This window comes from Ceratotherium simum, unplaced genomic scaffold (assembly GCF_057802395.1).
Source record: "Ceratotherium simum simum isolate JZ-2026a unplaced genomic scaffold, ASM5780239v1 HiC_scaffold_43, whole genome shotgun sequence".
NCBI classification, from domain to species: Eukaryota; Metazoa; Chordata; class Mammalia; order Perissodactyla; family Rhinocerotidae; genus Ceratotherium; species Ceratotherium simum.
Window position 1 is genome coordinate 5,373,806 of NW_028261259.1, and position 72,089 is coordinate 5,445,894.

General features: G+C 40.1%; 1 protein-coding gene and 2 long non-coding RNA genes across 10 annotated transcripts in view; 1 reads left to right on the top strand and 2 right to left on the bottom strand.

The window, feature by feature from the left end:
* Positions 1–9,249: 9,249 nt before the first annotated feature.
* LOC147911466 (uncharacterized) lies at positions 9,250–12,177 on the top strand. 3 transcript variants are annotated; one of them, XR_015551217.1, is made up of 4 exons: positions 9,250–9,573; positions 9,670–9,855; positions 11,278–11,417; positions 11,730–12,177. It is a non-coding gene; the product is annotated as an uncharacterized LOC147911466 (long non-coding RNA). The 3 variants fall into 3 exon arrangements; XR_015551216.1 differs by having other exon boundaries at positions 9,670–9,828; XR_015551215.1 differs by lacking the exons at positions 9,250–9,573; positions 9,670–9,855 and having other exon boundaries at positions 10,628–11,417.
* A 12,163-nt stretch (positions 12,178–24,340) lies between these two features.
* Positions 24,341–28,943, bottom strand: LOC147911467 (uncharacterized). The gene is made up of 3 exons (XR_015550842.1): positions 28,929–28,943; positions 25,184–25,349; positions 24,341–24,383 (listed from the first exon to the last, which is right to left on the bottom strand). It is a non-coding gene; the product is annotated as an uncharacterized LOC147911467 (long non-coding RNA).
* Positions 28,944–55,014: 26,071 nt separating this feature from the next.
* Positions 55,015–72,089, bottom strand: part of LOC147911468 (uncharacterized) — a 102,579-nt gene continuing 85,504 nt past the window's right edge. For 4 of the 6 annotated variants that reach the window (XR_015551044.1, XR_015551043.1, XR_015551045.1 and 1 more), the window contains 3 exons: positions 68,264–68,367; positions 67,176–67,271; positions 60,260–60,949 (listed from right to left, as the gene is read on the bottom strand). Coding sequence is in view for 2 of the 6 variants with exons in the window: in XM_087428107.1 (XP_087284233.1) it covers positions 60,930–60,949; positions 67,176–67,271; positions 68,264–68,367 (220 nt within the window). In the remaining 4 variants the exon portion in view is untranslated. Of the gene's footprint in view, positions 55,800–60,259; positions 60,950–67,175; positions 67,272–68,253; positions 68,368–72,089 lie in introns of those variants that run through there. The other 2 variants (XM_087428106.1, XR_015551042.1) reach the window with 2 other exon arrangements.

Genomic DNA, 72,089 nt, shown 5'->3' on the forward strand with positions numbered 1-72,089 from the left:
CTCATGTCCCAGAGACCATCTTAAACAAGCACATAATCTGTGGCAGTTCTATAGGGACTAGTGGGCTGTGAGGGGGCTCAGCAACATTGACCATCTGGCATCGGCGACTGGAGACATCACACCGGGTCTTTCAGTTGTCATCAATGATGGATGCCGGCATAGATGTTCTTCCTGAGGAGGTCGTCATGTTCCTAAGAAACTCAAAAGAATAAAGTTATCATCTATCACTCTTGGGAGGTACGTGTGTCAGCCAGGATTATTTCCGAGAGCTGTTTATCTCCTAGGCTATGTGCAAGGTAAAACACACAGAGCTTGAGTGAGCTAGTCAGACGTTACTCTAAGTTACAACACGGCTTCCCTCGAGTCAACTTGCTCTAGGCCAGTATCACCCACGGGTAACATTTGGCAAATTTTCTCCCAGGCCCTGCTGCATTTGTGCTTGCACTTCTTGTTTTCCTCATTCACATTAATTCGTAAGCATTTTCTGAAGTCAGCACAAATATTTTTCCAGCTGTATTGAGGTATGATTAACAAAGAAAAGTTGTATATATTGAAGGTGTACAATGTGATGATTTGATGTATGTACACATTGTGAAATGAATACCACAATCAAGCTAACAAACAGTTCCGTCACCTCCTGTAATAACTCCCCCTTTTTTTAATGCTAAGAACTCTTAAGATCAATTCTCTTGAGTATACAATGCATTATTATTAACTTTGGTCACCACATTCTATATTAGATCTTGAGAACATCCTCATGTTATAATGAAAGTTTGTACGCTTTGAACAATGTCTCCCATTCCCCTCGCACCCACCAACCTCCATCCCTGGTAGCCACATTCCACTCTCTGTTTCCACGAGTTTGACGTTTTTAGATTCCACATGTAAATGAGATCATGCAGTGATTGTCTTTCTGTGTCTGACTTGTTTCGCTTAGCATAATGTCCTCCAAGTTCAACCATGTTGCCAGAAAAGACAGGATTTCTCTCATATTTAAAGCTGGATAATATTTAATTGTAGATACATGTAATGTTTCTTAATCCATTGATCCATCAGCAGACACTTAGGTTGTGTCCATATCTTGGCTATTGTTGTCACCAACTAACTGCCCCGAGTAATTCAAAGGCAGTTTCAAAAGCACTTAACTGTTTCTTTTTTGTTGTTTTGGTGAGGAAGATTAGCCCTGACCTAGCATCTGTTGCCAATCTTCCTCTTTATGCTGAGGAAGATTGGCCCAGAGCTAACATCTGTGCCCATCTTCCTCCGTTTGATATGTGGGACGCCTGCCACGGCATGGCTTGATGAGTGGTGCATAGGTCGGCGGGGCGACCTCAGTGTTCTTAGTGGCCCTGGGCGTCCTCAGTGAAGGCCCCGCCCTCCCACCAGGCTCTGACCGGCGGGGGCGGACCTCTGGTGCCACCCCGCTGCATTTGTTCCATCGCCGCCCTTCTGCACTTGGCTTCAGTTGTTGGCTCCCTCCCCTCCCCCACTCCCACTCAGCTTGAAGGCTGCTTCCCTTCCTTGGAAGTATTGCTCTGGCCCTGATGGCCAGAGGCGTACTGGGCTTCAAGCTCAAGGCTCTGCCCGGGCCAGCTGCTTCGTCCAGGGGCTCGTTTCTTCCTGGAAAGAGAAAGCCATGGCCTCACACCATGCCTGCACTTTGCGACTGCAGCCAGGCCAGGTGTAGGAAAGGCTCTGTGGAGTCAGAAGTGCCGAGACAGGCAGGTGGCACCACAGGGCTAGGTAGCCAGACCCAAACTGGGCAAGCCCTTCCGGCGACAGGCCCCAGCCTCCTCCTTGGAGTTGGGAAGGCCTGGCCTTCCTGGTGCCCAGGCCACGGCTCTGGGGAGAAATCCACCATGGAGGGCACGTGGGAGGCCCTCTGCCTGAGGTCGCAGGTGTCTCGCCCAGGGCCACTGCAAGCCTGGCTCGGCTTGCCTGCTTTCTCCAAAGGAGGCTGGCCAACCAGCCGAACCTGGCACCTGGGCCAGGCCCCTTCCCAGGGGACGAGTTCCGGAGGACATAGCCCTGGGGACGGCTGCCAAGTCTCCTGGGGCGTGTGCTGGGCCCCCGTCAGAGGAGGAAGCAGCCTGGCAAGCGGTGTGCCAGACCTGAGATCTGTAGGCCTCCCACACCCGGGTTCTGTCCTGCCCAGGCCTCCCGAGGGAGCACGATGGTCGTGGCAGTGGCGAGTGGGGTGGAGTGGGGTGTGTCTGGTGCCGAGCCTGCCCCTTGGATGCTCCGGGAGAGGGCGCCGGGGTATGGGCTGTCCCTGGCCAGGTCTGAGGGACCGACACATCTTGGGGCTGTCGGCGGCAGAGAGAGAATCCCTCTCCGCCCTTTCCCTTCAGGTTCTTATGGCTGGCCAAATCCTTAACAAGACATGTTGGCTGGAGAAAATCAGACCCAGCTGAAAAACATGTGTCCATGGGACAAACCCGGGAAACTGTGTCTCTCCACACAATGGCATAGATTCTCATTTTGCATCCCCTCCTGAGCTAATCACAAAGGTAGCTGTTGTGGGTGGTCATGTGGGATGGGAGAGGGGAGGAAGACGCTTGTCGTGCAGAGGGACATGTAAAGGCTTTTTTGAACTGTTTCCCCTGCCCGGGGTCATGTCCAGAAGGGAAGGCACAGAGATGACCTGGAACCGGCCTCTCTGTGGTGGGGCCTGCCCCGAGGTGGGCATGGGGGTGGTGGGTGGAAGTGGGATGGCGTGTGAGTTGGCACCAGCAGAGGAGGCAGAGACTCAGAGGACCGGGATCTCTCTCTCTCTCCCTCTCTCTCTCTCTCCCTCTCCCTGTCTTTCCCCCTTGGGTACCTTAGGAGAGGGAGGTGGCGCGCCTTGCCCACCTCGGCTACCTCTCCCATGGGCTCTTATTTCTCTGGCCCCTCCAGGAGCCCTGTGGGCTTGAATTCAACCCCTTCAGGCCAAGGGCGCACGCGCGGCCCCCGGGGCCTAGGGTGGCCCTCGGTGGTCCTCAGTGAATGCCCCGCCCTCCCACCTGGCTCTGAACATCTGGGGCATCCCTCCAGCGACTACCAGCTGCAGCTGAAGGAACCCCGCCCTTCTTGACTTGGCTTCAGCTGTTGTCTCCCTCCTCTCCCCCAATTCCACTCAGCTCGCATGCCACTTCACTTTCTTGGAAGTGTTGGTCTGGCCCTGGTGACCCCAGGCGGACTGAGGTTCGAGCTCAAGGCTCTGCCTGCACCAGCTGCTTTGTCCCGGGGCTCATTTCTTCCTGGAAAGACAAAGCCATGGTCTCACCCCACTCCTACACTTGGCGACTGCAGTCAGGTGGAGGAAAGGCTCTGTGGAGACAAAAGGGCCGAAACAGGCATATGGCGATATATAGCGTGCGGCCCCAGCAGCCCTCAGGCCTTTGGGGTGCCCTTCTGGGCAAGTCCTTCTGGCGACAGCTCCCAGCCTCCTCTCTGGAGTCGGGCAGACCTGGCCTTCCTAGTGACCAGGCCATGGCTCCGGGGAGAAATCCGTGCTGGAAGGCAGGTCTGAGGCCCTCTGTCTGAGGGTGCATTTGCCACGCCCAGGGCGACAGGAAGGCTGGCACAGATCGCCTGCTTTTTCCAAAGGATGCTGGCCTATTTGCTCATCCACCTGCGCCAGGCCCCTTTCGAGGGGGACCAGTTCCGGAGGAGAGAGCCTTGGTGCCTGCCGCCAAGTTTTTTTGGGTGTTTTCTCGCCCCTGTCAGAGGAGGAAGCCACTTGGCAACTGCTGTGCCACACCTCGGTTTTTTTTTGCCTCCCTCAGCTGGGTCCCTGTCATGCCCATGCCTACCTCCATGGAGGGACTACTAAGGTCTTGGCAGTTGCCAGTGGAGATAGTCATTAGAAACTTAACTTGGAGTTGTAGTAAAAGAGCATAACATAACAGCATTGAGCTTGGGCTCTGCCATTTATGAACTGTATAACCTGGATGAGTTTTCTAGCCACTGTACCCAGTCTCTTCATCTATATAATTGTGAAAAGACCAACATCTACTACGTTGGGATATTTTGAGGATTATGTGTGTTAATGTATGTTCAAGCACAGAATTAACATTCAGAGTGTAGTGCCTGGCTCAGTAGAAGTGTTTGCTGCTGTTATTATAATTATCATTATTTCATGTCCTTCACTTCCTCGTGAGTTCCCTGTAAAACCAACCATGATCCATGGTGTCAACAGTTTTGTTCCAGGTTCCTGCTTAATGGCCTGCAGAGGGAGCTTCGGGCTCATAACCTCCTGTTTTTATCCCAGTCTCTGGACATTTACCTCCTTCTTCTTTGCACTGAGGCACTGAATGGGGTCCCACACCCAACTCTGCATGTCCTCCTTTTAATATCCCATGCTATTGAAACACTGTTTAGTGTTTACTTGGTGGAATATACTCCGTGACATGAACAACGCACAGGAGATAGGATTTAGGAAACATTGTTCCATGTACGGCTCTGATTTTATCATAACACAGAGTACCATTGATCAAGGGCCAAGGTAGAGTTCCTTATTGCAAAAATCTTCAGAGATGAGGGTGTTCTAATGTGATACCATCTGAAAATAAAGCCAGCACATAAAAGCAGATGTAGTTTTAAAAGGAAAAGCACACAACTGAAAGAATTGATCCCATTAAATACACTATTCTATTTGTTTATGTATCAAATTACTGATAGGTAATAAGCAGGTGTACAGATAGTAGAATTATCAATTTCATAGAGAATTCTTTTAACAGTTGTTCATATCTTGTGTTTTACATCATTTATTAGGGTAATATTTTCATATTTACTTTTCCTTGTGTCTCTATCTTTCTCAAATTTTCCAAGAGATATATTCATATTATCTTCTGAAATTTTAGGGAAAGTTAAAAAAAGTTATGAAACATTTGAAGTTGTTGATTTTGCATATTGGAGGAGGACTAGATTGCAAGTGAATTAGTGATAATTAGAGTTTTAGTTTGGTAAAAGATGGTAGTTGGAATTGATACCAGGATGTTTGTAACCTAGTTTTTACTTCATTATTTGATGTAGTTTCTAAAATGCCAGAACCAGTAATTTTAAATATAATAACATGTCTCATTTTAAAATGTGTTCTTGGAGAGGGTGACTGAGGTAAGTAGACAAGAATTTACTGTAGTGACTTGTTTTTCTCCAATTAATCTGTTATAAACCCAGCAGCCATATAACATTCTTTTGTCCAAATGACCTGATGGCACTTTCTTGACTTTTCTTGCTGTGACTCTAGCAATCTAGGGTCACACCACCCTCTCGCTCCTAGTCATGTTTTCAGTTGTAAGAGTAACATTGTCAATAATATGGTGACAAATTTGCACACAGTCTACTATTTACTAAAATATATATATCAATTGCAAACTTTGGTAACATAATTGTTAAGGAATGAACTATTTGCAGTGCACTTAACAACTGATGGCTACACATGATGATCGTGTAGTGACATCATGGTTAAAACCATTATTTGCAATATGTGGCCCCTTTCAATTTTATTTTAAAGGAAAGGGTTCAATGACTTTTTTCTTTTTGAAGAAGAAAGACTTGCATTTCCATCTTAGAAAATTGAGAACTGTTTTTTTGCCTTTATTTTTTTGTCTTCAGCTCTTCTTCCTACTGGTTACTAATTCACATGTCCAGTTACTTCAGATTCAGGGTGCTACCTCCTCTGCCTTTTTCATGGCTCTGACTTTAATTTTTCCATCATCCTTCTGTGAAGAAGGTTTCTCTCCTCGCTCATCTAGCGAGGAAGGAACCGACGCTCCTTTATGTGAACTTGGAGACAGAGGCCAAGGTGAAGCCTCGGTGCCCCTCCCCACCAGTGAGCTGCAGAAGGGCTGCAGAGTCCTGTGAATCTTTGGCTCCCCTCCTGGCTCCCTCCAGAGTTGGCATTGTCTGCACGGAGGAGCCCAGCTTGGTACAATCGAATTGTTGAAGTCTCTAGAAGCCAGCTGAAGGATAAGACTGGCCAGGAAGGACATCAGCAAGCAGTGTGCTCCAAAAGTTGGTGGCAGAAACATTCAGAAGAAGAAAACCATTCCGTTTATCTTGTTTTCTCTTTATCTTCTCTCTCTTCATTTTCCCTTACTTAGATGGTATAAACCCTATCCACCACCCATGGTGTTTTTTTTTTTTCCCTCAAAACCCCAGTACATTGCTATATATCTTAGTTGTAGGTCAACCTATGGTGGTTCTTTTTCCTGGAGTTCCACGGCATTTTATTCATATCTCTTTCAATCAAATTATTTCTATAGCGTAATTTATCTGTTTATACATATCTGTCTTCCTTGCAGGCCCCAACATTTCAAGACCTTTGGGCACATAATATATACTTAAGTATTTGAGTGAATCAATGAAGATCTCTTGTTGAATAAGGTCTAAATAAATACAATACCTACTCAGCACATGAATGCAAGCATTTGAGAGAGAGTTTTGTGTCTGCTGAAGCAGGCTGTGGACCAATTTAGGGGCTCAGTGCCAAGGTTACTCAATAGATTGAGACAAAATGAAAGAGATAATTAACTTTAATTTTAAAATTCATGGAGAACAGAAGCAGCATATCTAGGTGTGAATCAGCACTTGATCATTCTTGTTGCATCTTTGGAAAATCCAGTCCTTTATTTTTGTATGAAAATGTGACAGCCCAAGAGAGTGAACAGAGGACTGGCTTTTAGAAAGGCAATTTTGTCTCAGGAAATCCTGGAGGAAAATATATGGAAGGAGAGCTGGTAGAAACATGGGAGAAACATTTTGTGTAGAAACCCTAAAAATTGAGTTTACATGCTGGCTGAAAGATTTGTAACCCAACATTTCTCCAATATAGGTAAGAGCAGATTTTAAATATCTAGGTATACAAAAGGAATACAAAGAAACAGAGATAAAACTGAAAGGAGTTTAGGATAGAACAAAGAAATGAAGCTAAAGTAAACCAGCACACTAAAATGTGTTTCAGAAGGACCTGCAGTTTTTAAAGGTAGTTGGAAATTTATCACTCAGGTTTAAAGTAGAAAGGGAAAGGGGAACAATTCTCTATCTTTTCATGTCCATGAGATTAAAGCTACAGTCCGTCAGAGAAGCAAAACATGTCTGGCCTCTAATGTCCCAAAAAAGTGTTTTGAATCGTGCCTAATGAAAGAGAGTCTGTGTGATGTAATACAAATACAGTATCATCAACACATTTCCAAGTTTATTACAAACACTTTAGCACACGTTTAATTGAGGTAATGCAGAATTTTATAAGGGGCCAAGTAAGAGGCTGATAGCATTCTCTCTTTCAGCTTCTCACTTGACCAAGGGAGAAAATGTTCTTGAACAGATTGACCACGTCTCCTAAAGACAATGCTTATTTTTAGTTTATCTTTTTATAAACTCATCCTGCATCTCCCCTTACATATGCAAGCTAAAGCGTGTGTGTAGACATCCTTCATTGGCAATGAGGACAGATCCATACTATTAAATAATCAAACATGCGGTTGGTGCCTTTTAGGAAAATTACAGGTTTAAGCCCACCCTCATTGGTGGAAGGACATGGTATACCCGAATTAAAACATCTAGCATTTATAATGCAGCTAATCATGTCATGCTATTTAAATGAAACTTAATGAATTCTTCTTCTATAAAGTTGATTATATTTTAGTCAAACTGATGTATAATTTTATATAAGTGCATTTTTACTTAAAATGTAACTCTTTAGAGTCTCCTTCATTCAGTTTTAGAGGCATATTTTGTATATTTTGGTGTGATTTTATTTATTATCCTTCATAGCAGAGAGGCACATCCTACTCTTTTTCTTGCTGTCCTCTCTCTACAAGATAAAACTCATCCAAGTTTATTATGCTTCATGAGCCATAGGCTTACTTTGTGATGAAAAAGAGACCATTTCTGAAAGATATTTGGAACTGTGGGGAGCCCAGAATTTTAGATTACGCTCAGAATTTTGTGAGGTAACTTCAAAAAAGATGGAACATTTAAAGTTTGCCAGGAAAGTTTTCTGCTACTTTGCTTAAGAGTAGGTTTTTTTTTTTTTTAAACAGTTTAGTTTCTTAATTCTGTGGAAGGATGAGTAAAGGAGTTGGCAGGTTTAAATGTACCCTTGATAGAGCTCTCTCTGGGTTACTCTTTCAAAACAACCATCCCAGTTGATGAATATTTAATGGGGACTCTGTCAGTCCCAGAGCTGAGAGAGGCAGTTCTCAAAGCTCCGGCAGGTCCTGGGAGAGGAGAGCGCTGGTAACCAGTGCCGTCCGAGTTTGGATGAGACATGGTCTTTCTCAGGATGTTAGAACTGAGTGGAGTTCTCAAATGTAGCCCAGTGACTCTAGACCGGAGCCCTGCTCAGAAACCAGTTGACTTGTCATTCGCTCTGAGCCTGGTGTCTTCCTTGTGCTCGTGCCCCTTTCTGCCATTTCTCATGCTTTTCCTGACTCTCTCTCTTTCCTACACCTTCTTTCTTCTTTTTTCTCTTTTTCTTACTTTTACTCTCTATTATATTCCTTCTCCTTATCATTTTTTCTGTCTCTTATTGTTCTCATTCATTTTCTTTTTATTTTGTAGTACAGTTACTCTGTACATCACTTTCATCTTAAAATCTTGACCCTCTACAACTCCTATACTTCAGCTAGCTATTTTGAAGAGAGTATGTAGATAAATTTCTCTTAGATGTTATAACATGCTGATTCAAGGAAATAAAAACTATCACAAATGGGATGGGGATGAAGAATGAATTCAGTTCAGGTAGCCATGGAATTAGACAGAGGGAAACTGAGAGCTTAGGTGTAGGTGTTCAAAATATTTCCTGATACATCTTTGTAGTTCATTGTTGTGGTAAACTGCACAGAGTTTTATTTACTGCTGGAGCCCAGATGTTTGCTCCTTGGGGCAGCTCATCAGACCTCGGCCTAGAGAAAAGAAGCTAGGAAACATTGCATGCATATCTAATGTGAAGATCTGTTAGTGTTCCACCAGGAGACCCTTTGGGCTCTTCCCTGCACTATCTGAATAGAAAAAGAGGAAGAGAAGCTTTTCTCCATCTGCACAAAACCAGGACCTTATCTTGAGTTTGAGAGGATTGGAGGTGACTGAAAACAAAAGTGTTCCTGAGTTTGGATTTGCTTTAACAAGATCTATTGGCTGGCTTTCATGTTAAAGGTCTTTATTCAAAATTGACTACCTCTAATGCTAAGTTCAGAGTGGAGATTTGTCAGTATAAGAGAGAAGAATCCCTTTTGTCAGTATAAGAGAGAAGAATCCTGGAGGAAGGATCCAGAAACTGCCCGAGCCCCCCCACACAAACTCCAGTGGCCACCACTTCCGCATCAGGGACTCCGCCCCCAGTGCATGCGCCCCGGGGCTCTCCAGCTCGGCGGGCCTCTGCCACTCTGAGCACCAGTCCTGCGCTTGCGTGGGACTCTGTGGATACAATGGGAACCCTTGTGGGGGCACTGGGAGGGGTGTCGGGGATTGGGGACCGAGGTGTCCATGAGATGGAGAGCAGGAGCAGGCTGACGCTGTGCAGCCCTTGACTCTGCTCTCGCTGGATGACCTTCAGCTCCTGGAGAAGTTCTGCCTTCCCTTGAGGTGGCTTCTCCTGTCCTGAGAAGCCCATTACACGATCTAACATCTGTTTATAAAAGAACAATGACATCCTTAACACCCAATGTGTTGTATCTCCAGAAGAATTCTCTGCTTCCCCAGAAGATGAGACAGGGAGCAGCTGGTACCGGGTTCTGACCAAGGAAGGAAGGATGCTGAGGGCACAGCTGACTCTCCTCCACTGGCTCCTTCCCCTGATCCATGGACCTGATGGGGCAACAGCGCTGGGGACTCCTGCAGGTGACAATGCTCAAGTGTTTGCCCATGGTATTACATTTCCTCTGGTTTAATGGTTAAAACGGGGCTAGCTGTCAGTTTTTCAGACAATTTCATTTACAGAAATGTCTTTGGACAAAGAAGTTTGTTTTCTTCATCTCTGATTTTTAAAATCAATAACAATAATAAAATACTTATTTTCTAATCTCATTGGCATGCAAAAACAAAAAAGTCACTTGGATTTCACCAAATTGGTCACATTTACATTAAAACTTTGGAAGTATTGCTGATTGAGTTAAAGAAAGCATTTGGGATGAACAATTACCTTCAGCTAGTATGTTCTCAGATAAATGTACAAACAGAGTTATGAGCCGTTTTGAGGGGCCTGGCAAATCCAGTTTGAGTTTTACAATGGATTGTCCAGAGTACAGATTAAATTAGTAATTTTCTGAGGAGTTTTTGAGTAAATGTTCATGTCGCCTTCATCAAATAGGTCTGGTGATTTAAATGAAGGTTGAGCTAAAGATAAAAGTTTTCAAGAGACTGAGACATATTAGGTAAATGTACTTAAAAAAGGGTGCAAATTAAAGTAAATCTGCCATTATCCTCTTTAAAACAGATTCAGAGTAACATTATTGTCAAGGTATAAGAAAGAATAGAAATGTTTTATAAAAACAATTCTTCACTTCTAAAGGACCTAACGTTACATTCTAGAAGTCTCCATAGTCTTTCACTCATCTAGATTTAAATTGTTCAATTAATACTTTAAAGACTAATGAATCTGAGGGCAAAATATTCAAGATCATTTTTTAATTGTTTTCATTGTTGCAAAGTAGATGGGTATGAACTGTGGCTGAAATTCATGGTCTTGAAGAAGAAAAATATGTAGAACTTATTTATCACTCTAACAGTGTGTCCTGACTTAATCCTACACATGTCCCAAGAATAAAGCCTCAAGGAATTCCATTACGTTATTAGAAATGACATCTTTCATTCACCATGAATATTCTCTAATTAATTCTCTAGCTAGTAATTATGTTCCTGATGCAAATAGGCAAGTAAAAGAATCCATGCCTGATTAAATTGGGCTCATAACATGTATACATGGGAGACACATGAGAAATGGAGTCTCTCAAAAGAATGGCAGAGATGCTCCTCTTAAATACTATCTTCAGATAAGACAAAGGAGGAAGTTGGGGGTGGAGTTTGGGATGTGAGAATGGCAGAAGACAATTCTCATGGAGAGGGACATGTAAATGTTTGTCTGAACCAACTCCCCTGCACTGGGCTCTGGTCCTGAAGGGACAACAGGGAGGTGACAGGGAACAGGCCTCCCAGTGGTGGTGCCTTCCCAGGGGTGGCATGTGGATGCTGGGGGAAGGGGAATGGTGTGTGACATGGCACCAGTGGTGGAGTCAGCAATGCAGAGGTCAGGGATCTCTCTCGCTCTCTCACTCTCTCTCTCTCTCTCAGGGACCTGAGAAGAGGAAGTTGGCACAGCCTGCGCCCCTCGCATACCTCTCTCATGGGCCCTTCTTTCTCTGGCCGCTATGGGAGCCCTGCGGCCTTGGGTTTAACCCATGAGGCCAAGGGCACATGCACAGCCACCGGAGGTAGGGGGGGCCTTGGGAGTCCTCAGTGAAGGCCCCACCTGCCCGCGAGGACTTGACACGGTGACACCACCTGAAAATAAAGCAAACACATATAAGCATATGTAGTTTTAAAAGGAAAAGCACACAACTAAAAGAACTGATATCATTAAATACGCTATTCTATTTGTTTATGTGTCAGATTACTGATAGGAAATAGCCCGGTGTAGTGATAGTAGAATTGATCAATTTCATAGAAAATTCTTTTAACGGTTGTTCATATCTTGTGTTTTACATCATTGATTAGGGTAATATTTTCATCTTTTCCTTTCCTAGTGTCTCCATCAATCAGCGTTGAAGTGGAACTGAGTACATGCTTTTCAGAAGCGGCATCATTCTCTACTCAGCCAGAGCATTGGGCCTGACAATAGCTGGATCCAGCAGAAAACTGGACACTCTAGGAGATGTCATGTGGAGATGTGCCTGGCTGGACTAATAGTCACGTGGATATGATTTTTAAAAAAATCTCTCAGAGCTTTCCTAAAATCAAATAATATTCTTCAGTTGCTTTAGTAGACGAGACATTAGTTAGTGTCTTTTTAATTTCCACAGAAGCTTTTTTTATGTTACTAAAGAAACTAAACATTATGTCTTTTTTCTTGTTACTAAAATGGACTTAGTATTAAAAACAAGAAACCTACAAGAAAGGAAAAACTCATATGGAATAGAAATTGTGGGTCGCAGCTTTTAATTTTATATAAAATCATGTTTTATTTATTTACAATTTCTCTCAACTGTGCTTTTGAAAATAGCTTAGTATTAGAAATTACCAGTAAGAAGAGGGTGTGCTCCAGTAGAAGTCAGGTGACTCAGACCTGAGTTCTAGGCCCAGCTCTGTTTCTGGTTAGTGTGTGACAACGTACTTAGGCTCTCTGGAATGTAGTATTCCTTTCTGTAAAATTAAAGAAAACCTGGAGAAAAGTATTCTGTACTATCAACAAGCACAAAACATGTACAACATTGCTCTATATATTAAGAGTCCAGCTGTAATAGTCAAGACATATTAGTGTGTGTAAAATTATAATGATTTTCTTATTTTCTCCAGCTGTGAACCATGTTAAAATATATAGTAATAAGCAGAAAACCTGAAGAACTAGGTGATTTAAAACACCTGTTGTTACAGCTAGGCCATTCAAGGGTGAAATTAATTTCACACTTCTCCTTTCCTTGTAGCCAGTGAAGTGTCTGGAAGACAGAAAACACATAAAATTAATTGAGAGTTAACAGTATTTGGAGGCAGTTGAGGTTAAGCACTCAACAATGATGTCCCTTACTTCAGGAGCAATTGACTCTTTGTCATAAGTTTACTTTATACACGGGTTCTATTCTTAGATTATTTCTGTATGTTTCTTAGAAGAGAGACAGGGAAGGAGAATTAACTCAATCTACTGTGCGCCAGTTCCTTTACTGTATTCCCTTATGCAATTCTTACAGTAATCCTTTAACTGTTATAATTCATATTTAACTGATAAAGAAAACCATGTTTACAAAATTGCTCAAGGGAAGAGGGAAGATCTGAACATCAGTCCGTTGGGCTTATGCCTCATATTCTCTCCACTGTGATAAAAATGGTGCTTCAACATGGGTACTCACCATCTGGCTATTTAATACCGGCTCCTGCCAACAGCATTGGATGAGATGAGATGAGAAGTTTGTTTCCAAATTATTCTATTATATTTAAACTCTACTATTTATGAGTCAGATGTCAAGACATGTTTTAGAGGCATAGAGAGCAACTGATTAGTTCACCTACACATTTTTCAGGTTTACTATAACTTTCGTGTGCCACATTTTGTCAACTTTACCAACTTTAGTGCTTCACTGTTCTGTTTTATAAAACTCAGAATTTCACTTTTCATGTAAAACATTTTGCTGCTCTCTTAGTCACTAGATGGCAGTTCTGTATCTCTGTAAATTACCACTGCAGCAGGAAATGAGATGTCTTAAGCCAGTTTGCTCTGTACAAATGATGGACATAGGAGGACTTCTGGTCCATCAAGGCTGCCTGTGTTATTTGTGGCTGTAACGGGGATGTCCAGGACTGCTTAGTCAGAGGCACGAAGCAGAGTCAGAAAGCATCCTCTAAGTTCTTCAGATGTGAGTCCCAGCACCTGTCTTCTCACCTGAGCACATTGGAGTTTATTGAATGTGTTCAGACTCTTACTCTCCCCCTGTACTTAATAACTCTGGGAGCTCCATAGCCCTAGAAAAAACACATGACACATAAAGCCTTTTCTCAACTAAACAGAGTTGAGGGCTATGGTGTTGCCCGAGAGTCTGATGCTTAAAGAAAATACAGCTGGTGCTCAGGTGGAAAGAAAGAGCATCAGCTACTCCTGAAGGGCTCTTATTGATGCTCCTATGGAATGAGCAAGTTTAAAATAAAACCACTTGGCTTAAACCTCACTAACTGATAGTTTTATTTTCAAGTAATATGCTCTGAAAATCTGCTATGTCTAAAAAGCTATTTCATAAAACTGAAACAGTTCTGTTTTTTATTCTCTGGTATTTGAAATACTATTAAAACTGTAAATCCTTTAACATTCTACAATATATAAATAGGCAAATATCAATTATATTCTCTAAAAATGTCTGCTCCCATGTTAAAGTTTAATATATAGCAGCAAAATTGGTTACCACCCAATTTTTAACTCATCTTTTGCTTTTGAAATTACATATAAAATTTGTGTTTTGAAGTATTTTCCTAAAACTCAGCATCTTTCTGATATAGACTAGTTGAAAGGTAACTAGAATGAAGTTTGATCTTTAAAACTTTAGCTTTGTGTAAGAATTGATAACAAGAGGCAGTTGGGTCTCTCTACTTTATGATATTTATTAATTGTGAATAGCCACATCTATTACAAAGTGGTGAATAATAAAAAGAAATTAAACAATATCAGCACTCTCTTACCCCACACGTACAGTTTATATGCAAATAAATTCTCAAAGGTCAGAAAAATGTTTATGATTTCAGATAACTGTTAAAATACTATCTCATTCCAGTTTTAACCTCATTTGAAATTGACTTAAAACTCTTCTCTTAGATTCCTGCTCTGATCAGTGTCCCCAGGTCCCCTCAATGCCTCATTTGATTGCAAACTTATCTGAGGAATTGAATATTTTTTTTCCATTTGTTCTCTTTAAGGTATCTGTGATAGTGCTTTTTATGCAATGACCACTTGGTACAATTCAGTATTAGTTTCAGAAACATCTTTAGTTAGGAACAAATCAAGGAAACAGATGTGAGGAATGTGGGGATGCCTAGCTGATGGTGCTTCAGGGATTCCTCACGTGAGTCTTGTCATAGAAAAGTTTAAAGAGTAAAGCAGCATTGGTCAGTTTAAAAATGTGGGGTGAACATAATTCTAAATAATGATGGAGACATAAAAACAAGAAGCCACTTGAATTTCATTGAAAGGTATTAGACACATCAAAGGGCTGGGGAAAAAACATTGTTTAATGTAAGTTCTTTCTAAATTCTAAGGCAACAAGTAATATGAATTTACATGGTAATTATAAACCACAAAACAACAATTCACAAGACAAGTAAACAACTAAAGTAGAAACCAGAGTAAGAAAAATAGAGGTTAAAGCAGAGATGGAGAGTGATGGTTGGGGTCAGAAACCATGGCTTAGTCATCCTTGAAGTCTCCCACAGACTCTGATCATTCCTAGTGCTCAGTAAACAGTTTGACCCCATGAGCCTGGGGAGGGCCAAAGTGAGAGGTGGTTGGGAGGGGAGACAATGCAAGGATACCCTTGCGGAGGCACTGACGTTGAAAATCAGTGACATTTTTGCCAAGGTGTTTACCATATTAAAGATTATTCTGGAAAGTTAAGGATTTTTCTAGAATGTACATTTTCATTTTATGGAAACTCCAACTAGCCCAGAGAAAGGTTTAGACATTTTAGCTTTAGAAATAGAGAGGGGCCAGCCCGGTGGTGCAGCAGTTAAGTGAGCACGCTCCGCTACAGCAGCCCCGGATTCAGAGGTTTGGAGCCCGGGCGCACACCAATGCACCGCTTGTCGAGCCATGTTGTGGCGGCATCCCGTATAATGTAGAGGAAGATGGGCACAATTGTTAGCCCAGGACCAATCTTCCTCAGCAAAAAGAGGAGGATTGGCATTGTAAGTTAGCTCAGGGCTGATCTTTCTCATAAAACAAAAAAAGAAAGAAAGAAATAATGAGAAACTTTTTTGTCAGTTTTATTTTTTTTATTGATGTTTTAATGGTTTCTAACATTGTGAAATTTTGGGTTGTACATTTTTGTTTGTCCATCACCACATATATGACTCCCTTCACCCCTTGTGCCCACCCCCCACCCCCACTGCCCTGGTAACCACAGTCCAGTTTTCTCTGTCCATGTGTTGGTTTATATTCTACATATGAGTGAGATCATACAGTGTTTGTCTTTCTCTTTCTGGCTTATTTCACTTAACATAATACGCTCCAGGCCCATCCATGTTGTTGCAAATGGGACGATTTTGTCTTTTTTTATGGCTGAGTAGTATTCCATTGTATATATATACCACATTTTCTTAATCCAATCGTCAGTCGAGGGACACTTATGTTGCTTCGACTTCTTGGCTATGGTGAATAATGCTGCAATGAACATAGGGGTGCATAAGCCTCTTTGGATTGTTGATTTCAGGTGCGTTGGATAGATTCCCAGTAGTGGGATGGCTGGATCATAGGGCATCTCTATTTTTAATTCTTTGAGGAATCTCCATACCGTTTTCCATAGAGGCTGCACCAATTTGCATTCCCACCAGCTGTGTATGAGGGTTCCTGTTTCTCCACATCCTCTCCAACATTTGTTGTTTTTTGTCTTGGTGATTATAGCCATTCTAACAGGCGTGAGGTGGTATCTTAGTGTTGTTTTGATTTGCATTTCCCTGATGATTAGTGATGTTGAGCATCTTTTCATGTGCCTATTGGCCATCTGTATATCTTCCTTGGAGAAGTGTCTCTTCATTTCCTCTGCCCATTTTTTGACCGGGTTGTTTGTTTTTTTGTTGTTCAGTTGTGTGAGTTCTTTATATATTATGGAGATCAACCCCCTGTCAGATGTATGTTTTGCAAATATTCTCTCCCAGCTGGTTGGTTGTCTGTTCATCTTGATTCTGGTTTCATTTGTCTTATAAAAGCTCTTTAATCTGATAAAGTCCCACTTGTTTATTTTTTCTTTAGTTTCCCTAGTCTGGGTAGGCATGTCATCCGAAAAGATTCCTTTAAAACCAATGTCAAACAGTGTGTTGCCTATATTTTCTTCTATGAGTTTTATAGTTTCAGGTCTCACCTTCAGGTCTTTGATCCATTTGAGTTAATTTTTGTGAATGGCGATAGCACATGGTCCACTTTCATTCTTTTGCATGTGGCTGTCCAGTTTTCCCAACACCATTTATTGAAGAGACTTTCCTTTCTCCATTGTATGTTCTTAGCACCTTTGTCGAAAATTAACTGTCCGTATATGTGTGGTTTTATTTCTGGGCTTTCAATTCTGTTCCATTGATCTGTGTGTCTGTTTTTGTACCAGTACCATGCCATTTTGATTACTATTGCTTTGTAGTATGTTTTGAAGTCAGGGATTGTGATGCCTCCTGCTTTGTTCTTTTTCTTTAGGATTTCTTTAGCTATTCGGGGTCTTTTGTTGCCCCATATAAATTTTAGTATTCTTTTTTCTATTTCTGTGAAGAATGTCATTGGGATTCTGATTGGGATTGCATTGAATCTGTAGATTGCTTTAGGTAATATAGACATTTTAACTATGTTTATTCTTCCAATCCACGTGCATGGGATATCTTTCCATTTCTTTATGTCATCATGGATTTCCCTCAATAATGTCTTGTAGTTCTCATTGTATAGGTCCTTCACCTCCTTGGTAAGATTTATTCCTAGGTATTTTATTCTTTGTGATGCAATTGTAAACGGTATTATCTTTTGAGCTCTCTTTCTGTTAGTTGATTATTAGCATATAGAAATGCAACTGATTTTTGTAGATTGATTTTGTACCCTGCAACTTTGCTGTAGTTGTTGATTGTTTCTAATAGTTTTCCAACAGATTCTTTAGGGTTTTCTATATATACAATCATGTCATCTGCAAATAGTGAGAGTTTCACTTCTTCGTTACCTATTTGGATTCCTTTTATTCCTTTTTCTTGCCTAATTGCTCTGGCCAAAACCTCCAGTACTATGTTGAACAGGAGTGGTGAGAGTGGGCAGCCCTGCCTCGTTCCTGTTCTCAGAGGAATGGCTTTCAGTCTTTCCCCGTTGAGTATGATGTTAGCTGTGGGTTTGTCATATATGGCCTTTATTATGTTGAGGTACTTTCCTTCTATTCCCATTTTATTGAGAGTTTTTTTCATAAATAGATGTTGTATCTTGTCAAATGCCTTCTCTGCGTCTATTGAGATGATCATGTGGTTTTTATTCTTTGTTTTGTTGATGTGATGTATCACGTTGATTGATTTGCGGATGTTGAACCATCCCTGCGTCTCTGGTATAAATCCCACTTGATCATGGTGTATGATCTTTTTAATGTATTGTTGTATTCGGTTTGCCAATATTTTGTTGAGGATTTTTGCATCAATGTTCATCAGCGATATTGGCCTGTAATTTTCTTTCTTTGTATTGTCTCTGGTTTTGGTATCAGGGTGATGTTGGCCTCATAGAATGATTTAGGAAGTGTTCCAACTTCCTCTATTTTTTGGAATAGTTTGAGGAGGATGGGTATTAAATCTTCTTTGAATGTTTGGTAAAATTCAGTGGAGAAGCCATCTGGTCCTGGACTTTTATTTTTTGGGAGGTTTTTGATTACTATTTCAATCTCTTTACTTGTTATTGGTCTATTCAGATTCTCCATTTCTTCTTGGTTCAATTTTGGGAGGTTGTATAAGTCTAAGAATTTATCCATTTCTTCTAGATTGTCCAATTTGTTGGCATATAATTTCTCATAGTATTCTCTTATAATCCTCTGTATTTCCATGGTATCCATTGTAATTTCTCCTCTTTCATTTCTAATTTTATTTACTTGAGCCTCTTCACTTTTTTTCTTAGTAAGCCTGGCTAAGGGTTTGTCTATTTTGTTTATCTTCTCGAAGAACCAACTCTTTGTTTCGTTAATCCTTTCTACTGTTTTTTTGGTCTCAATATCATTTATTTCTGCTCTGATTTTTATTATTTCTCTCCTTCTGCTGACTTTGGGCTTTGTTTGTTCTTCTTTTTCTAGTTCTGTTAGGTGTAATTTAAGGTTGCCTATTAGGGCTTTTTCTTGTTTGTTAAGGTGGGCTTGTATCGCTATGAGTTTCCCTCTCAGGACTGCTTTTGCTGCATCCCGTATGGTTTGATATGGCATGTTATCATTTTCGTTTGTTTCCAGATAGTTTTTGATTTCTCCTTTAATTTCATCAATGATCCATTGGTTGTTCAGTAGCATGTTGTTTAATCTCCACATTTTTGTCACTTTCCCAGTTTTTTTTCATGGTTCATTTCCAGTTTCATAGCCTTATGGTCTGAAAAGATGCTTGTTATGATTTCAATCTTCTTAAATTTATTGAGGCTTGCTTTGTTTCCCAACATATGGTCTATCCTAGAGAATGTTGCATGCGTGCTTGAGAAGAATGTGTAGTCAGCTGTTTTTGGATGGAGTGCTCTGTATATGTCTACTAGGTCCATCTCGTCCAGTTTTTCATTTAATTCTAATATTTCTTTATTAACTTTTTGTCTGGATGATCTATCCATTGCTGTAAGTGGGGTGTTAACATCCCCTACTATAAGTGATATGTCTTCTTGATGTAGTGTCCCTTTTATCATTATATATTTCCCTTCTTTGTCTTTCTTAACCTGTTTTATCTTGAAGTCTACTTTGCCTGATATGAGTATGGCAACACCTGCTTTCTTTTGTTTGCCATTAGCTTGGAGTATTGTCTTCCACCCTTTCACTCTGAGCCTGTGCTTGTCTTTAGTGCTAAGATGTGTTTCCTGAAGGCAGCATATTGTTGGGTCTTGCTTTTTAATCCATCCTGCCACTCTGTATCTTTTGATTGGAGAATTCAATCCATTTACATTTAGGGTAATTATTGATATATGAGGGCTTAATGTTGCTGTTTTGTCACTTATTTTCTGGTTCTTTTGCATTTCCTTTGTTTCTTGTCCCATTTGTTTTGGACTGCCAATTCAGTTTGGTTGTTCTGTCTTATGATTCTTCTAGTTTTCTCTTTGTTTATCATATGTGGTTTTGCTTTGATTATTTGTTTAGTGGTTACCTTGAGGTTTGGGCAAAAAATCTTGTGTATGAGATAGTCCATTATCTGATAGCCTCCTATTTCCTTATACTATGTCAATTCAGTCACTTTCCTCTTCCCCTTCTAAGTTGCTCTTGTTATACCTTATTCTATCTTGTGTTGTGGCTGTGTGTTTACAGTGATGAGGTTAAATTTATTTTTGGTGAATTTCTTCCTTTGATCTTTGAGTTTAGTATTTAAGTGGTTGCTAACCTATTCCGGTAAAGATCTACTATTTCTCTGATTTTGTCTACCTACTTTTCTCCTTCCTCTAAGCTTTGAGTTCCCTTTCTCTTCTTTTTTTTTCAGGCCTGAGGGCCTTCTTGAGTATTTCTTGTAGTGGGGGTCTCGTGGCCATGAACTCCCTTAGCTTTTGTTTATCTGGGAGAGTTACTATTTCTCCATCATATTTGAAGGATATTTTTGCTGGATAGAGTATTCTTGGCTGAAAGTTTTTGTCTTTCAGTATTTTGAATATATCATTCCAGTCTCTTCTAGCCTGAAAAGTTTCTGTTGAGAAATCCGCTGAGAGCCTGATAGGAGTTCCTTTGTACGTTATTTTTTGTTTTTGTCTAGCTGCCCTTAATATTGTTTCTTTGTCGTTGACCCTGGCTAGCCTTACCACTAGGTGTCGTGGTGAAGGCCTTTGTCTGTTAATATATATAGGTGTCCTGTTGGCTTCGCTTACTGGTATTTCCTGCTCCTTCCCCAGATTTGGGAAATTTTCAGCTATTATTTCCTTGAATAGGCTCTCTGTTCCACTTTCCCTCTCCTCTCCATCAGGAATACCTATAATTCTTATGTTACATTTTCTAATAGAGTCAGATATTTCTCGGAGATTTTCTTCATTTCTTTTTAGTCTTAGTTCTCTCTCTTCTTCCATCTGGAGTATATCTGTATTTCTATCCTCTAAAGTACTTATTCTTTCCTCCATATTGTCAGCTCTGTTCTTTAAAGATTCCAGATTCTCCTTTATCTCCTCCATTGTGTTCTTCATCTCCATCAGCACTGATTGGTTTTTCTTTATGATTTCAATCTCTTTTGTGAAGAAACTCCTAATCTCATTGAATTGTTTGTCTGTGTTGTCTCGTATTTCATTGAGTGTTTTTATGATAGCTATTTTGAAATCTCTGTCATTGAGTTTATGGATTTCTGTGTCTTCGGGGTTGAATTCTGGGTGCTTGTCATTTTGTTTCTGGTCTGGTGATTGCATATATTTTTGCATTGTGGTTCCTGTGTTGGTTTTGTTTTTCCTCATCCTGGAAGTCTCTGGTTGCAATTTCCACCTGCCGCCACTGTCTGGTGGTAAAGGGCTGTGTAGTCTAAACCCCCTGCGCTCTGCCCCGGTTTTTCTGCTGCGATCCGCAGTTTTGTTTTGTTTTTTTCCCGCTGCTATCCACGGGTCCAGTCGTTTGATCAGGTCTGCCTCGGATCGCTAGGTCTGGTCTGGTCGAGCTGCAGACTCCGGCTTGTGGGGAGGGGGGAGCTCTCTCTTTTGCTCTCTGGGTCCCTGACGTGGGAAGCTTCTCGTTTGCCCCTCTTTATCCGCTCTCTGGGGTGCTCAGATGTTGATGGTAGCCCTGTGGCTCCTCTGAGTCCTCTGTGCGGGAGTTTCCCACTGGCTGAGAGAGTCCAAAGAGCCACGGTTTCCCCGCTGAGGGCCGCCCCTCCCCCCTCTCTGGGAGCCGCGCGGACCGGGATCGCTGATCTGATGGGGAGGGAGCGGAGTTCTCCTTACCTCTCCCCACTTCCACCGGGGGACCAGCACGTTCCGCTCTCAGATGTGCGGCAGTGTGGATCCCTCCGCTCTAGGTTTTCACTGTCTGGGATTCCGTTGTTGGTCTGTGGCTGTTGCTTTTGTTGTATCTTGTCGGGGGAAGAGTTCACGGGAAAGCTCACTCCGCCATGATGCTGACGTCACTCTTTTTTGTCAGTTTTAATAATGAACACCAATTAGCAACTGGGAAACAGCTACAATTTGAGATGAGAATGTGAAGAAAGAATTAGACGTCACATGTTTTTGCTTTTCTCTGGGGCAGTAAGGCTTGCAAGGGGAATGAAGTTCCATCTTTGCTCTATTGAGTTTGAGAAGGTGTAAAATTCATTTGTGCTGGGCAACACTGTTGACCTGTGGAGAAAAACTAATGGTTCAAGCAGCTGATCTAAAGAAATAACTGAACTCATAAAAGTTTTAGCTTATAAAGTGTGCTTCAACTCTATTTAACTTTACTGGACATCCATTGACCTCTATGTGCAAGTTATTTGTGATAGGTATTGAAGGAAATATAAAGAATTATAAGGTTCCAAGCTCCTCCACATACATGAAATTGTTTGCAAGATATAATTTGATTCTCTCAAGGTATTTAGTGTATGTTGTATTACAGAACCTTAAAAAAATGAGAAAGTTATCGAGAAATTGTAATTAAGGACAGCTTCTAAGGAGAGGTGGACTAGATCAAATCCTCAAAGGGACCACTTTTGAGCAGATGGAGGGAAGAAAGAGTGAGGATTTCAGATGGGAGAAGAGAGGAAAGGTACAGAAGTAGAAAGGAACATGGCATTTGGGCATGGGGGTGGGGAGGCCATGACAGGCACAGTCTTCCTGTGACTGAGAGGCAGCTCAGTTTTCTCCTGCAGGAGCCCAGCACTGCTTCCCACCTCCTGGCCTCCTCCACCTGCAGACTCCGTGCTTGAGCCAAGGCCTATCTTTTTTAATTTTGTGAGGAGATCAGCCCTGTGCTAACATCTGCCAATCCTCTTCAAAAAAAAAGAACCAATGAATTAGAAAAACGATTCCAACACATCACTATGTCCAGGTAAGCTGCAAGGCAGGGAGGTGGTATTTGTTTGGAGGATAAGATACATTTTATTTTTATTTTTTTTTGTGAGGAAGATCAGCCCTGAGCTAACATCCATGCTAATCCCCCTCATTTTGCTGTGAAAGACCAGCTCTGAGCTAACATCCACTGTCAATCCTCCTCCTTTTATTTTCCCCCAAAGCCCCAGTAGATAGATGTTTGTCATAGTTGCACATCCTTCTAGTTGCTGTATGTGGGATGCGGCCTCAGCATGGCCAGAGAAGTGGTGGGTCGGTGTGCACCCGGGATCCGAACCCGGGCCGCAGGTAGCGGAGCGTGCACACTTAACCGATAAGCCACGGGGCCTGCTCAAGGTGCATTTTAAGTTTCAGGAAATAGTAGTTCAGCATCTGTTTCATCAGAAGGATTCCTGAGATGCCATTTTAGCTCTCTGGTGTGAAGCTCTTTTGTCCACAAGATGTTCTCCTTTAGAGAGCCCGTGGTCAGTTATTTACCACTTCCCACATGTTCTGAGAGTCTCTTCCTTCTTGAAATCCCCTTTCAGACTTGAAAACCTACTTTATTTTTGTGCATAATCTCCTCTATTTAAAATCTGGATTTCTCTTCCTGCAGGATCCTGTGTGGCACATACAGCCTTACTGTAAATTTGGAATGCCATTGATTTGTTCCAAAACCTTAGAATGTTTTAGAACTTAGAACCTGATGAATAGAGAATGTATATGCTTCTGTTTAGGATTCATATTTTTCAGATGGCTAGAGGTATCCCACTTGTCAGTAATGTGGCTTTAGGTTTAGCAGAACTTGAAAATCTGAATATACTAGAAAATAAATTACATCTCTCATACTAACATTTACAAAATAAATGATCACAATGTTAACTTACCAATAAGCACTTTCTATATTCTAGGCTCTATATTATGCTTACATAATAAACATGATAAAGTTTCAAAGAGGAGCCAATTAACTTTTGAGCAAAAGCTTGACTTGAGTGTATCTTGGCTTCATTTTGACAGTTGTAGCCTTAATGTTATAGTAATGTTTTCTTTTTCTGGGAATCAGATAATCTTGTTGTTGGGGGAAGAGGGAGAATCTCCCTCTGCCCTTTCCCTTAAGGTTCTCATGGCTGGCCAAATAATTAACAAGACAGGTTAGCAGGAGAAAATAAAACCAAGTTTAATAACAGGTATACATGGGAGAAACTCAGAAATGAAAAACTCATCCCTCTGTCTAAGCAGCCTACTTAAGTATTGCAGTTAAAGGCGAGGAACGTGTTGGGGGTGGGTAGAGGTCTGGGACCTCAGAGAGCAAGAGGCAACTCACATGGAGATAGAAATGCAAATGTTTGCCTGACAACTCCTCTCAGGGTCATCTATAGATAATGTGGTCAGGGAGAGATAGAGTTTTTGATAAAAGGGGCTTGGTGCCTTTCCTGTTGTAACCTCTATCCTACATTATCTTTACAGCCATCATGATAATAGCTCCTTCCTGAAACAGATCTTTTGTTTTACATTCTTTAGGCAGTTTGGGAGGGGAAACTCAAATATTCTTCCTGAGTTCTCTGAGTCCTTATTGTCTTCAGATTGAAATAATCTGCATACCAGAGTGGTGCCTCCTGGGGTAACTTGCCCTGAGCACCATCAGTTCCCTCCTCTGAAACTTCCCTAGAAGTTTCACAGTCCTTTTGAAAATTAAACAAGTTTCATAGTCCAGAAGCTGAGTTGGTAGATTGTTTCATCTCACTGAGCACATTTCTTAGTTCTGATAATAGATAGTTCAATTAAGTACATTTTAGAAGGTGGTGATGCAGGTGGGCTCTCAAGGTTACACCTATATTGTGGAAGCAAGCAATCAAGTATTTAATGGAAGCATTTCTATGTAAATGAAAGAAAAACAAGGTTAATGGTTGGAGCAAGTTGTAAAGCAGTTTCTGAGTTTAGAGGACAGCCAGATAAGATTTTTAGATGTCAGCGTCAAAGCATCTTTTGCAGTTTAAAATGTCTCTGATGATGTCATCGGGTAATCTCTTAAGTTTATATCAAGTCCATCAGCTTCAGTTTGTAAGGCTTCAGGACAAAGGGCAGGTTCAGTTTTCAGTGATTCCAAATGAAAATGATGGAAAAAATGAAAAACGTTAGTTTGGACATCTGTAGCCAGATATTTTAGGAGACTAGAAGAAATCAGGATCCAGTAAAGTCAACAATATAAAACAAAAACCTTAAAAGACAATTAACAAAACTAGGATCTAATATGCGCAAATGTACACTATAGTTTTAACTGAAATATAATTTTTCTTTCTAAAATCACCCTCATTTTTATCAAAGATAGACAAAACTAAGTAGTTTGCAAAAAAGTCTAGTTCCAATAGAGTTGGCACAATTATTTACATAAGTACAGCAAGAATAGCAAATGATCACATAGGCTCTTTTAAATCTGATTTGCTGGAACTTTTTATAAGCAATCTCAGATTGAACTTTTAAGGCCTCTCGAGGCCAGGAAAGCCCAGCCAAGGATTTTGTTATCAGAATTTGACTGTAATACCTACAGACTTGGGTGAATTCCTCTCTTCCGAGGTTCCCCCAAAATATTTTGAGGTTCCTTGTGCTTGCCAGATAAGTGACATTCTTTACTTATCCTGGTAAGTGCTGCTTGGAACATAAGGTATCAGGCCGATATTTCCACGTGGCTTTATTCCATAAAGTCCAATCTTCATTCCTCAAAAGCTGTATGGTTATATCGCAAATATGATGTTCCAGTCAAAACCTTGGTAATATAACCAGTGTTTCCAATTGTGTCCTGTTATAAGGAGAACAGATTCTTATTGAACTTATGCAACTAACTATATTGCCATGAAAACAATACTCACTTACTAAGAGTTTCCAAATTCGAGGGATCAGATAGAGAGAGAAAGAAAAATACTTCAATTTTACTTACAAAAATATCATTTACCAAATTGTTATAAGTCATAGCTAGCTCAGGAGAAAAGAGAAAAAGTTTTCCTTAAATCTAAAAAAACAAAACATTAAAAATTCAGCAATACTTCAAATGAAAAATCATAAAAATTATAATTATCTTTATCAGTTCATTCAGTCCTGTGTAATCCATTCTTGATCCCAATCTTTTTGTTAGCAGCTTCATGAAGTTATCAGTCTTTCCATCATATTTCTGTAATTTCTTACTAAGTTCAGTTTTATGATCAGAAAGTTTGTCAGAAACCTGTACTCCATTGTAAATGTCAGAGTACTTTCCATGATTTTTTCTGAAGTGGAAACATTTTGCAAAAGCATTAGAGCAAAGAAATAAGCCTGTAAACAACAAGACCTCAAAATGGCAATTGACAGAGAAATTTGGTTAATTTTGTGACATACAACACTTTAAAATAATAATAACCAGAATTATGAGTGATAATAAGGACAGATCAGAATTTCAGTAATGTTATACAATTTTATAACACCTATGTCAATAACATTTGCCCACATAACAGCACCTAAGCAGACTTATCATCACTTGTCTGACAATGCTTTCCATGTAATTTAACATACTGAATAAGCCTAATAAATTTAGTATCTTTTCCCTTATAGGAAGAGAGCAAATTTCTTTGAGAAGTTCCAGGGCCCTTTGAAAATTATCAAAGAAAAAAAGTAAAAAAAAAGACTTTATTTATATGAATTTTGGGGAGCTTGTCAAAAATATAAAACGTTAAAGCATAGAGAGCATTGACAGTCCAAAAACCTTAATAGGGAGACCTCAGTCTTTTGAACACAGGAAATTATTTTAACAGTTTTTTTTTCTGTCTTTTAGGTAGACTTACCGAAAGGTAACGAAAAATCTTTTATAACCTCTTTATCAAGTTCAAGAAAATTATCCTTTTAAGAGAAATAAGACCAAATTATAATTTTGGACCTGCTTCCTTCTGATATTAAAACTCATTTACTTAATTAAATTCATTTCAATCTGAGCCAACTTGACCATACAAAAACACCTTTTCCAGAATTCCTCTTCCACAAACCTATAACTTTCTTTTTACATTCAGAATTTGTCCCGTGTCTTTCTTTTCCCTCCTGCTACTTGAAGACAAATTTATCTTTCTTAATCAATCAAATAAAATGTTTCCATTCTTTGTTCCCTCTTTATACATCTTACTTTCCTTGTACACAGACATAATTTTCTTAATATTTAGTAGCTTCAATCACATATACTAATTAGAAATTTTAACTCTTAGAAACCCCAATTTGTAAGTAAAAACAAAGTAAACCATTATAAACTTTCTTTTACACTAGGATCTTGTGGCTTGGAAAATTTATAAAGACTTCATAACTTCTAGAAATATGTTACTTTATAGTACAATCTTTTAATAAGACACACGTTTACCAATAGACCCAAAACACCTTTTAGTTTTCCTGTAATGAAAAGCCAAAAGTAGACAAACGTAAGTTTACCAATCAATGTCTAATATCTTATCTAATTTGGAAATGATGATACTCAGTGAATTTTTATCAAAAAATTTAGGAAAACTCTAAAGTTTTATGTCACCAAAAAGAGTTTGGAAGCTGTAACCACCATAACACATAATTATTATTTAAAGTTCACCCAACATTCATCTTTTTCACAACTATTTAGTTGTTCCCAATAATTATTTAGATTGTCTATAAGACTTCATAAGACATTAGATAAAATTAGCCATCATTTAAATTACTATTTTTGTTAACCAGTTCTGTAATAGAAATAACATCAGTTTTTTGTACAAAAGTTCATGTAAATTTCATCACCTCTTATACCTTTAAACATAGTTATCATTAAGATTTTTATTAATAGGTCTTGGTCTTCTGATTTTGGACAAGGGAAGAATTCCCAGTCAGACATTTTAAAATATACTCAGGCAAAGTTGATGTAACCTCTTTATATAAAATTAGCTCAAACATTCCAACCTTTATAATCTTATCAACACTTAGACTTTTACATGTTCTCAATTCAATTGTAACCTGAGTCAAGGTCTTAAGGCTATTTAAATTTTTCCCTTCATTTTTCTGGCTCTTTTTTAGGTACCAATTAAACAATTGTGTGAGAGCTCTCAAAACATATTTTTTTCCCCCAATTTAGAAGTTTTCCCAATTCAAAGAATCCGTCGTCTGGTCATTGACAAGTAGGATCTTCATTTGTATATTTATTCCAATAGTGACTAGATCCAATAAGACTTTTTAAGGAAAGACCCAGAGGTAAATTTCCACGCTTAGAATAAATCTTTATCATGGACGCAAGAGGCGTCCATGGTGAGGGCGCAGATGATGTAGCCCCCATGTTCCACAGAATTAAATATCAAATATATTCAGAGAAAATAAAGACCTTCGTTGCACAGGCGGTAAGGATGGTGTAGTTAAAACCGTGTCTCCGGTCTCCCACAATAGTGTGGGATGCCTCCAGTCACAAACCCGCTAATCTGTGACACCGGGCAGGCGATACTGGAATGGGATTTTTCCAGCACTAACAAGCAGTGAAGGTTATGACGACAAAATCCCTTATGAACTGGGCCCTTTATGACAAACTCCCCTGAGAGCTTGGCACAGCTGGACAAAGAGACAGTTCAGAACCCCAGTCCACTCGACTGGCTACCAAGGGGCACCCCAGTAAATGCACCTTCCGTATAGTGGAGACCAAGGAGAATATTCTCACTTGGCACAAATCCAAGTTGTCTCAGGACACAGAACAAGACAGAAGGAAAAACCTCATCCAGTTTTTTTCTTATGTGCACAATGACAGCTTTAGCCACACCTTAGGTCTCTTGGAGTCAGAATAATACCTAGAGAGGGAGGTGCCACGGGGTTGGAGACTGTGTGCTTTACAGAGTACCTCGTCATTGCATGGACATTTTCTTGCAGTTGGCGGGGGACCTGTGTCATCTACCCTGTTCCGTGACCCAACTTATCCAGTCACGGGAGTCTCCTGAAAGTGGCGAGCGCCCTAATGGCTCTTAACTGCTCGACCCGTGCCCACAAAATTTGTGGCCTTTTTGGCTTCCAAGATTCCCTTGGCAATGATCTTCACTTCATGTGCCTATTAACCCACAGCAAAGTTTGTCTAAATAGACGCCAGTCTGGTGAGACCCGCAAACTCACCAGTCTGTGGGGCCGGCCCGGACAGTAGGCTCATAGGGCCTATGCCTGCGTCCTACCCTATGGTATTTCCTTCTTATGACACACTATACAAAAGACAAAGACAAAAGAGAAAAACAGAGACTATCTCAGGGGAGAAAAAGGATCAAGATCAAAACCAAGAGTACTCTACCAAATTTACCAGAGTCACTAAAAGCACAAGAAACTAGTTTCCCAAATATTTTCTCCCGCCAATCTAAATTTAGAAAGAGAAAAAAATTCTCACCACTTCCTTCCACCGGACTCCACAGGTAGAGATTCTGGGAGGCTGACGTGGTAAGAAGTCTTACATTTTGCCAGCATTCATCAGGCGTTCCCGTATCTCATCATCTGCAGTAATCCAGGGAGAAGACAGTTCTTCCAGCCGGAGAATGCAACTTGCCAGCCAGTGTAGCCCTACCTTGGGCACAAAAACTGTTGCGGGAGAGAGAGTATCTGCCTCTGCCCTTTTCTTAAGGTTCTTATGGCTGGCCAAATAATTAACAAGCCAGGTCAGCAGGAGAAAATAAAACCAAGTTTAATAACATGTATACATGGGAGAAACTCAGAAATGAGCAACTCGTCCCTCTGTCTAAGCTGCCCGCTTAAGTATTGTAGCTAAAGACGGGGAAGATGTTGGGGATGGGTAGCGGTCTGGGACCTCAGAGGGCAAGAAGACAACTCATATAGAGATAGAAATGCAAATGTTTGCCTGACAACTCTTTTCAGGGTCATGTATAGATAATGTGGTCAGGGAGAGATAGAGTTTTTGATAAAATGGGCTTGGTGCCTTTCCTGTTGTAACCTCTATCCTACATTATCTTTACAGCCATCATGATAATAACTCCTTCCTGAAACAGATCTTTTGTTTTAAATTCTTTAGGCAGTTTGGGAAGGGAAACTCAAATATTCTTCCTGAGTTCTCTGAGTTCTTATTGTCTTCAGCTCAAAATAATCTGCATACCAGAGTGGTGCCTCCTGGGTTAGCTTGCCCTGAACACCATCACCTCCATTTATAAGGATGTACCCATTATATAGATTCTGTACAAAATTGCAAAGATCACTTTTTCCTTTTCAAAATTTATTTGTTTTAACTTTTAATAGTGAGAGCCTTAGTGTTGGTTAAACTGCTGCACAATTACTGGACATGCTGAGAGTCTTTTTGAAATGTGTAGAAGTCTAAAGATAATGAAAAGTACATTTCTCGAATGTCAACTCCCTTGATGATTTGATAGGCATCTGTCTAGTTGTACCAGGAAGAGATGGAAGATTAAACACCATCACAGCACACAAGGAAACAGGCTGCAAACTTGAGGGCTTCCCATGGACCACGGAGTACCTGGCTGACTCTTGGAGATTAAATCTGGGCTTTGTCCATGGGTGGACCCTGAGAGGAATATTTTGCTTTAATGACCAGAGACTAGACAACGTTTTATGTTGATAATAATACTTACCATGTAAATTTCTTTGTAAATCTCTGAATAAAATTAAAAAATATAACCCGCATAGAAATCAACTCTTACTGACAAGCCCCACAGCCTTCTCTATAGAGCTCAACAGAAAATATCTCCACTGATTGTGAATTGCTCTTCTCTGAAAGCCAGCCAGCACTTCACTGATAGCCCTGGATAAGGAAGGCCAGATACAGTTCTTTGAAGATGTTTAGCTGAATTCAGAACCAAAAATCCTACCTCTAGTTGGCTCCTCTGTGAGAATGGATGGCCGGCCTTGTTTCACAGCCTGAGCAATTGAGGTTTCAGATGAGATAAATTGCTCTGTTCCCCAGGGATGGAAAAGCTGGACTGTGACATCAATTCAATGCTGAGATTTTGCAGGTAAAGATAGGGTCATAGAGTGGAATAAAGATTTCAGCAAATTGGAGTTTTGTTCTCAACAGTGGAAATAATTTAAGAAGCAGATAGTCTCTCACTCCAACTTCTCTTCCCTGTTCTCTATCTGTCATATCACTGTAAAAATTCTCTCTATGAAAATTTCAATCTTTTTTCTTTGTAGTGTGTTTATTATCATCTTTACGAATTCTTTGACTTCACCACCTTCCTGGCACCACAACATTAGCCATTGAGATATTATTACAGATTCAGTTTTGCAATTTCATCCTCTTATCTCTATTTCCTGTGCCATTTCGTAGTTTTAGTTCTTATTGTATCTTATGCTTGAAAACATTTGAAGCTTACAGTGTGTAACAGTTCCTTAATTTCTCAAATTTTTATCTAAGTGTCCTCAGCTATCACTTTTTTTTAGAAAAGAAGTGAAATACATAACAGAACAATACAATGTAATAAATTGACCACTTATAAAATTAAGTTCAATCTGAAATCCCTCCTCACTTAACAGAGACCACCTTTTATAATTCACAATGCTTTAGTGTGGGTAGGGTCAGTTTATCAATGATTTTTGGATGTTTTAAACCACATGAGATGAATACAATATAAGGTAAAATTGTTAATCTTGCAGAAGTTGTAGAATATCCTGATGGTTAGGGAAGTTGATGGTGGAGAACCTGAATCATATGAAAAGTAGTTGATTAATTAGTACCTGAGTTTGTTAATTTGGTAAGGATGATGATGAGACATACATGTTGAAAAGATAACTTTGCATATCAGAGTATTGTCAGAGGCCACTGGGAAAATTCATAATATTCTCAAATACTACAAAAAATGATCATTTTTTCATAAAAGATGTCATACATGATGACATCATATGCTTCTCTCAGAAAATTTGCAATGAAGAAAATTAACACTTCAGTCATTTTAATTCTAACAATTTGTTCATGCTTACTAGTAGGTTAAAAAACTTTTTAGAAATAAAGTGATAAGTGATGTACTTGCTTAATTTTTAATTTTTTTTAGTAAGAAAACTTTTTCATATTTTTAAAAAATATTTATTTGTATTTATTTTATGCTGAATTTATTCCTGGGCCAAAGACTTTTTTTTTCAATTAACTAACACCAATTCTTTTCAAACTATTTCAAAAAGTTGAAGAGGAGAGAATACCTCTAAAGTCATCCTATGGGCTTAGCACTACCCTGATATCAAAGCCAAAGACACTAAGAGAAAAGAAAACTATAGGTCAAAATCTTAGATGAATATTGCTATAAAAATCCTCCATAAACTAGTAATAAACTAAATTCATCAGCATATTAAAAGGATTACACAGCATTTTTATGTGGGATTTATTCCTGGAATACAAGAATGTTTCAATATATGAAAATGAATCAATGTAATAAACCACATTAACAGAATGAAGGAAAAAAACACATGATCATCTCAACGGATGCAGACAAGGCGTTTGACAAAACTAAACATGCTTTCATGCTAAAAACACTAAAAAACCCCTCAGAGTAAAAAGAAGCTACTTCAACATAATAAAAGCCATATATAGAAATCCCCAGAGAACAACATATTCAAGGGTGAAGGAAGGAAAGCTTTTTCTCTAAGATCAGGAACAAGGCAAGAAGGCCCATTTTCACCACTTCTATTCAACATGGTATTAGAAGTTCTAGCCAAGGCAAGAAGGCAAGAAAAAGAAAGAAATAACATCCAAATTGGAAAGGAAGAGGTAATATTATATTTGCTTACAAACAGTATCTTATATGTTGAAAGCCCTAAAAATTCCACCAAAAATTTGTTAGAAATAGAAAATTCTGCAGAGTAGTGGGACACAAAATCAGCATGCAAAAACTAGTTGTTCTTCTATACATTAATAATAAGTAATCTAAAAAAGAAATTTAAAAACTTTACATTTTTATTTACAATAGCATCAAAAAGAGTAAAATACTTAAGAATCAACATACTCAAAGAGGTAAAAATTCCAGTGATGGTGTGGCAAAGTTAGAAAAATCTATCCTAAAATTCATATGGACTCTCAAGGGACACTGAATAGCCAAAACAATCTAGAAAAAGAAGAACAAAGTTAGAGAACTCACACTTCCTGATTTCAAAACTTACTATAAAGTAATCAAAAGAGTGTGGTATTGGCATAAATACTCACACTATACTAATGAAATAGCACAGAGACCCCAGAAATAAAACTTTGCATATATGGTCCAATGATTTTTGACAAAGGTACAAAGACCATTCATTGGAGAAAAGATCAGTTTTTCAACAAATGTTGTTGGGAAAACTGGATATCCACATGCAAAAGAATGAGGTTGGACCCTTACTTTACACCATATACAAAAATTAACTCAAAATGAATCAAAGATATAAATGTTAGAGTTGAAGCTATAAAATCCTTAGAAGAAAACACATGGTAAAAGTTGCGTGTCATTGGGTCCAAATGCCATTGTAACAATGATTTCTTTAATATGACACCAAAGACATAAGTAACCAAAAAAATAACAAATTGGACTTCATCAAAATGAAAAAGTTTTCTGTATCACAAGATACTATCAACAGAGTAAAAAGGCAAACCATGGAATGGTTGAAAATATTTGCAAATCACAAATAAGATAAGGGATTAATATCTAGAATAAATAAAGAACTTCTACAACTCAACAATAAAAAAAACCTCAATTTAAAAATGCACAAAATACTTGAATAGACATTTCTCCAAAGAAGATATAAAATGAACAGGAAACACAAGAAAAGATGCTCAACATCACTAAGGATCAGGAAAATGTGAAATAAAAGCACAATGAGCTACCTTTTCACACCCATTAGGATAGTTACTATCACAAAATCAGAACATAACAAGTGTTGGCAAGGATGTTGAGAAATTGGAACCCTTGTGCTCTGATGGTGAGAATATAAAACTGTGGAAAACAGTATGGCAGTTCCTTCAAAAATTAAAAATAGAATTACTATATGATCTAGAAATTCCACTTATGTGTTCTGAAATAATAAAAAACATATTTATCGGCCTCTGCATCCAGTTCTTGACACAGAGCTCCTAAAACCTTTGTAATTTCCCCAGTGATAAGAACACTAAGAGAATCTTTTGTTTTGTTGAGGCAACTCTGGGTGGGCTCCTGGATGCCTCCTGAATGGGGGCTGGTCACCAGAAAGACCAAGCCCTGATTAGAAGCTTGGAATTTTTAGCCCTACCCCTTATCCTCCAGAGAGAGGAGAGGGGCTGGAAACTGAGTTAATAATTGATCATGCCTATGTGAGAGAGCCTCCATAAAAATCCCAAGAGAAGGCGGTTCAGAGAGCTTCCAGGTTGGCAATCACAAGGACTGCTCAGAGAGTGGTCCACCTGGAGATGGCATGAAAGCTCTGTGTACCATCTCCACACCTTTCCCTATGCACCACTTCCAACAGGCTGTTCTTGAATTATATCCTTTTATAATAAACTGGTGATCTAGTAAATGTTTCTCTGAGTTTTGTGAGCCACTTTAGCAAATTAATCAAACCCAAGGAGAAGGTTATGGGAACCTTTGGTTTTTAGGCAGTAAGTCAGAAGTATAGGTAACAGCCTGGGCTTGTAACTGGCCTCTTCAGTTGAGGTGAGGTTGGGTGGGTGTGCAGACTTATAGGACGGAGCCATCAACCTGTGGAATCTGATGTATTTCTGGGTTGTCAACATCAAATTGAGTTGAATTCTATGGCAACCAGCTGGCATTCCAAGAATTGTTTGTTGGATGTGTGGGGAACCCTCCTACATGTGAAAAAGTGAATCTGAGAACACCATTTATTGGTATACATCCAAAAGAACTTAACGCAGAGGTATAAAGACATATATGTACACCCATGTTCTTAACAGCGTTATTCAAAATAGCCAGAAGCTGGAATCAAGCCAGGTGTCCATCACGGAACGAACTGACAAAAAAATGTGGTGTCTACACATAGTGGAATACTCTTCACCCTTAAAAAGGAAGGAATTATGACACATGCTATGACATGGATGAATCTTGAGGAATTTATCCTAAGTGAAATAAAGCCAGTCACAAAAGGAAAAATACTGTATGAGTCCACTCATATAAGGTACTTAGAGTAGTCAAATTTATAGCAATACAAAGGAGAATGGTGGTTCCGAGGGGCAAGAGGGAGAGATAACAGGGAGTTGTTGCTTAATGGGCACAGAGTTTCAGTGCAAGGTGAAAATAGTTCTGTGGATGGTTGGAGGTTATGGTTACACAATTATGTGAATGTATCGAATGTCGCTGAACTGTACACTTAAAAATGGTTAAAATTTTATGTTATGCATATTTTATGACCATTAAAAAATTATTTTCAACAAATGAACAAACACTAGCTACATGTAATAGCATGGATGAATATCACAACCATAATGCTGCATAAAAGAAATTATATTCAAAAGGCTATATATTTTATAATTCCATTTATATAAAATCCAAGAAAGAAATAAAACCGAGGTCTGGCTTCTACTAATGGTGGAGTAGCCTGTTGAACTAACACTCTTACAGATAACAATGGTAAAATCTGCACAAAATATTATATATATTTATACAGACTCGTGTGGCTATATGTAATACACATATAGTAAATGTGTATTTGTGTGTATGTATAAATCACTTCCAAAAGCAAGCAGAACTGAGAGGGAATCTTCTCTTAAATGATGGGAATTGCACCAGGAGATATTTGCAAGCTTGAGTCTTTTGCCTCAAAGCATTCCAAAATCTGTACATGGCCTAGACAGGGGAAAAACTACAGTCTTACTTATAATGTTAGAGGATGTATTTTGGGGCTGGCAGAGTAGCTGGAAAGTTAGGGGAGAAATTCTGGAAGGGAGGGAGACACAAAGAGGAAAATCACAAAATATATATGTAAGTCTCTCCCCCACACACTCCAAATTGGCAGATCTTTGAACAACACACTTGCAGGGTAGGCCCCAGAAGGCCTAGTGTAAAAACAGCAGTTGGAAGATCAAAGAAGTAAACTAGGATTTCAGCTATGCCCACTGTAAATGAGATAGGATTGGAATTTCAGTCTAGCCAAGTTGATCCCCTTGTAGAAAAATAACAAAACTCTTCCAAGGAATACAATAGAATCCGGAGCCTCCATACTTATATTTCATGATTTCTAGTACACAATTTAAAAGAAGCATGAGATTTGAAGAAATAGGAAAATGTAATCCATATGTGACCAAAAGCAGGCAGTAGAAACTCTCCCCAATGTGTTGTAATTAGCACTCAAGAATACAAAAGCAGTTATTATAAAGATGATCATAGTGGTAAAGAAAAATATTCCCATAATGAATGAACAGATGTGGGAACTCAGCAGAGAAGTGGAAATTACACAAAAGAACCAAATAGGAAGATGAAATAAAAAAATACTTTTGAGTTTACCAGTAGATTAGAAATAGTAGAAAAAACATGAAGATACAGCAATAGAAACTATCCAGTCTGAAGAAAAGAATGTAAAAATTTTGAAGAAAAATGAAGCGAGCCTTATGACCTGTGAGATGATTGAGTCCCAAGCAGAGAGGAGAGAGACAGAAAAATGAAATGAGGCAGAAAGGCAAATCAATAAATAATAGCATAAAACTTCCAAAATTTGGTGGAAAATCTAAAATTTTAGATGCCAGAAAGTCAGCAAACCCACAAAATAAAATATAAAAGAAAAGCATACTAGGGTACATGATAGTCAAGCTACTAAAATCCAAAGATAAAAAGAAAATCTTGAAAGCAGTCAGGGAAATACACACATACAGTGGAAGACATCACATACAGGGAGAAATAATGTGGATGATATACTATCAAAAACAAAAGAGACAACTCAACAACAAAATGGCATCATTCAAGTGCAGAAAGAAAACCCAAAAGTCAACACAAAATTCTATCTTTAGCAGAACTCACTTTCAAAAAGGAAGTAGAAGCCACAATAAGATACTGCACGCCTATTAGATGGCTGAAATAAAAAATAAAATTGCAAATACCACGTGCTGGTGAGGACTAGGAGCAATTAGAACTGGGAATGCAACATGATAGTTGCATTCAGAAAACAGTTGAGCAAGTTCTTATAAAGCTAAACATACACTTATTATATGACTCAGATATCCCACTCTTAGGTATTTACTGAAGAAAAAAGAAAACTAATGTTTAAACAAAAATCTTTGTGGGAATCTTTATAGCCATTTTATTCATAATTGCCAAAAGCTGGAAATAAACTAAATGTCCTTCATCAGGTGAATGGAGAAAGAAACTGTGTTGCATTGGTACATTATAATACTACTTGGCAATAAAAAGGATAAACTCTTTTTTTTTTTGTGAGGAAGATAAGCCCTGAGTTAACATCCATTGTCAATCCTCCTCCTTTTTCCCCCCAAAGCCCCAGTAGATAATTGTATGTCATATTTGCACACCCTTCTAGTTGATGTATGTGGAACACGACCTCAGCATGGCCTGAGAAGCGATGTGTCAGTGCACACCATGGATCTGAACCTGGGTCACCAGTAGGGGAGCACACACACTCAACTGCTAAGCCACGGGCCGGCCCCAGGATAAACTCTTGATTCACATAACAACGTGGATGAATCTTGGCTGCATTTCCCTAAGTGAAGGAAACCATATTCAAAAGGCTGTATAGAATATGATTCCATTTATATGACTTTCTAGAAAAGGCAAAATTACAGGGATGGAAAATGATCAGTGGTTGCCAAGGGATGGAGTAGGGGAAGGGGTTGAATACAAAGGGATAACATGAGAGAACTTTGTGGGTGAAAAACACAGCTCTCTATGGTACTGTGGACATGGATGCATGACCATAAAGTCAAAACCCATAGAACTGTACACAGCAAAGAGTGAATTTTGCTCTGCAAATTTTAAAAATCAATCAGGATGCTGGGGAACCCAGATGGAATGTGGTGACAAATGAATCTCACTGTATTACAATCACGTGACATAACCATACAGAAGGAGTGGGGATGAAAGATCCTGACCTAAGTTACTTTGGAAGACAGTGTTTTGACGGGATACTGTAAAACTAAAGTACTGGACACAAACACTGTACTCTAGGTGGTAAATTTGTTTTTCATAAGGGTATGGATTAGCAATTCTGAAACTAGTTGACACAGTAAACATATTGTAGCTAACTGGAGTTAAGTTTCTCACTGTTGGTGAAAGAAGTTACAAATAAACAAAAGAATAATGCTAGAATAAACCCTGTGGTGTTGGCTTGGAGTTGGAAGTATCAGTATGAATACATGTCTCTTTTAATATATCTATCAAAAAAGATAGATAGATTGATAGATCGATAGACAGATGCGTATACTTGAGTTTATATTCATACATACATTTCCAAGCTCTGCTAAGAGGGACTAGAAGCAGTGACACTCTAATATTAATGAGCACATCTAGCTCCCAGATCTTGTTTACTAAATATCATTCTCCAATAAAAGGAACCAGGTTTTCTTGGAGAAATGGCTAATTCTAGGGTTGGAGATAGAAAATACATAATGAGCCTGGATCATCTTGCAGTGCCAGAAAGTAGGAAAGTGCTTTAAAAAAAAAACACACACACACACAGAAAATGATGGGACGTGTCAAAATGAATCAGTCTAAAAGACTTCTCAATGACTCAAGCTGGAAAACTGTGAGCAACAAAATAAATAATGGTAGCATTGGATTATTACCCAGAGAATAAAATAAATATCCACGAGGCTATACTGATATAAAAAAGATTAAATAAGAAAGGAAGGGAAGGAAGAAAGAAAAAAGGGAAAAAAAAGAATGAGAGAAAGAGAGAAAGAAAGGAAGAAGGAAGGGAGAGGGAGGGTGGGGAATCTTCCTCACAGAATTCCAAATAATAAATGCGCTAGACAGCATGAAATTGAAAATCGCCATTAGAACGCTACAGTAATAATTACTGTTGGAAAGAGTGACTGATGAATGCAAAAACTGTGGAGGAAACTTAAAGAAGAAACAGTACAATTGCAGAGTCTCAAAGCATTTCCTTCCAAACACTTAACTTATTTCTCTTATTTCTTTAAAATACCTATGACTATTTAAAGCAAAAATTATAACACTGTATTGTGGGATTTATAACATGGGTAGATGTAAAATTTATGACAACAATAGCACAAAGGACAGACAGAGGTAGATGGAACTATTCTGTAGCAAGTCTTCCATATTTTACATTGATTAAACTGGTGAACTATTGAGTCTAGGTAGGCTGTGATATATTAAAGATGCATATTGTAATCTGGATCAACCAGTAAAAATGCAAAGGTGTGTCACTTAAATGCTAATAAAGGAATTAAACAGCATACCAAAAAACGTTTGTACAAGACAGTTCACAGGAGATGACCTGCACGTCCCCAGGAGGAAGATGAGCCCACTGCGGCGCATCCACAGAGCAGAACGCCCTCAGCCGTGCCAAGGAGCAAACGCTGACACACACATGCTGAGAGAGACTCATCAACCTCGTGCTCAGGGAGGCAAGCTGGACAGAAAAAAACACACATGGGATGATTTCAGCCACGATGAACCTATGCTGAAAAACCCAGAACAGGGGTTGCATTGGGGAAAGGAAAATATTGCCTGGGAAGGAACAGGAAGGAGTTTTCTGGGGGTGATGGAAATTATCCTATTCTTAAAGGGATGAAAGTTATATGAGCATGTTTATTTGCCAAAACTGTACGGTTGAGATTTGTGCCTTTCAGTGTGCATAAACCTTACTCACCACACACGCACAAAGGCTTAAAAGAAGAATAAAGTGAGGTGGGAATGGGATAGAGTGCAGATGAAACAAAAATGGCAGATGATTAGTAGTTGTTGAAGCTGGGTGATGGGCCTACTATGCTATTTTGCTTATTTTGTATATTGTTTAAATTGTTCTGTAATAAAACACTTGTATAAGGAGACAAACTCGATATACAGTGTTCGCTGGTAAGATATCAGTTACCTTTGGGGAGGAAATAGGGAGAAAGGGATTGTCGGGGCCTGAGTAAAGCTGGTGCCAGTTCTAGGTCACAGAAGTGTGTTCACTTTGTAATAATTCTTTGAGATTTACGTGGATGACTTCTCCATATATTTATGTACGCATGTTATTCATCAATAAACATTTTAAATCCTGCATATTTGCAAAAAGATACTAACTTAATATCTCAGAATAACAGCAGTGTTTTGTTTTAAAGTGGAACACATTCACTCATGACACCATTAGATGGATTTTAATACTTCCAATTGTCTATTAATGCCCTCATCCTTGCATGGCTCCTGGGTCTTTCCATTTTTGCCTCAGTTTTGCAAGTGGCATTGATTTGAGTTTTTATGATGCCATCTTTCTCCAGCAAGGTCCACCCCCACCACGATGCTCACCAAGGCCTCGACACCTAGCACAGTGCCGTGTTCCCAGCATGCACTCAAGACCTGTGGGACTGGGTTGAATGAGGAACAAAATGAGGAGTACATGATGTTCGTAACTTATGTCTAGGTGCCATATTGTGACTTAGGAAATTGGTAGAGTTTTTCAATAGATTTGCTATGCCTTCTAATTTTTCCTATTTAAAACAATGGGAAATAGGGTCTCAGAGTTCTTTCTCAGAGAAAGTCTGACATTTCAGGCAGAGATTACTGACAATTATTAATGGCATATGACTTTCTCACCTCATCTTAGTGTTAAGTTTTTAATTCCTTACCTTGGAAATGACCTAATTTTGCTTCTTCCAAATCTTGTAGTAATACTGATGCTCCAGAAAGTCAGGCTATGGATATTCTGCTGTTGTGCGTCCTCCCTGCAAAGAAGTGGAGCTGTGCATCCACCAGTCTGAGAAGCATGTGGTGCTGTAGTATTTGGAATCAATCAGAAAAGCTAAATGGAAAAGCGACTTCAGAGAATTATCACCATAACCCTCCACAGCAACAAATTATTTTGTGATTCTGAGGGTATATCTAAACAGGGATATTAAAACTAGTTCCCAGGGAGCCAGCCCTATTGTAGAGCAGAAATTGTATATTACCTTCCTGCACAAACTTGCCTAACACTGTGGGAAGGACCAAAGGGAAGTTTCGGTGTTGTTGCCTATGTTAATGAGGCCAAGATGTCCACACAGGGATAAGGAAGTCCAGTGAACCAGCCTGTGTGCAGCGTGGGAGAAGGGGCATGTGTGTGGTCCCCTGAAGTGGCTTAGGGGTCACTTACCAGTGCACCTGAGTTTCCTGACTGTATAATGCAGGAATTGGGGCTGTCCAATGTGATGTTTTCTCCTTTTTATGACATGGCTCAGGACAGTCCTTCTAAGACTCCTGACCAAGGTATGGGCCGTTCAAGCAGATTGGGTCCAAAGGGAGGATCTCTGCAGCAACCCTGATGACGGGTCCAGAGGGAGGATCATGGCAGCCTGAAGGGAAGAGGGGATGGTAGGACAGGTGGCCTTGAAAAGGCGAATTCCAGGATCCCAGGCACCTGGTATTTCCATTTTAGATATTGAATTTACATTTCAAATACTGGCCAGGGAGCTTCCACCAGGGCTGCAAGCAACCTCAGCAATAGCCATGCTGGTGAACCCCACTCCTACCTGAGTAACAGCCTCAAGGGATGCAGCCCAACCACACTGCGCATATTCTGGGAGGTGGGCAGGGCATGGAGAATGGGCGTGGTATAGAACAGAGGGTTGGATGGAGAATCAGAGGCGTGGGGCCCAGGGTCCGAGAGACAAGGCACGATTCGGGGCCACGAGCTGTGTATGCTGGGAGCTTTTCTCTCTTAACCACTCCCAGCTGGCAGCCCGTAGAGCTGCAGGACTAGAACTCCCAGGATGCTCTGGGCACGGGGCTGTGCCTAGCCCTGGGGGGAGGAACAGGGCAATGTGAGCTTGGCCGAGGGCCAAACCCCCATTGAATCAGGACTCTGGCCCTGCACCCGCTCCAACTGGACTGAGTCCCGGAGGGATGTGACGGGATGAGAGGGACCAGGGAGTTAAGAGGGTGTGGCAGCTGCATGGGCAGCTGCGGGCCTGCATCGTGCAACTGCTTCTGTCCAAAATTGAAGCTGGACTCGCGCCTCTTCCCCACTACCTCTCTCTGTTGCTTGATTCCTCCTCCCACCTGCATGCCTGTGGGTCTTTCTATAGCCTCTTACCTAGTCCAAGGTCAGGTGCTTCTCTAAAGTGCTTATGGGAACTGGTTTGACATCCCAGAAACTTTCCAGTTTGCCTGCTGACCTCTGCCTTCTCCAGCCAAAGTGCCATCATTTCATCAGCTTTTGGGAGACATTCGCCCTTGTGGCCCCTCTTGCAAGCACAATTTAAGAGTTTGCTGGGTGGTAACATTAGCTGTTGTTTGCCTTTTTCACAGATGTGGAAGTTGAGGCATCCTTGGGGTTAATCATTGGTTTCCCCAGGATCTGCTAAGGGCAGAGGGGAACAACACAATTCCCAGGCAAGTATCTAGTAGGCCGTTTTCACTAACCCACTCCAGTGCAGAGGCCTCCAAAACAGCATCCTTAAGATGAGAATAGCTTAAGTATTTGATCACCTAATCTCAGCTCGGGCCTGAGTGGCCAGTCTCTCAGGGACATGAGTGATGACTCTGATCCTTCAGGAAGAGACCGGTGGTCCAGCTTTGGGAGAGGCATGTTCATGGTAGACAGCACCTGGGCAACATTTGAAACCCGTCAGCTTTAACATTTCTGCTTTGGATTCAGGCAAGGTTCCCGGATAAATATGCCTAGGGATAGTCAGATGTACCGTATTCTTTAAAAATTGATTACAGCAATGAAAAGAACAGAACATAAGATATCCTGCTCATTTGCAAAAGATAAAATGCAAGCAAGACTTTCTTGTTAATTTTTTTCTGCTCATTCTCTTGGCTGTACTATACGCTTGAATGCAGAAACAAAAAACTTGAATTGCCATATTCTCTTTTCCTGAGATTGGTAAATTAACTTAAAAGTCTTATTGAAACCTATGGAGGAATGATTAGCAGTTTTCCTGATTTATGTCATCCTTAGAAGTCTGGGCATTGATCTAAATGAAAACAAGTCCTTGTTTATATTACACATCCCAATAGGTTACATTTCTGATTACTGAATGTGGAATATTATCAAAACAACTGGAAAACCTGGTCATGGAAACTAGACCCTGTCACTTTGTCAAGAATTTGCCTCTTTATGAATTAATGACACATGAATTCTTTAACATTTTTGTAAAGAAAGGATGAGAAACTCTGCAGTGTCTCTGAATGTGGCAAGATGGGGAATTATCGTTAGACCACATCCTCGGGTTCTTCTCTCCTGTTCAACAGGCCCGGGTGATAGTCCGTGTTGTCAGGTGCAACGCCACTCCCCCAGCCCCCAGTGTTCCATCCTACTCTGGTCTGTGACCTCTTCAGGGGGTTCTGATGACACTCCTCCACAAGGGTTGGAAGGAGACATTGTAACATGAGGATATTCCTCATCTTGAAACAAGGATTAATGGAGAGGAAAGTCTCTGGGTCTGTGTGCTCTGATGCACTGCTGTTGGGGTGTGGCTTCAGTCACCACTGTGCTCCCAGCAGTCCCCACAATGGCTGCCTCAGACATTTGATCTCCTGGTGCAACCACAGCAGCTGTTGACAGAGCTGGGCGCTCGTCGTGGTGAAGTGTCTTCCATCAGATTTTGTGGCTCTGACCCTCCTCTGCTCACCCCCTTCCCATTCCTAACTGCTGCATTGATTGCTTTGTAGTTGTTTCCTAGGAGCCACAGGGCCGGCCCTCTTGTTGAGATTTCTTTTGACTAAATTTTAGGAACTTGTAGTTTTCTAGTTCAATCTCTGGAATGGCATCCGCTCTAAGTGGGGAAAAAAATGTAAAAAGATCAAAACGTGCACCTTGAGAGGACAAGGCCCAAGGAAGCTCATTTGCAAATGGACTAAAGGCAGGTAGGTAGGACCTCGCTCCTGAGGCCCCTCTAGGGGCTCCATGTTCACCCCTGACCTGGATTTGAATCCTGCTGTGATCCTTGTCCAAGACTCTGAATTCCTTTTCCTGCTTGTTCTGTATCCAGGAGGAAAGATCTGTGACGCAGCTTTTAAGGCTACTGCTGGGCCTCGTTCCATAAACATGGCTGCTCCCTGTCAACTAGGATTCTCAGCACCCCTGCCTTCCTTATGCAATTGCCTTTAGGGCAGAAATTCCCCGGAAGACCCCAAGCCTCCTCCTCGCTTGGCCTGATGGATCCTGTGTGAGCTCTACTTTGCCAGTAAAAGGGACCATAATCCTGGCCAGTGAGTGACCTCACACTGTCCCTTGCTGTCCAAGGTGACTTCTGAGCCCGTGTCATTCTGAGGTCCATTGTCTTGGACAATCCTCCAGTTTACACACTAAGTGTTGGTGTTACCAACTCGTCCAAATGGGGCAATTGGGCCCGAGCCCATAAACTGTGTCGTCCCTGGGTTTTTGTGTTTTTGTCCCCAGTCCTGTGCTGTGGTTACATTACCACCACCGGCTGGGGTGTGAACACTGTTTGGAGCTTTCAAAGATGAGGCACGACAGGGGTGTGGGGGGCTCCAGCAGGGAATGCCACGGAACTGATGGTCCATGGACGTGCATGAACACAGCCTTACCAATTAAACTACTGAAATGCTTACCATCTGGTGGCGTACAGACACTGCTCTGAGCTCGCACCGAGAACCCACCCCATGACTAGGAGCTTTCAAAGGGTTACCAAGTGGCATTTTGAACCTCATCCCTTGGGAACACCCTGTAAGACAAGGACCAGATGAATCCTTGTCACTTGTGAGTTATCCCCTCATTTCTGATGGCTGCAAGTGTGACCCAGACACACAGGCTGCACTCTGCCAGGGAAGCCTTCTCAGGACAACCAGAAGTTGAAAATGAATCCTGGTTCCCGGCATCCCAAGCCCTTCCTGACACGGCACAGCCACCCAGGAAAGTGATTTGGTAACGGAAAGACTAGGAAGGCTGTACTTTCCCTCCAAAGAGAAAGAGAAGTGCCAATGGTGAAAGCTTGATCCCTCAAATAGACAATTAAATCCCAACAAGCAGTGGTTTCTTTCAGCATTACTGATGCTGAAAAGATCTCTTTTGATAATAGCACGATCCCCCAACTGCCATGTTCAACTCCATGAATCACATTTCCAACACATATGGATCTAAAAAACTGAGGGAAATCTGTTATTTCCTTAGATACAACTCTGAATTAGCATGCAACAGAGAACAGAAAAATGGAGACCTAGAAGTAAATATCTAATTTGAGAACATAGACACAAATGTGCGTTTGAAATAATATTTTGGAATCTATTGGAATATTATACAAAAAGAATAATCCATTTTTAGTAGGTTTTACTGTGACTGTGAGGGGAAAAACGGAATCATCCCGTGACCTTGATAACTCGCTGCTGACTTTAAAGTACAAATAAATAATATACATAGTAAAGGAAAACGAGAGAACAGCATACAAAAAGAACCTCTTTCTCTCCTCACCTGAAACTAAACCTCTCACCTCAGAAAGAAACTGTTGTCTATATTTTCTATGTCTCGAAGCAGAGTTTAATAAAAGAAAAGTATCAATACATTTTAAAGTTTCAAGAGCTCAAAGCAAGGAAATATTAGGGACGCTGCCAAGAGACCTCACTGAGGTGTCTGCTCCATTTCATCTGCTGTCAGGAAGGCCTTCTTAGACCCTCACTTTCTCTGCCTTGCTAGCAAGTCTGTCCGCCATCAGTGCTATCACCAGTCTCGCTCCTGTGCTCTTCACTGCCCTTTCCTCCTTCCTGATACCTCCACAGTGGAGCTGTGGAATGCACAGATCAGTTCCTGGAATCATCTCTGCCAAATCTGAAGACCAGCAGGAGTGGGAATGGGACCTGGAATGCAGACCACCTGCGAGCACACCTGGCAGGGATTCACCTGTGTGACTAGGTGCAAGTTTTTACAACGTTTTGGCAAGATTGAAAGGACTTACGAGTTGTCCTGCGCTGCTGCAGGCCTGGAGTCCTTGCGGTGTCTCTGGCTAGCAGATCTGGTGGGGCTGGTCCAAGTTGTCCTCTCAGAGACCAGTCATTGCCAAGATGGGATGGGATTCTAGTAACTGACCTCTTGAATATGTCATTGGACAGCCTCAAAAGAATGGAAATGCTTAAACCTGGCTTTGGTTTGGACTGGTTTTCACAGTTATGCTGCTTCCTCTGTGAAGACGTGACTTATCATCCTTCTTTTCCTCTTACCCTATAAAAACAAATCATGAAACTGGGTCAAATGATAAAGGAGGCCTGTCATTTTAGGACAATTGTCCTGGATGTTTTGTACTTCCACCCTCCCTCTACGCTCTCGGGATATAGCTGACCTGTGTCCTGGGATGTCATCAGGCAGATTTGCATCAAGAAGAGAAAGCTCAAGGTCAAACCTTGGATCAAGGCTCCTCCAGATCATTTCCCCCCTCCATTCTGTTAACACGCCCTCCTTTTTTGAGTGTTAGTCTATTCTCTTCTTTTCCTTGTCACTCTCAACTGCACAAGTCCTGGCACTCCCTCTCAGCACAGTTGGCCCCCAGTCCTTTACTAAATCCAAAATCTTACCATTTCTGTGTTTTCTGTCTACTCATTTGCTTAATCCATTGACCACTTGGTGTTCATAGAGATTAAATCAATAGTGACATTATCAACCACCCTCTGTTAGCAACTTACACCCATATCCCAGATGTTCACATAATCCAAATGGTTATGTTCAAAAGTAAATAATTCAGAAAACATATTCACCCACCACAAATTCCTGATCTCTAATATTTTTATTCAAACATTCATACAGTAGATACCTGTCCCTCAAGATCAGTAGTAATGCCAGATCAACGATTCTCACCTTAGTTTCCTCCTACACCTATCAATCCTGGATTCCATGGACTATGATCACAATAATTTCCTTGGAAAAATAAAAAATTCCTTACCACTCATTTATTTTGTAAACCTCCAAACCCAGAAGATCCCGATTATGTGCCGTACCGCAGCTACTGCTGGTCTTATGACAAGCTGAAGATAAAGCACGAAACATGATCTTTTTGTACCACTGTAAATACAAAGCCATCTGCATCAACTGTGAAGCACCCATAATGCCTGGAAATATTTTTCTCTTTTTTTGTTTGGCTCAAAAACAAAAAGGCAAATCAATTTAAAAAATGGGCAAGGGACCAAAGTAAAATTATTCCAGTGAAGACATACAAGTGGCCAGCAGGTGTATGAAAAGGTGTTCAGCATCACAAATCAGGGAATGCAAATCAAAACCACAATGAGCTATCATTTCACACCTGTTATGATGGCGATTATCAAAAAAACTAAAGATGACAAATGTTGGTGAGGATGTGGAGAAAAGGAACCCTCGTGGGAATGTAAACTAGTACAACCCTTATGGAAAACAGTATGGAATTTTCTCCAAAAAAGGAAAACTATCCTATGATCCAGCAATCTCACATCTGGTATACACCCACAGGAATTGAAATCAGTGTCTCAAAGAGATATCTGCCCTCTAATGTTCATTACGGCAAATTCACAATAGCCAAGATATGGAAGTAACCTAAACGTCACTGATGGATGAAGGGATAAAGAAATGGCATATTCTTCAACATTGAAAAAAGAAGGAATTGCTGCTATTTTTGACAACATGAATGCACCTAGAAGACATTTTGCTAAATGAAATAAGGCAGACAGAGAAAGCCAAAATTCCCTTATTTGTGGAATCTAAAATAGTCAAACTCACACAAGCAGAGGTTGGAAGGTGGTTGCCAGGGGCTGGGGAGATGGAGAAATGGGGAGCTGATGTTCAAAGATACAAAGTTTCAGTTATCAAGATAAATAAGTTCTGGAAATCTAGGATAAGGCATAGTGCCTACAGCTAACAAGACTGTATTGCATACGTTACATTTGCTAATAGAGTAGATATTAAGAGTTCTTACCAGAGAATAATAGTAATAAAAGAGGTGAGAGAAAACTTTGGGAGATGATGGATATATTTGTGGCCTTGATGGTGGTGACAGTCTCAAGGGTGTATGCTTATGTCCAAATTCATCAAGCTGTATATGGAAAAGTATGATATCATCGTTGATTCTTCTGCACCTTGAAATATGCCATGTCCTCATCACAAGAGAAAAAATTTGTAACTCTATATGGGGACGGATGTTAACTGGACTTATTGTGGTGATCATTTCAACATATATACAAACATTGAATCATTATGTCCTACCACTGAAACTAATTTAATGTTGTATGTCAACTTTATCTCAATAAAAAAACACAACAGACAAAACCATTTGAATACTGTATATGAGTTCAGTGAATCCCTGAAACTGCCCCATTCCAATATGGGAATTACAGGAAGCAGAGAGGATGATGTAAGATGGAAGAAAGTTGTACAAAACAGTATTCAAATTAAAATCATTTAAGTTGCTATCAGCTCCTTGTGGCAAAGTTCTGCGAGCACCGATCTACTTTCACATTTTTCCTGAAAAAACATACTTTCACATCCAACCCATAATAGTTTCATCATTTTCTCTGATAAGAAAATTTCAACTTAATAAATAAAAGCAAAAGCATCTCTTATGTGTGAATAAAGTTAGTGAACTTTACAGAGAAAAGAGCATATTTGCACAATCTCAATAAAGGAAACAGAAGAACTGAATGATGATCAAGTCTCATTCAAGCTTATCTTTGAAAGCGAGTAAAACCAGGCTGTCTTTTCAAGGATGTGTGTAGACCTGTCAGCCTTGGAATATAGAAATAGTGGCCTCCTCTGGAGCAAAGGGCAGCCTTGCTTACTGCCCACTATAATAAAAATAACACCCCACCCAGGGCAAATGTTAGCAGACATCCTGCCCGTTATCAAAGATTTGAGTTCCTTAGGCTCTGAGATCTTGCAAACCTCTGCATGTCACCTGGCCCACTCTGTATCACCCTGTAGGAAGTGAGATTTAGTGAACCGGTGCAAATGCTGATACTCTGGCCACTGTTATTGTTGTGTCATTAAGTCCTTTGTCTCTGACGCATGGGTCTCTTGACTGTTGCCAGCATCTGTAAGACCATTGTAGGCTAACTTATTGGTTTGCAGGTAGGGTAAAACATCAGACCTTTCACAGTTTCTGACGAGCCCTTAAAATAACTAGTAGTCTTAGGAACCGAGAGCTATCCAGAACAATATGCATGGATGGTCTTCATAGAAGACTTCATGCAACCAAAACTTTAATAAGTCTCTCTGACCTCTTTTATTTCTACCCCAAGTAGAAGGAGAGGCACCAAGCTTTATAGACCTAGGGCTTGTGCAAGCCACCTGGAGACCTAGTGACAAGAAACTTCCCATGGGGAGCAAAGACAGATGGGCATATTTCCAAAATGGACCCATGTGTTTCCCGGTCATCAAAAAGACAGTGCATTATCTTAATTTATGATGATTTGAGTCATTAAAATCTTGTGATGGGCCAAAGATACACTTCTAAGAGGAGTGAGACACATGGCAGTTGTAAGCAGATTAACACACTTGGTGAATATCAAACTCTGAACCAACTTTAGTGTTCTAATCAATTAAAAGGTACAACAAATTTATTTAGGTAGATTAAATGATATTTAATGTTATGCCTGATTGTTGCTCTTCGATAATGAACAAGAAGCTCATGTAAATAACTATAATTGGTCTTACTTTAAAACATGATAGTCAGGACTGTTTGAGATAAGCTGGAGAGAAGGAAGGGGAGAAATAGACAAAAGTCAGCTGCTCTGAAGCCACTGTCAAGACCTCTGGATCTACATGTAACCCAGGAGATCGAAGCAAAGGGTTGTGCCCCTAGATCCTCCTGCACTGTGGTTCTCAGGGATGTCACGGGGCTAAGCAGCTTCCTGAATCGTGTTTACACGTCCATGTGTACAATACCCCCGACCATGAGGATGAACCACCATTCAATCATCCCTTACACCCCTCTAATTAACAATTAAATTTCAGAATCATTGTATCATTACATGATAATTTATTCCTCAAACCTGTAGGATGCCAAGCTAAAAGAAAATCAAATATCAATGGATTCTTTTCTTTGAAATACCAAGATGTTCTTTCACACTTGGAATCCTGATTAGAGGATAAATCCATCAAATCAATGGAAATAGCTTAAAAAATGGACAGGTGGGTATTTCTTTCAAATATATACCTTTGGCATTGTTGCAAAAATAGAGTTACATTTAAAAAAATTAGAACTTTTTGAAATTTCATAGATATTAAATATTTTATTCTGCTTATACTCCCTTTGCTTTACCAAATCAAACTCCCACTTTAATGGGCATTTCTAGCATTCAGTGCTAGTAACAAGAGTTTTTTTAAATTCTTATTTTTTCCCAGGTCAAAGAACAAGGGCAGAGGTCATAGAAAGGTCAAGTCTAATCTACCTAGGGATGTGGCAGCCTTAACTATAGATGTTCAAGCCAGACATTGTCAGCAGAACCACATCTCTTCATCCATAGGTGAGTTTTTACTAGTAATCACAGAGACTTGAGGATATCAAAGGAAATTCTTCATTAAGAACCAAAGTTATAGGGCCGGCCCAGTGGCTCAGCGGTTAAGTGCGCGCGCTCCGCTGCTGGTGGCCCGGGTTCGGATCCCGGGTGCGCATCAATGCACCGCTTCTCCAGCTATGCTGAGGCCGCGTCCCACATACAGCAACTAGAAGAATGTGCAGCTATAACATACACCTATCTACTGGGGCTTTGGGGGGAAAAATAAATAAATAAAAAAAAACTTTAAAAATGAACCAAAGTTATAGATTCCTATCTTGGGTTCATTACTTTGAATTTTTGACCCAAATCATATATATAGATTGGACCATGTTCAATTCTATGATCTTTAGAAGATGCAGCCTACAGCTGAAGCGAAACAGATACAACACCAACATCTTATCCTCTCTGAAACCCAACTGGGAGCCCCTGGAGTCAGAAGTTTTCAAGACAAGAAAAAGTCATCCTTCTTCTGAACAAAGACTGTAGAGGCTATACTAACATTCAACTTTATTTATTTTGTTTTTTATTTTTGCTTTGTGAGGAAGATCGGCCCTGAGCTAACATCTGCCAATCCTCCTCTTTTTGCTGAGGAAGACTGGCTGTGGGCTAACATCCATGCCCATCTTCCTCCACTTTATAGGGGACGCCGTCACAGCATGGCTTGACAAGCAGTGCATCGGTGAGTGCCTGGGATCCGAACCCGCGAACCTCGGGCCGCCGCAAACCCCGGGCCGCTGCAGCGGAGCATGCGCACTTAACTGCTTGCGCCACCGGGCCAGCCCAAACAGTCAACTTTAAATTGTTAACGTGACTTGTTAGAATGTGATGCAGCAAGCATAATATCTTCTAAATTTCATGGTTTTTCTCCGGAATATTGAGATGGATGACCTTGAAGTCCAGTTTCCCCATAAATGTCTTGATTCAGAGATAAAATTAATTTCCCTATGAAATAATTCCCATAAAATTGTTAAAAATATATCCTAGTCTCTGACTAAAAGGGAACAAAGCAAATTGAGCAGTTGAATAACATTGTAATAAATTCCATACAAGGATCTTACTGCAGCATTATGTATAATAGTGAAACTGGAAATAACCCCATCTCTATCAAAGAAGAACTAAACAGATCGTGGTATTCCTGTTCTTTGGAGTAGCTCTAAAACTTCTAAAAAGCTAAGTTAGAGTGACATGCACTGATAAGGAGAGAAGTCTATGATATATGTTTTGGGAAACAGCAAGTTGCAAAACGATGTAGTTATGTAATTTATTTATGTTAAAAAATCTTTATGTGTATTTATAAATTCATAGGAAATGTCCAGAAGAATAAGCTGCAACCTCTTAACAATAGTTCCTTCTGAGTAGGGGAGTGAGTTTGCAGGGAAGGGGATGAAAGTGGAAGGTTTCACTTTACTCTACATAGATCTGTGTAATTTGACTTTTTTTACAAAGTATGTAATTCTTTCTTAATTAGAAAAATGAGTGATGTGACCGTTTGGTGCAGGGCAACAGTATGATGTTCACCAGTCTCTGTTCTCTATGTTACTGCACAACACGGACTGTAGGAGAAAGCCCAGAGGAGCAATGAAGACAAAAAGACATGACGCCTGCAAAAAGTCAGTGAAGTATTTCTACATAAGAAACCTTGCAGATGAGTGATGGTCAGTATCTTCCACTGCTCCAGCTATTGCAATACACCTAGAACCTGTCCAGGGTAAGCCTGAGGACCACGCCCTGCTAGTCCACTCCCCACCCAGGGCCTGTTTGTGCAGGGTGACTGCCAACTAGCAGACAATGGACTCAGGATGGGGCATGTGAATTTGGGGCGGCTGGCAGAGAGGGACAAAGTGGAACACCAGCTAAGGGCACACACCTGAGAGGCGGAGTTCCAGGTGGAGACTCAAAATGCACCAAGAACTGTGTGAAGGAAGCTACTTGACCTCTCTGAGCCTCAGTGTCCCCCCTGTAAAATGGGGATCACAGGACTACTTCACAGAGCTGTTGGGGAAGATACATAGAAGTGCCTGTGACAGCCAGTGTCACATTATTAACAAAGTCGTATCCAACTTCAGAAAAATCGATGAAAAGAATAATGTGATGAGACCAAAGACGAGATGCCCAGCTTCATAAGCAGCCCCAGCAGCATGAGAATGAGAGGAGCTCCGAGTAAGCAGGGTTCTTCACAGCTCCACTTTAGAGGACGAACATGGGTTACACCAGGATAAGTGGCTGTTGTACAGTGACTCGTGTAGTGAAGGTGGGTCCCTAAAGACACTGTGAAATCCAGTTACACACAGCGGCTCCTAAGAAACAACTACAAAGCAATCAATGTAGCAGTTAGGTATGGGAAGGGGCTGAACAAAGGAGGGTCAGAGCCACAAAATCTGACGGAAGACACTTAACCACGACGAGCGCCCAGCTCTGTCAACAGCTGCTGTGGTTGCACCAGGAGATCAAATGTCTGAGGCAGCCATTGTGGGGACTGCTGGGAGCACAGTGGTCACTGCAGCCACACCCCAACAGCAGTGCATCGGAGCACACAGACTCAGAGACTTTCCTCTCAATTAATCTTTGTTTCAAGATGAGGAATAGCCTCACGTTACAATGTCTCCTTCTAACACTTGTGGACGAGTGTCATCAGAACCCCCTCAAGAGGTCACAGGCCAGAGTAGGATGGAACACTGGGGGCTGGGGAATGGCGCTGCACCTGACAACACGGACTATCACCTGGGCCTGTTGAACATGAGAGAAGAACCCGAGGATGTGGTCTGACGAGAATTCGCCGTCTTGCCACATTCAGACACACTGCAGAGATTCTCATCCATTCTTTACAAAAATGTTGAAGAATTCATGTGTCATTAATTCATAAAGAGGCAAATTCTTGACAAAGTGACAGGGTCTAGTTTCCAAGACCAGGTTTGCCAGTTGTTTTGATAATATTCCACATTCAGGAATTGGAAATGTAACCTATTGGGGTGTATAATATAAACAAGGACTTGTTTTCATTTAGATCAACTCTCAGATTTTTAAGGATGACATAAATCAGAAAAATTGCTAATCATTCCTCCACAGGTTTCAATAAGACTTTTAAGTTAATTTACCAATCTCAGGAAAAGAGAATATGGCAATTCAAGTTTTTTGTTTCTGCATTCAAGCATACAGTACAGCCAAGAGAATGAGCAGAAAAAAATTAACAAGAAAGTCTTGCTTGCATATTATCTTTTGCAAAAGAGCAGGATATTTTATGTTCTGTTCTTTTCACTGATGTAATCAATTTTTAAAGAATACGGTACATCTGACTATCCCAAGGCGTGTTTATCCAGGAACCTTGCCTGAATCCAAAGCAGAGATGTTAAAGCTGACGGGTTTCAAATGCTGCCCAGGTGCTGTCTACCATGAACATCCCTCTCCCAAAGCTGGACCACCGGTCTCTTCCTGAGGGATCAGAATCACCACCCATGTCCCTGAGAGACTGGCCACTCAGGCCTGAGCTGAGATTAGGTGATCAATCTAAAGGGCAAAATACTTAAGCTATTCTCATCTAATGATGTTGTTTCGGAGGCCTCTGCACTGGAATGGGATTGTGAAAATGGCCTACTAGATACTTGCCTGGGAATTGATTTGTTCTCCTCTGCTCTTAGTGGATCCTGGGGAAACCAGTGATTAACCTCACAGATGCCTCAACTTCCACATCTGCGAAAAAGGCAAGCAACAGCCAGTGTTACCACCCTGCAAACTCTTAAGTTGTGCTTACAAGAGGGGCCACAAGGGCGAATGTCTCCCAAAAGCTGATGAAATGATGGCACTTTGGCTGGAGAAGGCAGGGGCAGCAGGCAAATTGGAATGTTTCTAGGATGTCAAACCAGTTCCCATAAGCAGTTTAGAGAAGCACCTGGCCCTGGACTAGGTAGGAGGCTGTGGAAAGACCCACAGGCACACAGGTGGGTGGAGGTATCAAGCAATGGAGGGAGGCGGTGGGGAAGAGGCGCGAGTCCAGCTTCAATTTTGGACAAAAGCAGTTGCACGCTGCAGGCCCGCGGCTGCCCATGCAGCTGCCACACCCTCCTAACTCCCTGGTCCCTCTCGTCCCGTCACATCCCTCTGGGACTCAGTCCAGTTGGAGCGGGTACAGGACCAGAGTCCTGAGTCAAAGGCGGTTTGTCCCTCAGGCAAGCCTTCACAGCCCTGCTCCTCCCCCCAGGGCTAGGCACCGCCCCGTGCCCAGAGCATCTTGGGAGTTGTAGTCCTGCAGTCCTGCAAGCTCCCAGCTGGGAATGGTTAAGAGACAAAAGCACCAAGCATGCACAGCTAGGGGACTGAACTCCCACCTGTCCCTCCCCCCCTGGCCCACGCCCCACTGCTTCTACACCCCACCTTCTACCACGACTCTTCTCTATACGATGCCATCTCTCCATGCCTTGCCCATCCCCCAGAGTCGTGCAGTGTGGTTGGGCTGCATCCTTTGAGGCCAGTACTCAGGTAGGGGTGGGGCTCACCAGCCTGGCTATTGCTGAGGATGCTTGCAGCCCTGGTGGAAGCTCCCTGGCCAGTATTTGAAATGTAAATTCAATATCTAAAATGGAAATACCGGGTGCATGGGATCCTGGAATTTGCCTTTTCAAGGCCATCTGTCCTACCATCCCCTCCATCCATCCATCCTGCCATGATCCTCCCTTTGGACCCCGTGATCAGGGTTGCTACCGAGATCCTCCCCTTGGAACCCACCCACCTTAAGGGCCCATACCCATCATAAACACTCAAAGCCATGCCACTTGCCAAATTGAGACAAAAATGGAACGACCCAGGGGGGCCACTCAAGGTTGAGGGCATTACTAGATACTTGGGAGTATTAAAATCCATCTGATTATATCATGAGTGAACGTGTTCCACTTTAAAAAAAAAAAACACTGCTGTTATTCTGAGTTATTGAGTTAGGATCTTTTTGTAAATATGCCAGATTGAAAATGTTTATTGATGTATAACATGTGTATAGAAATATACGCCGAAGTCATCCATGTAAACCTCAAAGAATTATTACAAAGTGAACACACTTGTGTGACCAACAACTAGCACCAGCTTCACTCAGGTCCCGACAATCCCTTTCTCCCTCCTTCCTCCCCAAAGGTAACTGACATCTTACCTGCAAACACTATATATGGAGTTTGTCTTGTTATACAAGTGTTTTATTACAGAACAATTTAAACAGTATACAAAATAAACAAAACAGCATAGTAGGCTCGTCACCCAGCTTCAACAACTACTAATCATCTGCCATTTTTGTTTCTTCCACACTCCATCCCATTCCCACCACACTTTATTATTCTTTTAGTCCTTTGTGTGTGTGGGGAGGTAAGAAGTACGCACACTGAAAAGCACAAATCTCAACCTTACATTTTTGGCAAATAAACATGCCCATATAACCTTCACCCCTTTAAAAATAGGATATTTCCATCACCCCCAGAAAACCCCTTCCTGTTCCTTCCTAGGCAATTTTTTCCTTCCCCCGAGGCAACCACTGTTCTGGTTTTTTCAGCATAGGTTCATCTTGGCTGAAATCATCCCACGTGTATTGTTTTCTGTCCAGCTTGCTTCCCTTGGCACGAGGTTGATGAGTCTCTCCCAGCATGTGTGTGTCAGTGTTTGCTCCTTGGCACGGCTGAGGGAGTTCTGCTCTGTGGATGCGCCGCAGTGGGCTCATCTTCCTCCTGGGGACGTGCAGGTCATCTCCTGTGAACAGTCTTGTACAAACGTTTTTTGGTATGCTGTTTAATTCCTTTATTAGCATTTAAGTGACACACCTTTGCATTTTTTAGTGGTTGGTCCAGATTACAATATGCATCTTTAACATATCACAGCCTACCTAGACTTAATAGTGCACCAGTTTAATCAATGTAAAATATGGAAGACTTGCTACAGAACAGTTCCATTTACCTCTGTCTGTCCTTTGTGCTATTGTTGTCATTAGCCATTAGCCATTTCTCCAAGAAAACCTGGTTCTTTTTATTTGAGAATGATATTTAGAAACCAAGATCTGGGAGCTAAGTGTGCTCATTGATACTAGCGTGTCACTGCTTCTGGACCCTCTCAGCAGAGCCTAGAAATGTATGTATGAATATAAACTCAGGTATATACATCTATCTATTGATCTATAAATCTACCCATCTATCTGGATAGATATATTAGAAGTGACATGGATTCATACTGATACTTCCAACTCCTATCCAGCACGACAGAGTTTATTCTAGCATTCTCCTTTTGTTTATTTTTAACTTCTTTCCCCAACAGTGAGAAACTTAACTCCAGTTAGCTACAATATATTTCCTAATGTGCCAACTAGTTTCAGAATTGCTAATCCATACCCTTATGAAAAACAAATATACCACCTAGAGTACAGTGTTTGTGTACAGTACTTTAGTTTTACAGTATCCCATCAAAACACTGTCTTCCAAAGTAACTTAGGTCAGGACCTTTCATCCCCACCCATTATGTGTGGCTATGTCACATGCTGGTAATACAGTGAGATTCATATGTCACTGCATTTCATCTGAGTTCCCCAGCATCCTGATTGATTTTTAAAATTTGCAGAGTAAAATTCACTCTTTGTAGTGTACAGTTCTGTGGGTTTTGACAACTTTATGGTCATGTATCCACCTCCACAGTAGCATACAGGGCTGTTTTTTTCACTCCCCAAAATTCTCTCATACTGTCCCTGTGTAGTCAACCCCTTCCCCCATTCCATCCCTTGGCAACCACTGATCATTTTTCATCTCTGTAATGCTGACTTTTCTAGAAAGTCATACAAATGAGACCACATACTGTACAGCCTTTTGAATCTGACTTCCTTCACTTAGAGAAATGCAGCCAAGATTCATCCATGTTGTTGTGTGAATCAAGAGTTTATCCTTTTTATTGCCAAGTAGTATTCTAATGTCCCAATTCACCACAGTTTCTTTCTCCATTCACCTGATGAAGGACATTTAGTTTATTTCCAGCTTGTGGCAATTATGAATAACATGGTTATGAAGATTCACCCAAAGATTTTGTTTAAACATTAGTTTTCAATTTGCTTGAGTAAATCCCTAGAAGTGGGATATCTGAGTCATATAATAAGTGTATGTTTAACTTTATAAGAACCTGCTAAACCGTTATCCGAATGCAACTATCATGTTGCATTCCCAGTTCTAGTTGTTCCTTGTCCTCACCAGGACTTGATATTAGCAATTTTATTTTTTATTTCAGCCACCTAATAGGTGTGCAGAATATTATTGTGGCTTCTGCCTCCTTTTTGAAAGTGAGATCTGCTAAATATAGAATCCTGTGTTGACTTTTGGGTTTTCTTTCTGCACTTGAAGGATGTCATTTTTTTGTTGATTTATCTCTTTTGTTTTTGATAATATATCATCCATCATTGACATTATTTCTCCCTGTATGTAATGTCTTCCCCTGTATATATGTATTTCCTTGACTGCTTTCAAGATTTTGTTTTTATCTTTGGATTTTAGCAGCTTGACTATCATGTGCCCAGGTATGGTTTTAATTTGTATTTTATTTTCTGGGTTTGCTGACTTCCTTGGATCTAAAATTTTAGATTTTCCACCAAATTTTGGAAGTTTTATGCTATTACTTATTGATTTGCCTTTCTGCCTCATTTAATTTTTCTGTCTCTCCCCTCTCGGCTGGGGACTCAATCATCTCACAGATAAGGCTTTGTTCATTTTTCTTCAAAATTTTTACATTCTTTTGTTCAGACTGGATAATTTCTATTTCTGTATCTTCATGTCTCTTCTACTGTTCCTTTTTATTTTTAATTTTATTTATTTATTTATTTTTCACCCCAAAGCCCCAGTAGATAGTTCTATGTCATAGCTGCACATCCTTCTAGTTGCTGTATGTGGGACGCAGCCTCAGCATGGCCAGAGAAGCGGTGCATCGGTGCGCGCCTGGGATCCGAACCCGGGGCCGCCAGCAGTGGAGCGTGCACACTTAACTGCTAAGCCTCAGGGCCAGCCCTCTTCTACTGTTTCTAATGTACATGTAACCTCAAAAGTATTTTTTTTTATTTAATCTTCCTATTTGGTTCTTTTTTGTAATTTCCATTTCTCTGCTGAGTTTCCAGATATGTTCATTCATTATGAGAATATTTTTCATACCACCTTGATCATCTTTATAATAGCTGCTATCTTATCCTTGTCAGCTAATTGCAACACCTTGGGGAGAGTTTCTACTCTCTGCTTTTGGTCATATATGGATTACATTTTCCCATCTCTTCAAATCTCATGATTTTTTAAACTGTGTACTGGAGGGCCGGCCCCGTGGCTTAGCGGTTAAGTGTGCATGCTCTGCTACTGGCGGCCTGGGTTCGGATCCCAGGCATGCACCGAAGCATTGCTTCTCCGGCCACGCTGAGGCCGCGTCCCTCATACAGCAACTAGAAGGACGTGCAGCTATAACACACAAGTATCTACTGGGGCTTTGGGGGAAAAATAAATTAAAAAAAATTAAACTGTGTACTGGAAACCATGAATGATAGTTATAGAGACTCTGGATTCTCTTGTATTCCTTTGAAGAGTGTTGTTATTTTTCTAGCAGGGAGTTAACTTGCCTGGACTGAAACTCCAATCTTCTCTCCTTTACAGTGAGCATAGCTGAAATCCTCATTCAGTTCTTTCATCTACTAACTGCTGTTTTTACACTAAGCCCTCTGGGGTCTACCCTGCATGTGTGTTGTTCAAAGATCTGCCAATTTGGTGTGTGTGGGGGAGACTTACATACATATTTTGAGATTTTCCTCTGTGTGTCTCCCTCCCTTCCAGAATTTCTCCCTTAACTTTCCAGCTACTCTCTCAGCCCAAAAATACATCCTCTAACATTACAAGTGAGACTGTAGTTTTTCCCCTGTCTGGGCCATGTACAGATTTTGGAATGCTTTGAGGCAAAAGACTCAAGCTTGCAAATATCTCCTGGTACAATTCCCATCATTTAAGTGAAGATTCCCTGTCAGTTCTGCTTGCTTTCGGAAGACATTTATACATACACACATATACACATTTATTATATGTATATTACATATAAATACATGATTCTATATAAATACATATAATATGTATTCAGATTTTATCATTGTTATCTGTGAGAGTGTTAGTTCAACAATCCACTCCACCCTTACTGGAAGCCAGACCTCGGTTTTGTTTCTTTTTTAGATTTTATATAAATGGAATTAAAAAATCTATAGCCTTTTGAATATAATTTCTTTTATGCAGCATTTTGGTTGTGATATTGATCTATGCTATTGCATGTAGTTAGTGTTTGTTCATTTGTTGAAAATAATTAATTTTTTAAATGGTCATAAAATATGCATAACCTAAAATTGAACATTTTAACCATTTTTAAGTTTACAGTTCAGTGACATGCAGTACATTCACATTATTGTGTAGCCATAACCTCCAACCATCCACAGAACTATTTTCACCTTGCACTGAAACTCTGTGCTCATTAACCAACAACTCCCTGTTATCCCTCCCTCTTGCCCTTGGGAAACACCATTCTCCTTTCTATACCTATGAATTTGAGTACTCTAAGTACCTTATATGAGTGGAATCATACAGTATTTTTCCTTTTGTAGATGGCTTTATTTCATTTAGCATAAAGTCCTCAAGGTTCTTCCTTGTCATAAAATGTGTCATAATTTCTTCCTTTTTAAGGGTGAATGATATTCCACTGTGTGTATACACCACATTTTTTTTGTTATTTCATCTGTTGATGGACACCTGGTTTGCTTCCAGCTTCTGGTTATTTTGAATAATGCTGTTAAGAACACCGGTGTACTTTTGTGTCTTTATAATTCTGCATTCAATCATTTTGGGTGTATGCCCATAAATGGTGTTCTGAGATTCATTTTTTCACACGTGGGAGGGTTCCCCACACCTCCAACAAGCAATTCTTGGAATGCCAGCTAGTCGTCAGATAATTCAACACAATTTGATGCTGTCATCCCAGAGATACATCAGATTCCACAGGTTGAGGGCTTAGTCCTATAAGACTGCACACCCACCCTACCTCACCTCAACTTCAGATGCCAGTTACAAGCCCAGGCTGTTACCTGTACTTCTGACTGACTGGCTATAAACCAGAGGTTCCCACAACCTCCTCATTGGGTTTGATTAATTTACTAGAGTGGCTCACAAAACTCAGAGAAACATTTACTAGATCACCAGTTTATTATAAAAGGATATGACTCAAGAACAGCCTGTTGGAAGTGGTGCATAGGGAAAGGTATGGAGATAGTACACAAAGCTTTCATGACATATCCAAGTGCACCACACTCCAAGCACTCCTTGTCATTGCCAACTTGGAACCTCTCTGAACCTCCTTCTATTGGGATTTTAATGGGGACTCTGTCAAGTAGGCATGATTAATTATTAACTCAGTTTCCAGCCCCCCTCCCCTCTCTGCAAGATAAGGGGTAGGGCTAAAAATTCGAAGCTTCTAATCAGGGCTTGGTCTTCCTGGTGACCAGCCCCCATCCAGGAGCCATCCAGAAGCCCACCCAGAGTTGCCTCAATAGAACAAAAGCTTCTCCTAGTGTTCTTATCAATTAGAAAATTACAAGGAGGTCGGCCCCATGGCTTAGCAGTTAAGTGCACACGCTCTGCTACTGGTGGCCCAGGTTCGGATCCCGGGCGTGCACTGACGCACCACTTCTCTGGCCATGCTAAGGCCACATCCCACATACAGCAACTAGAAGGATATGCAAGTATGACATACAACTATCTACTGTGGCTTTGGGGAGAACAAAGGAGGAGGATTGGCAATAGATGTTAGCTCAGAGCTGGTCTTCCTCAGCAAAAAGAGGAGGATTATCACGGATGTTAGCTCAGGGCTGATCTTCCTGAAAAAAAAAAAAAGGAAATTACAAGGGTTTTAGGGTCTCTGTGTCAGGGATGGTGTCAAAGACAAATATTAGAATAACAGTTGCTCCTAGTGTTCTTATCATTTAGGAAATTACAAAGTTTTAGGAGCTCTGTGCCAGGAACTGGAGGCAGAGACTGATAAATGTATTTTCTATTATTTCAGAACCCATAAGTGGAATTGCTAGATCATATGGTGAATTCTAGTTTTAATTTTTGAAGGAACTGCCATACTGTTTTCCAGTTTTATGTTCTCACCTTCATTGCACAAGTGTTCTAATTTCTCAACATCATTGCCAACACGTGTTATTTTCTGATTTTGTGATAGTAACTATGCTAATGGGTGTGAACATGTATCTCATTGTGGTTTTATTTTGCATTTTCCTGATACTTAGTGATGTTGAACATCTTTTCATGTGTTTACTGGCCATTTTATATTTTGTTTGGAGAAATGTCTATTCAAGTCCTTTGTGCATTTTTAAATTGGGTTTTTTTTTATTGTTGAGTTGTAGGAGTTCTTTATATATGTTAGATATTAATCCCTTATTAGTTATGTGATTTGAAAATCTTTTCAACCATTGCCTTTTTACTCTGTTGCTAGTATCTTGTGATACAGAAAACGTTTCATTTTGATGAAGTCCAATTTGTTATTTTTTTTGTTGCTTATGTCTTTGGAGTCATAGTAAAGAAATCATTGTTGGCAATGGCATTTGGACCCAATGACATGCAGCTTTTACCTTGTGTTTTCTTCTAAGGATTTTATAGCTTCAACTCTAACATTAATATCTTGGATCTATTTTGAGTTAATTTTTGTATATGGTGTAAGGTAAGGGTCCAACATCATTCTGTTGCATGTGGGTATCCAGTTTTCCAGCACCATTTGTTGAAAAACTTATCCTTTCTCCAATGAATGATCTTTGCACCCTTGTCAAAAATCATTTGACCATATATGCAAAGTTTTATTTCAGGGCTCTCTATAATAATTCATAAGTATATTGTGTGTATTTATGCCAGTACTGCACTGTTTTGATTACTTTGTAGTAAGTTTTGAAATCAGGAAGTGTGTGTTCTCTAACTTTGTTCTTCTTTTTCTAGATTGTTATGGCTATTCAGGGTCCCTTGAGAGTCCATATGAATTTTAGGATAGATTTTTCTATTTTTGCAAAAAAATCATTGGAATTTTTACCTCCATAAGTAAGTTGATTCTTAAGTATTTTACTTTTTTTGATGCTATTGTAAATAAAAATGTAAAGTTTTTAAATTTCTTTTTCAGATTACTTGTTATTAATGTATAGAAGAACAACTAATTTTTGCAGGTTAATTTTGTGTCCCACTACTTAGCATAATTTATTAGGTCTAAAATATTTTTGTGGAATTTTTAGGGGTTTCAACATATAAGATATTATGTGTAAACAAATATAATATTACTACATCCTTTCCAATTTGAATGCTATTTCTTTCTTTTTCTTGCCTAATTGCTTTGGCTAGAACTTCTAATACCATGTTGAATAGAAGTTGTGAAAGTGGGCCTTCTTGCCTTTCTCCTGATCTTAGATAAAAAGATTTCAGTCTTTCACCCTTGAATACGATGTTCTCTGTGGATTTCTGTATATGGCTTTTATTATGTTGAAATAGCTTCCCTTTACTCTGAGGGTTTTTTAGTGTTTTTAACATGAAAACATGTTTAGTTTTGTCAAACGTCTTTTCTGCATCCATTGAGATGATTACTTTTTTTCCTTCATTCTGTTAATGTGGTTAATTACATTGATTCCTTTTCATATATTGAAACATCCTTGTATTCCAGGAATAAACCCCACTTAAAAATGATGTATAATCCTTTTAATATGCTGCTGAATTTGCTTTGTTACTATTTTATTGAGGATTTTTGTATCAATATTCATGAAAGGTATTGACCTGTAGTTTTCCTTTCTCTTAGTGTCTTTGGCTTTGATATCAGGGTAGTACTAACCCCATAGGATGACTTTAGAAGTATTCTATCCTCTTCAACTTTTTGAAAGAGTTTGAAAAGAATTGTTGTTAGTTAATTTAAAAAAAGTCTTTGGACCTAGGAATAAATTCAGCATAAAATAAATACAAATAAACATTTTTTTTAAAATGTGAAAAAGTCTTTTCCTAAAATAATTAAAAATTAAGCAAGTACATCATTTATCACTTGATTTCTAAAAATTGTTTTTAACCTAATAGTAAGCATGAACACATTGTTAGAATTAAAATGACTCAAGTGTTAATTTTCTTCATTGCAAATTTTCTGACATAAGTATTTGATGCCATCATGTATGACATCTTTTATGAAAAAAATGGTCATTTTTTGTAGTATTTGAGAACATTATGAATTTTCCCAGTGGTCTCTGACAATACTCTGATATGCAAAGTTATCTTTTCAGCACGTATGTCTTATCATCATCTTTAATAAATTAACAAACTCTGTCAGGTGCTAATTAACCAACTACTTTTCATATGATTCAGGTTCTCCACCATCAACTTCTCTAACCATCAGTAAATTATACAACTTCTGCAAGATTAACAATTTTACCATATTGTATTCATCTCGTGTGGTTTAAAACATCCAAAAATCATTGATAAACTGACCCTGCCCAAACTAAAGCATGGTGAATTATGAAAGATGGTCTCTGTTAAGTGGGGAGGGCTTTCAGGTTGAACTTAATTATATAATTGGTCAATTTATTACAGTGTATTGTTCTTTTATGTATTTCACTTCTTTTTTTAAAAAAGTGATAGTTGAGGGCACTTAGATAATAAAAAGTTGAGAAAATAAGAAACTGATACACACTATAAGCTTCAAATATTTTCAAGCATAAGATGCAGTAAGAACTAAAACTAAGAAATGACAGAGGAAATAGAGATAAGATGATAAAATTTCAAAACTGAATCTATAATACCATCTCAATGGCTACCGTTGTGGTGCCAAGAAGATGGTGAAATCAAGGCATTCGTAAAGATGATAATAAACAGACAGCAAAGAAAAAAGACTGAAATTTTTTTGTGTGTGTGTGTCAGGAAGATCAGCCCTGAGCTAACATCTGTGCTAATCCTCCTCTTTTTGCTGAGGAAGACTGGCTCTGAGCTAAGATCTATTTCCAATCTTCCTCTTTTTTTTCCTCAAAGCCCCAATAGATAGTTGTATGTCATATTTGCACATCCTTCTAGTTGCTGTATGTGGGACGCGGCCTCAGCATGGCCAGAGAAGCGGTGCATCCGTGTGCACCTGGGATCCGAACCCGGGCCGTCAGTAGCGGACCGCACGCACTTAACCACTAAGCCACGGTGCTGGCCCAAGACTGAAATCTTTAAAGAGAGAATTTTTACAGCCATATTACAGAAGATAACAGGGAAGAGAAGTTGGAGTGAGAGACAATCTGTTTCTTAAATTACTTCTACTGTAGAGAACAAAAAACCAATTTGCTGAAATCTTTCTTCCCTACTATGACCCTATCTTTACCTGCAAAATCTGAGCACTGAATCAATGTCACATTCCTCCTTTTCCATCCCTGTGTAACAGAGCAATTAAGCTCATCTGAAACCTCAACTGCCCAGCCTGTGAAATAAGGCAGGCCATCCATTCTCACAGAGGAGCCAACTGGAGGTAGGATTTTTGGTTCTGAATTCAACTCACCATCTTCAAAGAATTTTATCTGTCCTTCCTTATCCAGGGCTATCAATGAAGGGCTGGTTGGCTTTCAGAGAAGACCAATTCACAGTCAGCTCAGACGTTTTCTGTTGAGCTCTCTAAAGAAGGCTGTGGGGCTTGTCAGTAAGAGTTGATTTCTATACGGGTTATAATTTTATTTTATTCAGAGATATATAAAGAAATTTACATGGTAAATATTACTTATTAACGAGAAAAAAGGTGGTCTATTCTCTGATCATTTAAGCAAAATCCTCCTCTCAGGGCCCAGCCATGGACAAAGCCCAGATTCAATCTCCAAGTGTCTGCCAGGCACTCTGTTGTCCATGGTAAGCCCTCAAGTTGGCAGCCTGTTCCCTTGTGTCTTGTGCTGATACTTAATCTTCCATCTCTTCAGAGTACAACTAGACAGAAGCTCAAAGGACTTGACATTGGAGAAATGTACATTTCATTATCTTTAGACTTCTACACTTTATCAAAAGACTCTCAGCATTTCCAGTAATTGTGCAGCAATTTACCCAACACTAAGGTTCTCACTATTAAAAATTAAAATAAATAAATTTTGAAAAGGAAAAAAGTGATCTTTGTAGCTTTGTACAGAATCTATATAATGGATGCATCCTTATAAAGGGAGGAAAGATAAAAAATTTAACTATTTTGGTTAGTTAACACTGTAAGTAATATACTTTATATATTAGCATTTTTGAGATTATTTGTATTTAAAGATACTGCTTCAAACCCCTAAATCATTGTATGTAGTAGAGTCTACCATCTGCTTTGGCCGAACAATTATATACAGTAAGTCAGCCAAAATTCTTCCATTCCTGTATAATCTTATATGTGGGTGGTAATGGTTCGTTCTTATAGATTATTTGAACACGTGCATATCACAAAATACAAGTGACCATTAAAAATTAAAGTGTTCACCAAATAGAAGATTATCTGATTCCCAGAAAAAGAAAACATTACTGTGACATTAAGGCTACAACTGTCAAAAAGGAAGCCAAGATACGCTCAAGTAAAGCATTTGCTGAAAAGTTAATTGGCTCATCTTTGAAAATTTATCATGTTTATTATGTAAGCAAGATACTTTCAGAGCCTAGAATACAGAAAGTGCTTATTGGTATGTTAGCATTGTGATCATTTATTTTGTAAATGTTAATATTACAGATATAATTCATTTTCTACTATATTCAGATTTTCAAGTTCTGGTAAATCTTAAGGCCACATTACTGGCAAGTCGGGATACCTCTGGACATCTGAAAAATATGAATCCTACACAGAAGCATGTAAATTCTCTATTCATCAGCTTCTAAATTCTAAAACATTCTAAGCTTTTGGAAGAAACCAATGGCATTCCAAATTGACAGTAAGGCTGTATGTGCTATACATGATCCTATAGGAAGAGAATTCCAGATTTTAAATAGAGGAGATTGTGCAAAAAAATAAAGTACATTTTGACGTCTGAAAGGGGATTTCAAGAAATGAGGGACTCTCAGAACATGTGGTAAGTGGTAAATAACTTACCAAGGTCTCTCTAAAGGAAAACATATTGTGGAAAAAAGAGCTTCACATGCAGAGAGCTAAAATGGCATCTTTGGAATCCTCACGATGAAACAGACACTGAATTACTTTTTCCTAAAACTTAAAATGTGTCTTATCCTCCAAAAAATACCACCTCCTTGCCCTGTGGCTTACCTGGGCATGGTGACGTGTTGGAATCATTTTTCTATTTCATTGGCTCTTAAACTTGATGGGCACCAGAAGCACCTGGAAGCCTTGTTGAAACCCAGATTGCCAGGACCCACCCCAGAATTTCCAGTTCAGCAGGTCTGCAGCAGCACCTGACAATTTGCATTTCTTCCCAGTTCCCAGGTGATGCTCATGCTGCTGGTCCAGGGACCCCACTTTGAGAACCACAGCTTAACTTACACCCTATATATGGTTACCAAATCCATTATTTCATCCCTTGGCTGCTACTTTTCCTTTATCACATCAGCACCTTAGCTCCGAATCTCCTCACCAAGCAATGGGAATACTTGGAGAGTTTAACAACTGGTCCTTCTTTCTGGCTCAGTTCTCCCTCTTCCTCTCAAAACTACAGTCTCTTGCCAGGTAATTTTTCCTTAAACATCAGTTCATCATAGATCTTCTTTGTCCAAATCTCATGGCTCTTATGCTGAACACAAGACATTTTAAATTCTCTACTTGGTTCATAAGGTCTGTAATAGCCCGTAGAATGTGGACACCCTGTTCCCTACCCTGCCTGTTATAAAGGAGTATGTGAAGATTATATAAGATACAGTCAGTTCTCGTTATGCACAGTGTGACATCCTACAAAGTCACTGTGAACACTGAATCAGTGAATATGACCCACTGCTCCTACAGGAAATGCAGGGTTAGGTTCCTGCAAACCTTAGCCAAATTTTCTTCAACTGATCAATACATACCTTTTTCTCTGTGTGTTTCTCTTTAAAGTCACCTTATTTAATATATATTGTTGATATATTAACATTGAACTTAGACTAACAGCACCGTACCTCGTGTCTGAAAGAAGCTTGTCAAACACAAATTCTTCTTCTGTGAAGGCACGTCACAGCCTCTTGCCCTGAGGAACACCAGGCAGCATTGCAGCACTACACATGGGGGACATATTAAACAGACGAGTCACCAACACAAGGCACAAAAAGATAATAAATGAAGCACTAAATAGACTGCAAGAAGGACACTTGTTTACAGCATGGGCTGAAACACCAGGGCAGAGCGTCACCTTGTTCCCCTCAGCTGGGAACATGCACTTCGAGTGAATCAAAATTTTCACCACTTTGCGCTTATCTGCAAATGGACATGAAAGCCCTGAGAGTGTTGATTTGGGGGCTGCCAGTACATTTTAGCTAGTAGGCAAGTGTGCAGACACGGAATCCACAAATAATGAGGATCAACTATATTATGAAAACATCTTTTCAAAACCAGAGTATCTTTAAGATATAAGAGCAATAATGATAACACAACAGCTAACATGTTAAAGCCTACTATGTGCCAGGAGCTCTTCTAAATACTTTACATAAGTTAATGCATTTACATCTCACTAAACCCCTATGAGACAGGAGTTCTCAGTAGCCCCATTTTATAGATGAGGAAACTAAGGCTCAGAGACTAAATAATTTGCACAGGTTCTCCAGTTAAAAGCAGGATAACTGGGATTGGTGCCGAGACAAACTGGTCCAAAGCCCACAGCCTCAATCACTATGGTAGGAACGTGAACGAATTTTCTACTTCTCCCAAAAATGCCCCTTCTGCTCCAGCCACTGTGGTCTCCCACATACTTATTCACTCATCAAACATTTTCTGAGTGCCCCCAAGGTGTCAGGTACTGTGTTCAGACAATGGAGGAACAAATAAAATGTCGACGCAAATAATCCATAAAAAATCTATAAAACCAACTTGGGGTGAGTTTACTATGAGCCAAACTTTGAGGACCATATAGCCCAGGAGAGTCCTTTCACAAAGAAATGGAGCACTCCAAAGAAGTGGGGTGTACAGCATGGTTATATACCATCAAAGAGCATGGACCACATGTGATTGCAATATCCCTTTTACAATAGCCGCAACCTTGACCTGTCAGCACCTCCATTGATGGACACAGTGGGTATCAGGTCTGCTGTCTCCATGGGCGTGGCTGTTGTCTCGAGTTGGGTGGTCACAGGATGAGCACAGCAATCAAATTCTAGCCTAGGGAGAAATGATTATACTTAAGGAAATGCCAATGTGGGGGAAGTTGCATTTACACATTAAGGGCATTGCTTTTGTCTTTGGGACATGTTAATTTCTTAGGGCGGATATACAATGGATGAACAGAGGCTACAGGCCCCTTTTGGGGGAAAAAAAAACAATGTCAGGCCCAATTAGTTTTACACCAAATGGCTTCCTCATATGCCCCAATGTATCCTATTGCTGGTCATTTATTTATTAAGAAGAAGGATAGTCTCAGCTTTAAGGAGCTCACTGTCTATGAGACATGAATAAAACAACAGTTATGGAAAAGTAGATAAGTATATGGTCCCAGAGTAGGGAAATCAAAATGGGTCTCTAGGTGGACCTCTCAGGAAAAGTCTCCAAGAGAAAGGAACATTTGACATGAGTTTAGATTAAGAAATAGGAATTAAGTTGATTAAAAAACAGGGTAGGAGGACAGAAGAAGCACATATAAAAAGACAGATATAAAGGATCTAAATCTTTCAGAAAATCTGTGGTATTTTTAAGGCTGGAACAAAGCAAACATGTAGGACAGAGTGGGTGATGAGGGTAAAGATGAGGACAGCAAGGGAAAGCCTGCATGTCCAGCTCAGGAGTCTGAATGTTCTCTAGGCTACTCTGAACAGTCATTGAAGGAGTCGAAGCAGATATCAGATTTAAGCAAACTTGGATTCTAGAATGTAACTCTGGAGGCATGGTAGAGGAAAGATTAGAAGAAATTAAGACTGGAAGTAAAGGGACCTGTTGGGAGACTAGGCAGCAATCCAGATAAGATAGGCCTTGGCTCAGGCGTGGGGCCTGCAGGTGGAGGAGGCCAGGAGGTCGCAAGCAGTGCTGGGCTCCTGCAGGAGGAAACTGAGCTGCCTCTCAGTCACGGGAAGACTGTGCCTGTCATGGCCTCCCCACCCCCATGCCCAAATGCCATGTTTCTTTCCACTTCTGTACCTTTCCTCTCTTCCCCATCTGAAATCCTCACTCTTTCTTCCCTCCACCTGCCCAAAAGTGGTCCCTTTGAGGACTTGATCTAGTCCATCTCTCTTAAGAAGCTGTCTTTAATTACAATTTCTCAATAACATTGCCATTTTTTTTAGGTTCTGTAATGCAACTTACACTAAATAGCTTGGAAGAATCAAATTACATCTTGAAAACCATGTCATGTATGTGGAGGAACTTGGAACCCTATAATTCTTTGTATTTCCTTCAATAGCTACCACAAATACCTTGCACATATAGGTCAATGGACGTCCAGTTAAGTTGAGCAAAGTAGAAGCACACTTTATAAGCTAAGAACTTTTATGAGCTCAGTTATTCCTTTAGATCAGCTGCTTAAACCATTTGTTCTTCTCCACAGGTCAACAGTGTTGCCCAGCACAAATGAATTTTACACCTTCTCAAACTCAATAGAGCAAAGATGGAGTTTCATTCCCCTGCAAGCCTTACTGCCTCAGAGAAAGGGAAAAACAACATGTGACATCTAATTCTTTCTTCACATTCTCATCTCAAATTGCAACCGATTTCCAAATGCTAACTGGTTTTCATTGTTAAAACTGACAGAAAAAATTTCCCATTCTGGCTTTGTTTCTTTCCTTTTTTGTGTGAGGAAGATCAGCCCTGAGGTAACTTTTGATGCCAATCCTCCTCTTTTTGCTGAGGAAGATTAGCCCTGGGCTAACAATTGTGCCCATCTTCCTCTACTTTATATGGGATGTCACCACAACATGGCTTGACAAGCAGTGTGTCTGTGCGTGCCAGGATCCGAACCTGTGAACCTGAGGCCACCGCACCCGAGTGCATTCACTTAACCGCTCCACCACAGGGCTGGCACCTCTCTTTATTTCTAAAGCTGAAATGTCTAAATCTTTCACTGGGCTTGTTGGAGTTTCCATAAAATGAAAAAGTACATTCCAGAAAAATCCTTAACTTTCCAGAATAATCCTTAATATAGTATGGTAAACACCTTTGCAAAATGTCACAGATTTTCAATGTCAGTGCCTCCACAAGGGTATCTTTGCATTATCTCCCCTCCCAACCACGTGTCACTTTGCTCCTCCCCAGGCTCATGGGGTCAAAGTGTTTACTGAGCATTAGGAATGATCAGAGTCTGAGGGAGACCTCAAGGATGACTAAGCCATATTTTCTGACCCCAACCATCACTTTCCATCTCTCCTTTAACCTCTATTTTTCTCACTCTGGTTTCTACTTTAGTTGTGTACTTGTCTTTTGAATTGTTGTTTTGTGGTTTATAATTACCATGTAAATTCATGTTACATTTTGCCTTAGAGTTTAGAAAGAACTTAGATTAAACAATGTTTTTTCCCAGCTCTTTGATGTGTCTAATAACTTCCAACGCAATTCAAGGGGTTTCTTGTTTTTAAGTCTCCATCATTATTCCTTCAGAATTATGTTTACCCACACTTTTGATCTGACCAATGCTGCTTTACCCTTTGAACTTTTCTATGCCAAGACTCACATGAGGAATCCCTCGAACACCATCAGCTAGGTGATCCCACATTCCTCACATCTGTTTTCTTGATTTGTTCCTAAGTAAGCATGTTTCTGAAACTAATAATAAATTGTACCAAGTGGTCATTGCATAAAAAGCACTATCACAGATACCTTAAAGAGAACAAATGGAAAGGAATATTCAATTCCTCAGATAAGTTTACAGTCAAATGAGGCATTGAGGGGACCTGGGGGCACTGATCAGAGCAAAATCCTAAGAGAAGAATTTTCAGTCCATTTCAAATGAGGTTAAAACTGGAATGAGATAGTATTTTAACAGTTATCTGAAATCATAAACATTTTTCTGACCTTTGAGAATTTATTTGCATATAAACTGTACAAAATGTGGGGAAAGAGAGTGTTGATATTGTTCAATTTCTTTTTATTTTTCAGCACTTTGTAATAGATGTGGCGATTCACAATTAATAAATATCATAATGTGGAGAGACCCAACTTTCAACAGTCTGATATTATCAATTCTTACACAAAGCTCGAGTTTTAAAGATCAAAATTCATTTTAGTTACCTCTCATCTAGTCCATTTATATCAGAAAGTTGTGGAGTTTTAGGAAAATACTTCAAAACACAAATTTTATATGTAATTTCAAAAGCAAAAAATGAGTTAAAAACTGGATGGTAACCAGTTTTGCTACCATATATTAATCTTTAACATGGGAGCAAACCATTTTAGAGAATATAATTGATATTTGCCTATTTGTATATTGTAGAATGTTAAAGGATTTACAGTCTTAATAATAATTTCAAATACCAGAGAATAAAAAACAGGAGTTTAAGTTTTATGAAATGGTTATTTATTTATATATTTTTTAAAGATTTTATTTATTTATTTTTCCCCCAAAGCCCCAGTAGATAGTTGTCTGTCATAGGTGCACATCCTTCTAGTTGCTGTACGTGGGACGCGGCCTCAGCATGACCAGAGAAGCAGTGTGTCAGTGCCATCCCGGGATCCGAACCCGGGCCACCAGCAGCAGAGCGCACGCACTTAACCGCTAAGCCATGGGGCCGGCCTGAAATGGTTTTTTAGACATAGCAGATTTCAGAGCATATTACTTGAAAATAAAACAATCAGTTAGTGAGGTTTAAGCAATGTGGTTTTCTTTTAAACTTGCTCATTCCATGGGAGCATCAATAAAAGCCCTCCGGGAGTGGCTGACACTCTTGCCTTCCGCCTGAGCA